The sequence below is a fragment of the Wyeomyia smithii genome, chromosome 3, assembly GCF_029784165.1.
Source record: "Wyeomyia smithii strain HCP4-BCI-WySm-NY-G18 chromosome 3, ASM2978416v1, whole genome shotgun sequence".
Lineage (NCBI taxonomy): Eukaryota > Metazoa > Arthropoda > Insecta > Diptera > Culicidae > Wyeomyia > Wyeomyia smithii.
The window spans coordinates 118,381,880-118,453,968 of record NC_073696.1 but is presented as its reverse complement, the minus strand read 5'-3'; the positions used below and the strand labels follow the sequence as shown (position 1 = coordinate 118,453,968).

General features: G+C 39.5%; 1 protein-coding gene across 32 annotated transcripts; it reads left to right on the top strand.

Moving 5' to 3' along the window:
- Positions 1-37,691: 37,691 nt before the first annotated feature.
- Positions 37,692-60,028, top strand: LOC129731377 (myosin heavy chain, muscle). Of its 32 annotated transcripts, XR_008729001.1 has the most exons (17): positions 38,837-39,043; positions 40,169-40,469; positions 41,056-41,199; positions 41,852-42,232; positions 42,317-42,479; positions 44,759-44,862; positions 45,317-45,724; positions 47,212-47,382; positions 48,877-49,472; positions 49,629-49,746; positions 51,814-52,077; positions 53,346-54,442; positions 54,612-54,690; positions 55,601-56,776; positions 56,854-57,759; positions 58,044-58,147; positions 58,690-60,028. XR_008729001.1 is itself a non-coding variant. In XM_055691334.1 (16 exons), the coding sequence occupies exons 2-16, from the start codon at positions 40,263-40,265 to the stop codon at positions 58,762-58,764; spliced, it is 5,889 nt and encodes a 1,962-aa protein (XP_055547309.1). In that variant the 5' UTR covers positions 37,692-37,708; positions 40,169-40,262; the 3' UTR covers positions 58,765-60,028. The 32 variants fall into 32 exon arrangements, 31 of the variants coding, with proteins under 31 accessions (XP_055547309.1, XP_055547317.1, XP_055547307.1 ...); XM_055691334.1 differs by lacking the exons at positions 38,837-39,043; positions 58,044-58,147 and adding an exon at positions 37,692-37,708; XM_055691342.1 differs by lacking the exons at positions 41,056-41,199; positions 44,759-44,862; positions 47,212-47,382; ... (1 more) ...; positions 54,612-54,690; positions 58,044-58,147 and adding exons at positions 40,765-40,908; positions 43,782-43,885; positions 47,851-48,021; positions 51,175-51,289; positions 54,999-55,077 and having other exon boundaries at positions 38,836-39,043.
- The last annotated feature ends 12,061 nt before the right edge of the window (positions 60,029-72,089 follow it).

The window sequence follows — 72,089 nt, the reverse complement described above, 5'->3', positions numbered from 1 at the left end:
ATTTTGATGTTTCCAATTTTATGTACTCCCTCACTTGGTAGACTTTAGAGGGTAAAAAAATCACAACGCTGAGCGCTATGAGGCACCCCCAAATTGCAAATTGGGTCTTCCTCTGGCGAATTATAATGTTGATTAAATGCACTTCTAATGCGTTGATTGACTGACGAAGTTTGTATAATATAACCACAACGACGATAACGACCAGGATGACGATGGATTGTCACCAGATTTGCCGAGGTTGCTATGTGTTCACATATGCAATCTAAAATCAGATTTCAGTCATGTACGAATCGTCCCTGCTTGATCGAGTTCGCTTATGATTGTGAATGGTTTGTCGTCGTACGGACTGTAAGAATGGCATCTGTTTGAAAGATTCGTTTTATTTTGGTTAAAAGAAAATAGACCTGTTAATATTTGTTAAGAATTCTATTTTTATTAGGCAAATCACGACGTTCATTGCGACAATACCTTTCAGGATCTGATAAATTACTTTCGAACATTGTACATTGAAGGAAACGGAAATTATATTTGAAAAACATCGTAACTTTTAAACTTTTATGAATAGTGAATATATGCTATTGATTTTCAATGAAAACACTATTTAAACATAGTTGCCAACGATTGAAAATGTGTTATTAGCATAAATGTACCAAATTTAAATCATAAAGTAAGGCCGAAAAGTTATTCAATTTGCGGAGAGGAAATCAAGCAGAAACATTCAAAGCTGCGAGTATCAAATTTAAAATTATTTTTTCCAGATTCTTAAGATTTCAGGATGATAATGATATCGAAAAATTACACATAAATATTTCCTTTTCTAGAGAAGCAAATAAATCCATTTTTGGAAAGGCAAATATTCTCAATAAAAATCATTTGCAAAGCAGGAAAAATGCTTTTTACACGGATTTATCAAAATAATCAAATGTTGATTTTAGTAATAAAATGCGATTTTAGAAACCACAAAGTGGAAATTATGGAAAAATCTGTTGTTCAACTAGCTACCTAACACTTCCAAATGTTTATTTCATACACATTCAGAAAGAGTGACATCATTCGGAAGCGTTGGATCACCTATCGCACAACATCATGAAGGCTGAAAAATTCACCACCCAGTCAGCGAAAACGTTTTTATCGATTTACAAAAGAAAGGAAAAATCACAGCAGCCAGTTCCGCTGCTTTCAACAACCCACTTGTTTATCATTTCATGAAAATTTCACCCACAGTTGCGCTCCGAACACTCTTTACTTGCCTGTCCATTATACCGGTTAGCTACCTTGTTTATTATGCAGCGTTCTATACGAGCATTTCAGACAGCGAGCGGTTGGCCATCTTCCACGAAACGCGATTACTCTTGTGAGTCATTTGTAACCGATGAATTTTAATTTCTGTCTAACCAGAGTAGCGACAGTTTTGGTATATGTGGAGAATATTACCGGCCGTATTATGTCGATTTGATTTGCTTTTCTGAGCTCTCACCTCTATACATCTCGCTATAAGAAAGCTGAGAAAGAATAAAATACTCTACATGTTATTTCGGTCCTCAAACAATCCTAACCCATACACAGTTGGCGTGTTAGTTATAAATATTTAAAGGAAATAATATTCATAACACACTATACTCTCGGTGTAATTTATTTGCACAAAATTAACAAAAGAAGAGGAAATGCCTTTTGGCTGAAAACGCATACACGTATGCACAGCAACTTTATGCAGGACTGAAAGAAATCTTTATTAATTTTACACTATATTGATATGTTTAGTAAAATTGCTAGACAAAATTTATTATTTTTGCATGTTTACTAGCCATAAAAGAACTGTAAACACCATTATTGAGTTTATTAAAAAAGACAAAACTACCGCGTGTCTCTTTGAGAGTAAATTCACACAATGCCAATAGGATGTTGAGTTACGAATAAGCCGGTTTTTGTTGTCTGTGGTATTAGTCCATTTATATTCTCAGTGGTAAAATATTTCATTTTTTGAAAAGTTTATGGAATCTATTTCTGCTGCTATGAGTGCTGCTCGAGCAGCTAGGACCCCACAAACTCGGCATCGTGGCTCTGCACAAAATCTGCTTCAGGAGGTGAGATGGTGTGAAAAATCTGTGGTAAACAATGTTTTGGCCGTATCACTACGAACGAACAGAGGCTTAAGGTTCAAACACAACGGATACGTTGCGGCTGCGTTTACGGCAATTTGACACTTAGCCCATACATTTTCTGTCAAATTAACGTCAACGCAACGCAAACGTATCCATTGTGCTTGGGTCTTTAGAAAGTATTAATAAGCAGGACTTTCATTTTAGCGGTCGCAAAGATAATTGGCAATATAACGATTTTACATTATATAACATAAATTCTCTAGCGGTCCTGAAAATAAAACCCAAAACTCTAGATGCTTTATTGGCGGCAAACGAAATGTGAGGCTGCCGAGAGCTTCGCGTGCCTACTTGTCGAGGTATTACCTTTGCTATGTTCAGTCATCGGAGAGGTTGCAATTGTGGCACTAGGTTAAATAATCTCGAAATGACTAGTTTGGCGGAAAATGCAAGCAAGCGATGGAGGGAAAAAAGAGCTTGGAAAAGCAACGCCACAAAACGCCACAACGCCACAAAACAGAACGCGGGCATGTATCGACGAGCTCGAAATGAGTTAACCACGATTTCGAGGAGAAAGAAGCGACAGCGCTTTTGAAGAACTGGAGCAACTGTTTCGGGCAAGTTTTACGAGACGGTAAACCAGTCCAGTAAGGGCTACACCCCGAGAGCAGATACATGTAAGGACGAAGAGAAAAACTTGATTACAAATGAGCGCGAGGTGGTCGACAGGTGGAAGCAGTTTTTCTATGAGCACCTTATCAGTGGAGCAACGGAAGGAGGCGGAAGGGAAGTAAACCAAACGGTAACAATTTCCCAGCTGTTTTGTTAGTCTCGCTCGTAAGCAGCATGCAACACCTCGTAGGTGCTCGTACCTATCACAATCACACCCTGGAGAATTCTCCATTCAAGCTATTTCTCGTTCTTTTTCGCTTTCTTTCGAATGCGTGCTTGCATTCGCTTCCAAGATCATATCCACCACACACTCCCGTCTACTCTCCTCGTGTGTATCAGCCGAAGACAATTGTTTCAAGATGCTCTGCGATGGTTGCAGAGGGACAAAAAAAATAATAGGGTATCGTACTACTTCGTCAGCGGTTTGCTTCAGCTGGTTTTGCATTAGACTGCTGTAAAAAATTACCAAAGCAGTCCTATACCCTCTTCACCCCACTGTCAGCTGTCGGTGCATGAAGCAAAACCGGGTAGATGAAGAAAGCATTTTCAAGCACTCCTCCTAGTCGAGCAATTTCAGTCGAGTACTTCTACTCGCTAGCAGGAACTCGCGTAATCTTTTATAGCCGCTGAGTAGCAATACAAAAGAGTTTTTCGTGTCGATGAGCGCTTGTTGCTACTCAGAGGAATGCATGAAGAATAAAGAGTATTAAGACAGCTTGTGCGCAGACGACTTGAGAAGCGAAGCATAAGTCTCGTTCTCAAGCAGAAAGGAGGAGAAAGGTTTTGCTTCTCGCTCGCTTTGCAACGCTTTGTCCTAGTTTCCGATATCCTGGATATCAAACAGAGAATTGGATCACTGAAGAACAATCGAGCCGCAGGTAAGAAATATCAGATCTCTATAAACATAGCAAAAAGGCACTGGTAACGGCACTCCACTGTTTAATTTCTAGGATTTGGGAGGAATAGAGACTAGGAATGAATGAAAAAAGTTGCATGCCCCATCCATAAAAAGAGCGATCGGTTACAATGAACTGTGGCATAACGTTGTTCAACGCCGCTTACATAGTTCTGTCCCAGATTTTATTCCGCCGTCTATCTCCTTTAGCAAAAGGATTCGTAGGACAGTACCAGGCGGGCTTCACGCAAGCAAGGAAGAAAAGACAAATCACTCCCTAAGAACTCCAGGCCCATAAACCACACATCTACACACTTGATAATGGAGAAAATAGCAGATAGCCAGATCCGCAATGAGTTCCTCAAGGACTCGCTACTACATAAAGACATAGCGGCGCTATGCCGCTTTTCTTGATATTGAAGGCACTTTTCACAATTCATCCTATGCTATGCTAAATACAGCTCTCCTGAAAAGGAGAGTTGATAACACTACGATGAGCTGGATTCAGAATATGTTCTCGAGCACAGAAATCATAGCTACATTGAAAAATGCCTCAATCACCGTCTCAGCGACAAAATGCTGTCAACATGTTGGAGCCCTCTCCCCCTGTTCTGGTCGCTGGTGGTCGATGAACTATTAAGCAAGCTCACCCAACTTATCTATGAGATTGTAGGCTATGCCGTTGATGTAGTCCTCATAATTCGGGTAAAATGTGACGCAACAATGTCGAACCGCCTTCAGACAACACTAGACAATATCCTGAGTTGGTGCACTCAAGAGGGTCTGATATAAATCTCGCTAAAACAGTTATTGTACCCTCCACCAAACGGAGGAAACATACTCTGTTTTCTACTTCAATGGGTGTTTACTGACCTTCTGCACGACAGTAAAATACCTGGGTATTTTTCTGGACAGTAAGCTGAATTGGATGGCCCACATTGACTACGCAGTCAAAAAAGCTACAACGGCAATTTTGGGTTGCAGTACACTACTTGGCAAAACCTGAGGATCGAGACCATAATTGACTCTCCGGTCCTACATAACCATTGCACGGCCAGGAATTACTAACGCCGCTGTCTTGTGATCGCCTAAGGTAAATGAAGTGCCAGCCCAAGCAAAGCCTAATAAAGTTCAAAGACTGGCCTGTCTCTCCATTACCAGCGCCATTCGCACCACACCAACGGCAGCTTTGAATACCATGCTCGCTATTCTCATCTACAGGCTTGTGAAAATCGGAAAATCGGAAAATCTTTTCGGACAGCTAAGCTGCACTGTTGGCCCTTAAGCCCTCAAAGTGTACGTCTAAATTAGTTTAAGAGTGCAGCGTAGCACTACGGCAGTTTAACGACAATCTAGTTCTATTCTACTTGGTACCTGGAAACCGTGATATCGACGGCAATGAAAATGCTGACTACCAAATGCTGAAGATCAGCACAGCAATTCATTGGGCTTGAGTCATTTCTGGGTACCTACCAATCCACCATCATGCGTGAACTTGAAACATGGGAAACGCTAGAAATAGCTAACCGATGGAATAACATACACGGCTGCACACTAGTTAAACAGTTGATCTATCCAAACTCTGCTATAACCAAGAGGCTTCTCGGTCTGAAGCATGGTGAACTACGTCTCTACACGGGAGTTATTACCGGACACTGCCCTGCTCTTTACCACCTAGAGAACATCGGTATTGTCTCATACGATAACAGATGCGTCTGCAACCTTGCAGTTGATACGTCAGCACACCTGGTTTGTCAGTGTGAAGCCCTTGGTTTTGCTAGGTATTACTTGTTCGGACGTTACCTTCTAACTCCATATCAGGTATGAAATTCCAATTGCTCTTGAAGGTGTATTCCGACGAGCGGTCTTCGAAACAAAAGACACGATTTTCAGTACAGTTTGTCATTATAAAAAGCTTCACTGACGCCCTCGAGAATCTTTTCGACTGTGGAGGAATTCTCCGCCAGACCAAAAGTGGCTAGGAGAGTTGGACTAGAAATTAATGCATATTTGAAAGGGAGAGTCTCGTGAGAAACCTACATTCGCCTCCCACGGACGGTGATCATGGAAGGCGATGAACTTGAATTGGTAGATGAGTTCGTGTACTTGAGATCTCAGGTAACCGCCGAAGTATGGAGATCCAATGACGTATTCAAGCTGAAAGTCGGGTCTACGTTGGCCTTCGCAGGAAGCTTCAAACTAGGAGCATACAACGCCACACGAAACTGACAATGTACAAAACCCTAAGTAGACGACTGGTTCTCCATGAACTTGAAATCGTGACGCTGCTCGCGAAAGACATAGACGCACTAGCCATATTTGAACGCGTTGAGAACAGTATTTGTTGGGCTACAAACTGAAAGCGGAGAGTGGTGCAGGTGTATGAATCATGAACTGTAGCTACTACTTGGAGAGATTCCCATTGTGCACTTGGCGGTGGTCGGGAGACTGCAATGGATCGGACATGTCGCGAGGATACCGGGTGACAGTGTGGTGAAATCGGTTCTCTTCAAGGACCCCGCAGGCACCAGAAACAGAGGGGACCAACGTGCTAGGTGGCTTGACCAGACGAAGCGACAGGCAACCCACGACGAAGGAGATTTAAGGAAAATTCTTGATAAGGCACGAGCCACCCCGGCTCTAGATTGCTGAAATAAATAAGTAAAAAAGTAATTCGTAACATAAATTGTCCTGCAAGTTTCCTTTAACGCCACAATTCGGGAAAATTGTTTGATTATAAAATTTAAAAAAGATTAGAAATATCAAGTTTCATAATATGATTTTAATCACTATTATCAACGTTTTGGCGAGTGGCATAAAAATAATAAATACTTCAATTTAATAATTTTGAGGTGCCAAAAAGTGCCCTAGCCATGGCACTTGTTTAGTTCATTGCCACTATTGCTCAGTTCATCGTATTATTTCTTCACAAAATGCAAGCGAGAGAACAACATATATTACAACATACGGGAACCAGGCCTCTACATTTTAGAAACAACACATTTTCATTTGATTTCTTTCAATACTGTAATCGCTTCATTTCTTTTTTTTTCTTTCCATTTGGTGTTCATCAAGTCATTTGAAATAAAACGGATGACTGTTACAATTGACGGAGAGAGAGACTCTTTCCTTTCTTTTAGCGTGTCATTGAATAGTTTTCTCACAAAGCAAGACGCAATTGGAACGGCAATGGCATCCAATAAATACGTCACGCAAGTTTTGATCAATATTCAGGAGCGCCCAGTAACCGCTTCGGGTTGTGAAACTTCAGTTGAATGCGATGGGCATTCGAAAGCTCAAACCAGAAAAAAAGATTCTAGCTATTCAACAATTCCTATGAATTTTGGCGCCAAACCAAAACGCGTAAACTTACGTGAGTGTGTCGTTAAGAAATTGCTCGTCGGGTTCGTTGCTTTAACGTTATGTTTAGGGGGAAACTCATTTAAGTCTTTAACGGTAATGGCTAGGGACACCAGAATTCACAGGAATGGTTGAAAGGCTGCAAAAAACAAAAAAGGCACCTGTGTTGACCAGTGTAATCAACCCCACCAATCAGAACCGATCGATGTCTATACGGCATTTGGTGAGCAAAAGGAGAAACATCAATCAGAATGGTACGGATCAAGAAGCGGAACAACCTGAGGACATAAAAGAAACAGAAAGTGATAAAACAAATGGCTGAACAAATATCACGAGCCAAAACCAAATCCCGGAAGCTGTGTCATCTGATTATGCAGAAGCCAAATACCGCCAGTTTGAAATGGTTTGAGGACAACAATACCGATTTCGTTGAGAAAGACATTAACCCACCCAACTGCCCCCAGCTCCGCCCCATAGAACAATATTGGGCTATCGTCAAAAGAAATTATATATTATTGCATATTACCAATAGTTGTTTTTCCACTTGTTTTCTTTTAAAATGTAAGAACAGACTTTTTAAACACTTCCGAACTGTTTCTTTGTTTGAATGATCAATAAAATGAACTCTGTGATAAAAATGTGTTTACAACTTATTTTCGGCACACTCATTATACCGTCAAAAGATTTGACATACGCTTACTCAGGTCCGGATTTGAGGGGGGACAAAGGGGGCAAATGCCCCTGGCCTCCCGATTCAAGCCCCCCCCCCCTAGTCCTGGGGCGACCTTTTTTTTGCTCGCCACCTTCCAGAACGTTACTTCTAAATGTTTTAAGAAAAGAGGGCCTCACAAACAAATAAGATTCGAACCCATGACCACCGACGTGTCAAGGTGGACTCTGTAGCCTTGCGACTCAAGTCATACACCTAAGATAAGTCACATGTCGATTGCATATTTCACTTAGCTGCAAAATTTCACTTCGTGCCGGCTAATGTCGGATTCGGCTTACACATGCTCTCATTATATCATTGTCAAAGAGCATTGTCCTATGTCGATGAAGTCGCAAACTGATCATTTTTTCGGATATAATGTGATTCGAAACATCATTGCAATTTTTTTTTCAACCCATTCTCCTTTTTTATTCTATCGCTCGAAGTTGGCTTCTAACCGGTCATGAATAAACTGTTACAACTGTTACTTCTCTCAACCATCTAGCATTGCAATGAGTTTTTTTTTATAAATGTTGGAACATACCGTAGCGTGATCCTGACAATTAAACTAATTAAAAAGTTGTCTTTAACACTATATTTCTCGCCGTCTTACATAACTGAATCAGTCCATTGGTGAAATAATTTCGAACCCATCAACAGCAGCACCCAAAAATAAAACCGCTCTGTTCAAGGTGCCAAAATTCTTTCGCGTTGCGTTACGATGACGAGCACGTCTGCTGTCCGATAGCACGGCGTCCCGTGAAAGCCTTGAAAATGTCACCAGCCAAGGAATGCGTCATCAACCAAAGCAATTGTATGTACATATAGTAACCTGCTGGGTCGTGTGTGCTCTAGGACTTGTCGCTCAAACAGCAATTCGAGTTACCGAACGGAAATGGTTTGTGCCGGGATGGTCATGCATTTTCCATTGACAACGGAGGAAATTTCTTTAATACAAATGAAAAGATTTGGGATTGGATTTTCTAATTATATTTAAGAGACACTTCAGGATACAGGATAGGATTTTCATTTGGATTGATAATTACACATAAAGACTTGCAGTGAAGCACTTATCTATTATTGTAATTTCTTGGCTTCGCCTCTCGCAAATACACGTTATGAATGAAAATTTTAGGCAAGCACAGAGTGCAGGATCTTTCTCAACAAAATTTGATCGTTTTCACAACCACTGCGCATAGACCGCTTCAAACCTGCGCGGTAACGTATTGCTGCTCTATGAATAGCTCGCAAGCTGATATTGAAATGCCCGAAATAACTTGCGCGCCCAAACGAAAACAAATTAGTAGATACGAGATTTATTTTTTGTTTTGCTGTGGCTGCATATCACACTCTGACGTCCGTACTGGTGCTTGGGTAGATCGTTCATCTGCTACTCCCGACAAATCTTCGATCTTTCAATTCGTAAATAGATTTTTAAGCCACCAGGCGTTCCCGTTCAATTACAATGAGCCGTAAACACGATCGAGATTTGCAATCGTTCTGGACGACCGGGGTTTATCCGCTAATGACCGTGAAACAAGATAATCGGACGATCGCGCAAATCTGTTCACCGACTGCATAAGTAATGTTTTCCTGCTACACCTCTGGAATTTAGAGAAACTCTGCTGATGTACTGCACCGCGCCGTCATCCTACTATTGGCATTTATTTCTCCTGACTTTGTACTCAACAGCTGTCACTAAACGACGCCAATGAATGCAAGCTTGCATGTGCCAAGTTGGCTGATTCATGAATATGAAAAGAAGTTTCGCTACATGTCTCATTTCAGCAATCATTTCACGCCACATACCCTAATAATGCCGGTACACGTAATAAGAAAACGTGACTAAACATTGATCTCCAATTATTTGACTTTTTGTATCAAATCAAATGCTAAACACTGCATTAGTTTATTATAGCTAATCATTAGTATGAACATAGCACAATTATTCCAAAACTGATAATGTGTCAATCAATTAAATAGCAAATTTTTTAATACCAAAGGTCTGGAAAACTCTAGTAACGATGTGACCTATAGTGCCAAAACCTTACATGCTGATGAGCTGAGAATGCGCATTTCGACACGCGAAAGTTTGAGCACTGATGATTTGTTGTATCATGTTCTTTTAATTATCACTATTTTAAGTCTGGTTCCGCTCAAAAAAAAAAACAATATATGCACAAAATAACACAATGATTTTCTAGCAAACAGTTGTGTATTAAATCAGGTTGAAGTAAGTTTCACTTACTTACATATATCAATGCAGTTTTGCGATATCCAACTTTTGCATGTAGCCAAAGCAAAGCCTTGGGTGCTACATTCCGATTTGGAACTCGACCTTTTGATAATTATACCCAGACTTCACAGCCAACTGTTTAGTATAGAGGACAATTGCGGGGCCTACTGACACTAAGAGTGTCTCCAGAGTTGAGACTCCAACCTACGACGACTGGCTTATAAGGCCAGCATCGTACCTCGAGACCAGCTGCGAGAGTTAAATTTTGCCTATACATATATAAGTAATTTTTTTTACTCGTATACTAAAGGAAAAGCAGAAAATTGGCTCCTTTAATTTCTTCTTCTAAGTAATCTATCTCCGGTGAAAAAATATTTTCGTCCGCCTTACGCAAAAAAACTTGATTTGAAATGCTTAGTTTTACTCATCATACCAACAAAGTAGTAAAATGAGTTCAATTAAAAATACAGCGACATTTTGAGCAGGAGCTATGTCGAACTTCTATACAAAACCTCTATACGAAGCTTAAAAAATAGGAAATAGTTCTTTTATTACAAAACGGTAGCAAACATTACCGGCTTTCCTAGCTCGCATGCGCGAGGGTTCTATCTTATTGTGGAAAGCGGGAGAAACATCATAGACTCTAATATTTACTTACGATATGTGATTATTTCTCACAGTTTACCTTAATTTCCACAAATCTCGCTGTAAAGCGGCGTAAGGAAGCATTTCGACGGCAAAATAACAATAGTTGGGCGGGACTATTTCTAGTAAGCAATTCTCGCTGACACCAAGGTCTTCCAAATTTGATATCAATGCGCTGTTTAGAAATATTAGAAAAAAGATTCATTGTCTAATCGTTAAAGGCACTTTCAATCTTGTGTGCACTTTTCTTCTTCACATTTGGCACAATATTTTCTACTAGCTTCCCTAATTTTGAATTGTATTGAACTGTTTATAGTTTAACTTCTTGAAGTCACAAACGTTAAAATTATAACAGATTTTGGTAACTCTCAAATAAAGAATAAAAATAGTAAGGTTTTTTTTCCAAAAATTATCCACTGCATTTTGTTGTACTAACTTTATCGTCTAATACATGTGGTGGAATTCATATTCGTAAAAATGGTTCAGCTGGTAAATGGCTGGGTAGTGCGTACCAGCAGTACAACACGTACAATAGACCCCACACGATAAGACAAAAACACCTGTTTATAGGTAAATTTTCAAACATTTCGATAAACTTGATCGATCAAACGTCAAAAAAAGAACACAATTTAACCATGGTAAACTAAAGTGGCTACTTTAATTTCATCCATTAATGGGTAAAAAAAATACCTATATTTTTCTATGAATCTGTTCTTGTTCGTCATTTCTCATTCAACCATCTTTTCGACAACTGCATATGAAAAAAGATGGTTAAAAATTTACTCCTTATTCATTGATCTAAAGCAGCATGCCCAACCACTTCTACGGAATACGGACAATACGGACCGGAATACGGACCGGAACAATTGGCAAGGACGACGATTGGAAGCTCGGTACATGGAACTGTAGATCGCTGAACGCCCCGGGTGGCGACCGGATTCTGCTGGATCAGCTAGAACCTCGCCCCTTCGACATCGTTGCGCTCCAGGAGCTTTGCCGGAAAGGAGAGAAGGTACGGAGGATTCGTGGCCGCATGGCACAGTACTACCAGAGCGGCGGCACAACCAATGAGCTGGGCACTATAAAGCCGGTTATAGTGCTGGGCAGGATGCAGAGTCGTGTGATCAAGTGGCAGGCGATCAGCGACAGGTTGTGTTTGTTGAGAATAAAAGGCCGGTTCTACAACTACACTATCCTCAATGTGCACTGCCCTCACGAAGGAAGACCCGATGCAGAGAAAGAAACGTTCTACGCACAGCTGGAGAAACTCTACGATAGCTGCTCGCGTAGAGACATCAAGATCGTCATCGGGGACATGAACACGCAGATCGGTAGGGAAGAAATGTACAAGCCGGTGATCGGCCCGCATAGCCTGCACACCGTGACGAACGACAACGGCCAGCGATGCGTCAACTTCGCAGCTTCCCGAGGACTGGCAGTCCGAAGTACCTTCTTTCCCCGTAAGGACATCCACAAAACCACCTGGAGATCACCTGACCAACGTACAGCAAATCAAATTGACCATGTTCTCATCGACGGCCGGTTCTTTTCAGCCATTACAAACATACGTATCTATCGCGGTGCGGCTATTGGCTCGGACCACTACCTAGTTGCGGTATCATTGCGCTCAAAACTGTCGACCGTATACCACGCGCGACACCGCCGAACCCCGCGGCTCAACATTAGGCAGCTCCGGAACTACCAAGCTGCGAAGGAATACGCGCAACAGCTTGAAGCGGTGCTACCCACGGCGGGCTGGGCGCATTGCCTCTCGAAGACGGCTGGTGCAGCATTCGCACAGCTATCGAGGAGACCGCAACGGCGGCACTAGGAGTGTAAGCACCGAGTGACAGAAACGACTGGTATGACGGGGAGTGCGAGGCAGCGGTGAATGAGAAGAACCGGACCTGGGCGATATACCTGGGCAGGTCAACGAGAGAGAACAAGGCCAATTACAAACGGGCACGGAACGACATGACCACGATTCTCAGACGAAAGAAGCGCCAGCAAGAGGATCGTGAATATGAGGAGCTGGAGCAGCTGTACCGTGTCAGTGAAACGCGGAAGTTCTATGAGAACCTTCTCACAGATGCCAGCGAGGTGGTCGACAGGCGAAAGGAGTACTTCGATGGACACCTGAATGGCGAAACAGTAAACAGAAGCGGAGCAGGAACTGACCTAGAAACACCAGCAGCGAATGACCGAGTACCAGCCCTCGATATTCATTAAGTCATGGGCGCCTACTTCATTTATTTATTTTCCAAAGAGCCTCGAAAAAATCTGATTTATCTGATTCTGAAAATAAATATATTGCCTAAAATTTTTGCGTGATTGGAATGGCAGTTTTGATAGTAAATATCATAGACCACAATTATGCAAAATGGCGCTAGGTTTGTGATGTTTAAAAATAACAAATAAAACTATCAGGAAAACGAAGAAAGAGACGCCAATATTCCAGAATCATTGAGGGGGCAAAATGATACGTTGCCCCTCGGGAAAAATATTAGGGGGGCAAAAAGTGGATTGCCCCCCTGTGATGGATTTTCCTGTTTGTTGTTTAATATCACCGTTGAAGGTGTGATCCAAAGGGCGGGTATCGACACGAGGGGCACGATTTTCACAAGGTCTGCTCAGCTTCTGGACTTCGCAGATGACTTTGACATCATAACACGTAACTTTGCGATAGCGGAGGAAACTTACGCCCGACTAAAGGCCGAAGCCGGACGAATCGGACTGCGAATAAATGCGTGGAAAACGAAATATATGCGAGCAAGAGGCTCCAAGGAGAAAAACATTAGCCTCCCAACTCAAGTCTCTGTAGACGGTGATGAGCTTGAGGTGGTCCACGAGTTCGTGTATTTGAGGTCACTGGTGACCGCCGACAATAACATCAGCAAAGAGACCCAGAAATGCATCCAGGCTGAAACTCGTGTCTACTTTTTACTTCGGAAGACACTTTGATTGAGTCGAGAGCGACTACGCACAAAGTTGACGCTGTACAAAACCCTGATAAGACCGATAGTCCTCTACGGAATCGAGACAACAACGCTTCTCGCGGAGGACCTTAACGCCTTTGGAGTTTTTGAACGGAAGGTGCTGCGGACTATCCACGGCGGATGATCGGAGAATGGCGACGGCGCATGAACCACGAGCTGCACGCGCTACTTGGAGAGAACCCCATTGCACACCTGGTGAAAGTCAATAGGTTGCGGCAAGCCGGTCACGTCGTAAGAATGCCGGACGACAACCATGTGAAATCACCTCTCTTCAGCAACCCTGCCGGCATCAGAATAGAGGAGCGCAGCGTGCGCGATGGCTCGATCAGATCGAAGGACACTCGCGGTTGATGAGATGCCTGGGGAACTGGCGAAACACAGCCCAAAACCGAGCAACATGGCGACAACTTATTGATACAACGCGAGCCACCAAGGGCTCTCGTCTGATTGGTAAGGTAAGGTATGGATTGGAAGCTCGGTATGTGCAACTGTAGACCACTGAACGTCCCGGATGACGATTGGATCCTGATAGATCAGAGTCTTTGCGCTTCAAAAGCTTTGCCGGAGAAAAGAGAGAAGCTACAGCCGCATAGCAAAATACTACCAGAGCGACCGAACGACCAACGAGCTGGGTATCGGTTTTAGAGTGTTGGACAGAATGCAGAGTCGAGTGATTAAGTGGTAGGCGATCAGCGATGGGTTGTGTACGTTAATAAATCAAAAGGCTAGTTCTACAACTACACTATCAATTACGTGCGCTGCTGGAGATACTCTTCGATAACTGCTCGCGTCGAGACATCAAGATCTTCATCGAGGACATGAACGCTCAAACTGGAAGAGACGAAATGTATTAACTAGTGGTTCCCCACTTTTTTGGCTCCGCGGCCCCTTTTGCTGAACACAAAGAGCTCCGCGGCCCCCTTTGCGGAGCACAGAGGGCTTCGCGGCCCCCTAAAATAATTTCAGATACTAGTTTTTCAATATGAGGCTTCGTTTTTCAGTCTCAAATTATTATGCAATTTGTTCCATGTCTTGGTCCAAAAACGCAGAAGAGTTGAAAATCCGTTTTCACAGAGGTATCTAGAAAGAAATTTCAACTACTTGTCGTATTTGCCAAGAGCTTCGCGGCCCCCTTGCCGGCCGCGGACCTCCGGTTGAGAACCACTGGTATAAACCGATGATCGGTCCGCACAACGCGACGATCGACAACGGCTGGCGATGCGTTAATTTTGCTGCTTCCCAAAAACTGGTGGTCCGAAGTACCTTTTTTCCCGTAAAGACATCCACAAAACATCCACGAGATCACCTGAACAACGTATAACGAACCAAGTTGACCGTGTTCGTGTCTGTTTTTCTCAGACATTACACCACCAATCGCAGTACGGATGTTGACTCGGGCCACTACCTATTTTCAGTATGCTTGTGCACAAAACTGTCGATTGTGTATCACGCACGACAGATCCGAGCCACGGGGCTCAATTTCAAGCAACTCCGGACCAACCAGGCTGCGGAGGAATATGCGCAACATCTACTCACGACGAAAGGGCTTGGCGCTTCGCCTTTTGAAAACGATTGGTGCCAGATTCGCGCAGCTATCAAGAAGACCGCAACGGTGAAACTAGGATTGGGGGCACCGATCGGCAGAAACGACTCCGTGTCATGAGTACGAGCCAGCGGTGAATGAGAAGATCCAGACCAGGGCGATATATCTGCGCAAGTCAACGAGGGAGAACAAAGCCCAGTACAAATAGGCATGGAACGACATGTCCAAGATTCTCAGACGAAAGAAGCACCAGTAAGCCTAGTTTGAACTTGATTAGCTCGAGCATTTCGTGCCCGAGATACACGAAAATTCAATAAGAAAATGAACCAGCCTCGCAGAGGTTATGTGCCGCAAGCCAACATGTGCAGCGACGCAGACGGAAACCTTTTTATCGATACCAGCGAGGTAGTCGACAGGTGGAAAAAGTACCTGGATAGACACCTAAATGGCGAAACAGCAAGCAGAAGTGGAACAGAAACTAACCTAGGAGCAGCAGTAGCAGCAGATAACCGAGTATTAGCACCCGATATTCATGAAGTTCATTGTGAGATCGGGAAGCTGAAGAACAACAAAGCCGCCTATAAAGACGGACTGCCGAACGAATTCTTTAAGCATAGTAGAAAAGCGGTGGCTAGCGAGTTGCAATTATTCATTTCTTCTTAAGGACACGGTTTTCTCAAGGTCGGTTCAGCTTCTGGGCTTTGCAGATGACTTTGACATTGTAACACGACAATTCGCGACGGCATAGGAAACCTATTCCCGACTTAAAGCCAAAGCTAGACGAACTGGGCTGCGAATAAATGAGCATGAGCTTGAGCTTGAACGACCGCACATTTCGTAGTTGCTCCTCGGTGATTGATCTGAGCTAGTGAAGTTGCACAAGAAACCACGTCTGTGGCTACTTGGGATTAGTTTGCCATCTTCAGTGTACAACAATTCAGTAGCTACCGCTTTGTATTTATAAATAGATAACGGCCACGTCCTTACGATTATTATGGTATCCTTTGGGACACATGTGACATTATTTGTATTATACCACCCTAGTGCATCCTTAGAGTAATGGCAGGAAGCAAGATCGGGCCAAAAGATTGGAGGATTGTTATGCTGCTTAACCATGGGTAACAACCTTTTCTGCAAAAACCCTTTCACGTAAATTTTACTATTCATTGTGTCATTCGTAATGAATGGACGAGCTAGTGAAGTTGCACAAGAAACCACGTCTGTGGCTACTTGGGATTAGTTTGCCATCTTCAGTGTACAAAAATTCAGTAGCTACCGCTTTGTATTTATAAATAGATAACGGCCACGTCCTTACGATTATTATGGTAAGGAAGAAGGTGTAACGATCTTTGTTGTCGAAACCCGAGTTTACCTCTGCATCATACAGAACAACAATATTTATTTAAAAATTAGAAGCCCTAAATAAAACGACCTTGTAGCATTTATACCTCGCTTATACTGCCGCTATTCGCATAACAGTCCTATGTAAAAGTCCGATGTTTTCTTGTTTTTTGGGGAAATGGGTACATTTTGGCATGCTCTACAAGAGTAGCCATTAAAATCGAGGTTGTGGGAATCAAACCTCACTTTTTTAATGGCTATTCTTGAAAAACATGCCAAAATGGACCCATTTTCGCAAAATTTACACAGGACTCGCAACTTTAACATAGGACTATTATGCGAATAGCGGCAGTATACATTAGACGAAAATACATTACACTGCTAGCTTTCGCAGTTGGTCTCGATGCTGGCCTAACAAGCTAAATGTCGTAGGTTCGAGTCTTGGCTCGAAAGAAACTGTTAATGTCAGTAAGATCGTAGCGCTAGCCCCGCAATTGTCCTGAACACTTAACAGTTGGCTGCGAAGTCTGTGTATAACAAAACGAAGATTTCGAATCGGAATGTAGCACCAAGACTTTGCTTTTTTTTGCATAACACTGGTCTACAAAACCGAAACAGAATCGCCCTGAAGCTCAAACTAGAAAAAAATTAAGGATTATATCTTTTCAACAATTCCTGTGAATTTTGGTGCGTCAGAGATAGAATCACACCAAAAAGTCACAGAATAATTGCCCTCCTGGCTCGTCGCTTCTACGTTCGCTTACGAGAAAACTTTATTCAAGCCTCTGAAGACTTTACGCACTTTAGACTTGGCTAGGAGTACCAAAACTCACAGGAATACTTGGAAAGCTACTCACTAAAACAGGTGGCCGCAAAGTATGTGGCTTATAAACAACAGAAAGTCAACTTCGGATAGCGTATTGTAGCATCTGAGATATGGTTTTAGTGTATAACTTTTAAATAGTAGGTTGTAAATATATTTTTTTTTTTTTTTCTTCACATGTAAATATATTTGTATTGTATCTGCACGGCGAATTCCGAATAAAAACTATTTGATAAATGAATTGACAAACGGCTGAGGTTTTTTTTTTTTTGCTTTATTATAGTGACTTTTAGTCCTTATACTGGTTCGTCCCTTTTACGACTGAGGTGGCAAACATATCACTATTGATGGAGGTGATCGTGGTTGTCATGTTGCACACTTTTGTTAACCATTAAGGTCGTCGTTGATTGGAGATTCCGAAAATTTTATTCAAAGCTTAAAACACTCTAAAATGAAATTTTTGTCTCAGTTATCTGTGATTGGAAATTCCACTGTTATGTCGGATGTTACCGAGCGTTTTATTTCCGAGTTAAATTTCGAATTCAAACTTTTGGAATATCATGTTCTAAGCATTACTTGCAAAAAATTACCCTGCAAAAATTACCCCTTGGTTTATCCGTTCTTAAATAATGACCCCTGCAAACTAATGGAATGTGTTTTTGAATAAAATGTTTGGGAGGATAGTCGAGATGGCCAACCATAGCGATTCATTTTAGCAAAAGACAAACAATTCTTTCTATACTTACCTTTTTATTATTAAACGTAAAATATATCTATATATTTTTAAACATGCTCATAATAATAAAAATATCAGAAAGCATAGCCCGAAATTCGCCGAAGAAATCTTTATGGAAAGTAACATGACTGTTTTATTTTTGTTTGATTTTCAATACTAGAAACGGTAGAATTTCAAAACTCATTAAATTTTAACAGGTTCTAATTTTATATCAAAATTTTTTAACCGCTTTTTCAGGCAGGGTACATCACGTGACTCCTCAGAGCCAAATATAGCAATCTCTACACAGTAAATAATTCTGAATGTTACACGTCACATGGAATCATTTAAATTTCAGTTGCTTTTGACAAAAACCACGATTTTTTTATGAAAATTATGTGCAAAATCATTTAAATTTCAGTTGCTTCTGACGTAAGCCACGTTTTTTTATGGAATTTTCTATCATAAGCGATTGAGGGAAATCTTTACATGCGGTTCGACATAAAGTTCTCTTACTGTGTAGTTATCGCTAAGAAAATGTTTTGATTTTAACTCTTGGGACATTTACGATCTCAATAGCTGCTATTGTCAACTAGATCATTTAACGTACTCTACCAAAAGGAAAGACGTCATCTTTACTACACAAACGTTAAAATTTGGAGTTTTTCTTGTTGTTCTATGTGTTTTTGAAGAGCACATAAAAGCAAAAATTGAAATTTTTTGAACTGAAAAATAATTGTGACAAAGTATACTAAATATTTCATTGCAACGGGTTAACCAGACTAAGTTAATATTCCGGCTGAAGAGACTGCCAGAGTCAATAACATCTTAGCACGGGCTTTCTAGTTGTCCTGTACACTGACAGTTGGTTGCGAATTGTATCGAATTACAGAAGGTCAAGTTCAAAGAGCAAATCGTAGCACAGTATGTTTTATTTTTTAGGATCGCAAAACGACGAAGCCATGACATAACCCAAAACTTCAAATCCACTCTGTACGGCAATCTACGGGAAGGAAATGTGCTGTATCCACACATTCACTAAATACAAACCAGTACAATTCATCCAGATGTTGAAAATCCATACCACCAGATGTGGACCTGCAATAAATAACATCCAATACACCATCGGAAACAGAAATACATACCGTCTTTGCATGGAAAACCTGCGAATTCCTACATAATTCGTCATGCATCAAGCTACCAGCTAGCAGCGAAAAGTTGCTTTCGGTATTCATTCGTCTGAGCCGTAATAAATTTTCTCCTCCATTAGCAAACCGAACGACGACGGTGGCGATACTGAAGTCGGTTGTGTCCTCGTTTCGTTTTTCTTTTATAAATTTCACCGCCACTTTGAGTTTAGGAAAAACACGCACCGCGAACATTTGCCGCTTTTTACCGATTTTCTATTTCAGTCAACCTAACCCAAATTCGAACGACTTTTTATTGCGAAGTCGCACTCTCGTGTGTGCGTGTACGATTGTTGTGGTTTTTGTTAAGGCCAGCCAGCAGTAGATCACCATCCGCCAACACAGATGCGCGCACATTCTTCGTGTGATGCAAAGACTACCTACCATTTTTTGTTAAATAAAAAAAAAACAGAACAAACATTCACGCTCGAAGAAGCTGGTTAGATCCGATCAGCAACATCCGATCGTGAACTCCAGCAATGGTAGATATTGCAAGAAAAAACTTCACAACTTCTGATGTGGATAACAATGCGTCTCCACCGTTTTTGAAAAAAACTGCATGATTCATCCCTCATTAAACTTTGGTTACTTTTTGGTTTTGTTTTTGTATAGGTTTGTTGTTTATTATTTTACCCAAATTTTTTTTTTTCTAATGAAATGCTTTAAGCATGGTAATGATACACAATCAAGTTAATACTTATTGTGTAACTTTCATAGCAATGTCTTGTTTGTTTCCGGTGATTATTTTCAAAGCAAGTCAAGTGACATCATTTGACAGCTACTCACATAGTTTGTGAGCTACAAATGTGATCAAATTTTATTCAATGACATACACCGCAAAACCGTGATTACTAATTGAATCTTACAAGACTCTCTTTATCATCATCTTAGATTGACTCGAAGTAGGTTTAAGCCTAATCGTCATTATATTTTAAACAATTCAAATCAAAAATAAAAGCCACATGTAAATCAGCAAAAGCTTACAATGGAAGTACAGTTATATCGACCACTGTCAACAATGCTAGGCACGCTCGTTCCGTCTTCTCGAAGATCATGCGAGGATCAGTTCACTTCGCAGATTAACATTCTTATATACATAGTATGAGCTGCCTTGAGTTTAAATCGGCGCGACTTCAACCACAAGTGGAATATCATCATTCGAGAGTGTGCAGAAATGATCGTTGGTTCACATTCGACTACACATGAAAATGCACAAGCATAACGAATTCTATTTTACGATCAGTATTTACTACCAAGCAAATGCCTCATCTGGTGTCTTCTGCTGATAGGTAGTAGAGCAAGCGGTAATACTAAATCATTGAAATGGCAAAAGTTGTAAAACTGACTGAGAAAATTCGATGTTCATACATTATATGTTATTTTCAATTATAATAGTAATAATATATCGAAGAAATATTGAAGATATTGAGATCAAACGATCTCTGAGAACCATTTTAGGGTAATTGAATAATTACGAACAAAGTGAGTTTAATTTAGAATAATTATTCAATCGATGCACTACGCTAACGGCTGATAGCAAAGGCAGTTACTATAATATAGACTGTTCCGAAAATTATAAATACATCTTCTTTCTTGAATAAAACAAAAAGTACAGGATTTTTCGGGTCATTTTATTCTGAAATATAGATAATAAGTGTTTTCTTTCCAGTTTCAATTCAAGTTGGGATTATTTTTCGTAGGATACGCGAGTTCTCTAACTTTTCTCTTAACACTACTCATAAGCTTTTACACAGTGTGTTCTCCGACCATTTTTACCAGTTTAAGCCAATCTTTTTTAAATTTTTCAATACTGTCCGCTGGTTTGACATATTTCCTCAGCTTTGCCTTGGTCAAAGCCCAAAAAGTTTCAATAGGGCGAATTTCAGGGCAGTTTGGAGGATTCATCTCCTTTGGGACACATGTGACATTATTTGTATTATACCACCCTAGTGCATCCTTAGAGTAATGGCAGGAAGCAAGATCGGGCCAAAAGATTGGAGGATTGTTATGCTGCTTAACCATGGGTAACAACCTTTTCTGCAAAAACCCTTTCACGTAAATTTTACCATTCATTGTGTCATTCGTAATGAATGGACGAGATATTTTCCCACATTCACGAATTGCCGAATTTTTCGGTGTAAATGGCTTTTACTGGTCCAGCGACATCCTTTCCCTTCGGTGATGTATAAAACTGCGGTCCTGGCAGAGTCTTATAGTCCAGTTTTATGTAGGTTTCGTCATCCATGATAACACACCCCATTTTTCTGGTCAGAAGTTTGTCATAAAGCTTCCGAGCTCTCGGTTTCACAGATTCAGCTTGTTTTGGATTTTGTTTTGGCTGCTTCTGCTTCCGACGGGTCTGCAGACCCATTCTTCCCTTGGCACGCATAACGTTACTCGCCGAGGTTCCAAGCTTTCTCGCCACATCTCGTACTGATACTGAAGGATGCCGCTTGTAGTATTCCTTAACCTTTTTGTCCATTGTGGGATCAACAGGCCCGGGTTTTCTACCACGTCTTGGGGAATCAGTAAATGTGCACTCTTCACAATCCTTCCGCAATGCGGTTTGAACTGCTCCGACACTTATACCTTCTTCTCTGGCTAATTTTCTTATAGAAAGACCACTCACGGTGCCCCATTTGTGCACAATTCGCTTTCTCTGCTCGGGAGAAAAACCACGCATTTTCAAAATTTCGCACTAAATGTTAGAAAAAATGACAGCATCTGTTTCTTTTAGATGTAAACAACAGGACGCAGCCAACGTTTGGTTGAATACTGCACGTTATTTGAAATGACGGTTGATCGTAAGTGTATTTATGATTATCGGAACAGTCTATACTAATCATTTTGTAAATTGTTGACTCAATAGTAGTATTGCTAATTATAGAAGTGTGAAATACAACAGACACCCATACAATATCACAAAAGAGCAACGTTTCTCGTCGCAGTGATATCATATATAAGTCTACACAGAGAAAAACTCTTAAAATACATATTCGAAGTTTCAACAACGTGTAGGTCCAAACAATCATTGTTTTGAAAAGTCAAATAGTTTTTTAACTATTAACAATTGTTTTGCTTGAAAAAGAATGTGTAAAAAAATCACTGATTTTCTTGTTCCTACTTTAGCTTGGTCATATCAAAAAGTACACAATTAAAAACCGTCTTATTTATGTTATTCTATCAGTGAAATTATATTAGAAATTATGTTTTTATTTTTAGCAGTAAATGGTGGTAACACCTGCTGGATTATATTTTTCGAAAATTTCTAATGAGCTATTTCCCCAGCTAGTACATTTTTCTAACGTCAACTCCACATTTACTGATTAAAATAAAAACAAATATAGCTCGATTTGCATTACAGTCAATAAAAATAGGAAAGTTCAAATTTATGTTTGATCCACTTTTGTGAAAAAGTTTCAAAATCTTGTAAAAAAAACTGTAATCAATTTTATGATGAAGCTCTCTTGCAGTTCAACATCAATTTTGCGTGTTTTGCAAGAAAAATTGGGCTATCAAAGCTTGAATATTTCTCAAAATCTTGTAAAATAAAATTAGAGTGCAGAAATAAATCGCACAAAATAAGGACATAGTCTCTCCCTCGCTAATAAAAACGACTCACGAGGAAACACTTATTGCGTTCAATTTCAACAGTTTAATAGTTTGGAATTTTGAACTATGAAACTGTTAAACACTGTAAGAGAACAGATCGATCATTCGTATGCAATACAATTTGAGTCAAGTGAGCTTGTAATTGATGACTAATGGAAATTTGAAGCTCATTTTTTTGAGATAAAAACTAATTTCCCTTCGTGGTAAGTGGGTTAAAAAAGACTAAATCTTTCTTATTAAGGTGAATCGGGACGTGGTCGCGATCAACTCGAATTTCGCAATCTAATTTTTCCTTGATTTATGAAGACTACGTACATGAAACTTTGATCAATTGCTTTCACAACTGTTGCATGCCTGAAGTAGCAATTTGAGTGCTGTTTATTTAGTGGAAGCCAAATTTTTTACGATCAAAATACAGGAGTAAAAAGAACTCTAACCTCAAAATTGTATAGGAAAAAGCCACAATCCCGTTTCACCTTAAAATTCTCATATTACAGTTCTGCAACAAAGATTTAATCATCCAGGACTGGCCTAAAAAGGCTACAACACTTAGAGTCACTGTATTTTTAATAGTCGGGCGAAGTGCATTTCGGCAACCTGCTTGAACTGTCAAAACGGGAACCAGTCGATTATGTGCGGAATTTTGCTGTTAAAGTATTGTGATCGTTATTGAAATAGTTATTGAAATAGGCTCAATTTTTGATACAAGAACTTGTCTTTTTTTGTTTTCGATGTTATTACTTGTGCTTTCAAAACAATGTTGAAGAGATATTTTGTTAACGTTGAATTTTTATCAACGAGTAAAATACAAAGGAATGTTCATTTGCATATTATCTATTGTTACTTCAGGGACGTCGATGTTACCACAGGGAAATTGCGTATTCCCAGAAACCGACTACCCTGTCACATGAGTGTAAGATGAGACGATTAGATGTTAGACGATAGGGTGAAGAAGATAAGGATATCAGGGCTAACAAAGTCTTTAAGCCGAGTCATTCGAGGAAGCTACACGTGAAAATATGTATAATTGAAATAACCTAAAATTGTACAAGTATATTTATAGAAGTTAATATCCCAGTTAAAATGAAATTTATAAATTAGCGAATGAAGATTTTACTTAACTTATGTTGGTCAGTTGAGAAATAGGCCTACAGTATCATATAAGCCACTGAATTGTAAGTCATGTCTAAGTAGATGTAACGCAAAATAAGTATTAATTTCATTATAGATTGAAACACACACAAAATAGTGTTTTGATAACAGTAGCCGCGCCCTTTTAATTCGCTGCGCCAACAATCTATATTTTGTCTAATCTGCTGACAATAAAAAAATCATGATACAATAGAATTACTGTTCTGTCCTTTTTCATGCTGTACTTTTGTACGAAATATGCGCAACGTAAAATCAGTTTTTTTTCTCTCGAGAAAAGAGTGCAAATAGGCAAAACTTAGATACTATCATTCTGCTGTCGTTTGTTTGTTTTTTTTTTTTTGTAAATATCGATCACGGCACCGGATAAATCCTTACGGTCGGTTAGAGAAAAGTGTTACAATCGTTTTTGCCAGTGTTACAATCGTTTTTGCCAGAGACCGAGTTTAACTCTGCATATCTAACAACTGTGATGGAAAGGAAGTTTCTTTGTCGCCGTAGTAAGTGAACGGCAAACCAGAAGTCAACTGACTTTTAGAGATTCCAACACTTCCAATCACTAGAACATGAGATCACAGACGGAAGGGGAACATGTCTGAAGCCAATTGCATATCAGGAGATATGTAAGCACATCAGGGTGGCAATGCTTGTATGAAAAAAATTTCATCATCGAATTTCAAGAACCGACCATGTTCAATTTGTTCATTGGCCCAAAAAATGATCTGTGCAAAATTTCAGCTCGATCGGACATGATTTAAGGGGGCCTCAAAGTTGTGATTTTTCGACCTTCGAAAAACTATCAAGGGGGGAGTACAGGAAGTTGGGAAAATCGAATTTTTTTTCAATGCCAAATGTCTTAAAAATGCATCTGGTTATCTCGAAAAAAAATTTTGACCGAAAATCGACCTTTTGGGACTTTTCTGAGGAACCGCAAGCTTTTTTTGTATGCCTGAAGGGCATTGGGCAGAAGTGCCACTGCGACAGCAATGATTGTCTGTTGTGGCTGGCCCCGATTGCTTTACACAGATTACAGGATGCTCGAACTCATTGATTGAGTTGAACTAGTTGGTTCTAAGCCTGTGCGTCAATTCGTAACAACATGGTTGATGAAACCAGTGACCGTTTCGGGATTGGTGATCCATAGTTGGTATGAGGTTGCAAGGTAACTTCCGAAGAAGTTGAATTGAAAAAAATCGTAGATACCTGAAAATTGATGAAAAATTTTGAAGCCGTAAACCAATGCCTGTAATAAATATTTTAATGAAAATCAAATTTAGAATAACTAGGGTCGTGGCCGCGATTTAAACGTTAAAATCATCTTTGCAATGCATTAAAACTGACTTATTTTGAGTCGTACTGAACTGATTATTTAGTATTTTTTCGTTTCCTTTCGGTTTGTCTCACTCTTTCAAAGAAAACCAGAAAATGATGGAATAACGTTCCAGTCAATCAATCCAAATTCTTACACGGAATCCTTCTCTCTAATCCAGCGGTTCTCAACCTAGGGTGCGCGTACCCCTGGGGGTACTCGAAAGCTTTCAGGGGATACGCGAAAGAAAAATCAGTAATGGCGGACAAAATATTTTTTGTTTATAATACGTCATTTGTTGTCCAATCTTGCTCCTAAAATATGACTGTAGCAATCAAACAAACCATAGTTCATTTTGAAAACTGAACTTAACTAACGGGTGACAACTTAAAATTTGGAATTTTTTTCTACAACAGGTGGAAGAAATTAAAGAAAAACTGATTCATTTCTCATGAAGATACATTCATTGTGAACTAACAAAAAATATTAAACATTCGAGAAAGGTCCGTTACCGGCCTCCCGACGAAGTTTTCTTTTGATGCCGAAACAAGAGCGTTGTACGATCTTCACTTCCACTTTTAGATTGCATCTCTTGATTTTACCGATCAACTGTTCGCAATTTGTTGATTTCCAGTTATTTTTGCACCAAAGGAATTCAAAATCCCAAGGAAATCGTCGATTGTACGACACTGGGATTCGTTGGGTTGCGTATATGGGGTACAAATAGAGTCGAGTGGTTGCTTAGAAACGTTAGTGTTTTTGACGTACTGTGATGATATTTTTCCTGGCTAAATCACATAAACAATTCATCTGTATGATGTTATGAAAGAAATGGAATCATAATGTTGTTCAAACATTCGTTCTTGTATATATTTTAATTGATTGTCAAACCACTAGGCTTGAACCATGATTTGACAAAAAGGGAAAAGTCCTTTTCTGTCCACTACGCAGGCTGGTCTTCAGCTTCCTTCCTGGCGGATTATAGTTGAGGTTTGCGGGAAATTATGCACAATAGAAACCGGAAGATTTTTGCTTTCAAAATGGTTTACCATCACATCTTGTAAAAATTGTTTTGCAGTTCATACCGAACCGTACAATACACTTGCGGAATACTCCTTGTTTGGACGCCATTTTGAACCGAACTGAGCATGCAAAAACAATACAAAAAAACTGACATAAAGAGGAGAGATAGAGATTTCATATACATATTTTTATTTCTCTCTCCACGTGTTTGTTGTGGAGTAAAAGAGCCGCCAAAAAATTACAGATTTTTAGTTGTCATTCGTTACCACAACATGATCTACCACTACTCGCGCGAACATTCCAAGCCATGGGGTACAATCGATATGAAAAATATCGCCAAGAGGTACGCGGACAAAAAAAGGTTGAGAACCACTGCTCTAATCAATGCACAATGGTCCAGAAACCAAATTTAGGGGGAAATTTGGGTCTAGAGCTCTAATGCAACATTTTAGAGAAAAACTTTCTCTTACAAAGTTGTTACATATGATAAAGCGCTCATTGAAAAATTATCAAAAATTAGGGTGACCTACATTTTCGATGCAATCAAGAATCTAACTTTTTTATCTTTGTAGATAGAAGAAAAATTTGTTACACAATGTTATAGCTCCATTAATTTTAAGTAACTCTGTAAAAAAAAGTTTTTCTCTATCTTTGAAAACAACCGATTTATATTGAAAAAAACATATTCTACACTCTAACTTTTTTATTTCAAGTTTCATACCAAAACTGTCCTTGAACGACTTTTAGAACTTTTTAAGAGAAACAATTTGCAATGCTGACATCGTAAATATCTCAATTTTACTCAAAGTTATTAATATTTTTCATAAAAAAATATGCGTTTTTCATTTGTATGTCATTCTTTTTGGGGCGAACATAAGAAATATCTCTTGGTCTCTTTTTGAACAGCATACTTGACTCTATAAATGGAGGAACTTTTAGAAATATGTTCTTTTTAAAATTGAGTAAATTTAATTTAGAAACAAGCCGAAAATTCCAATAATTTTATACATTATGCATATAAAAGCACCCAGATTAATTTTTTGGTATTTTTTCTTATAACTAGACGTAATTACCTTTAATTTGACCCAGAAATATCGAAAATCGATCAACTGGTTCAAAAGTTATGAATTTTTTTAAAATTAATACATCGAACTCAGTCGTTTTTTATGGTCACCCTATTTCATTAAGCAGACAGTATATGAAGTAGAGAGAACGAAAAATAAGCGAACTGGAAATATGATACAGATTTAGAAAAATATACCGCTTCCAAATCTGTATCATATTGACAGTTCGCTTAATTTTCGTTCTCTCTACTTCATATACTATCTGCTTAATGAACTTGCGTGTTAACAGGAAAAAGCCGTTGTTAAAAAATAGAAATTCAGTTCGAAAAATTCCTCCATTTATAGAGTCAAGTATGTCCTTCAAAAAGAGACCAAAAGATATTTTTTATGTTCGCCCCAAAATGAATGACATACAAATGAAAAACGCATATTTTTTTATGAAAAATATTAATAACTTTGAGTGAAATTGAGATATTTACAATGTCAGCGTTTCAAATTGTTTCTCTTAGAAAACTCTAGAAGTCATTCAAAGACAGTTTTGAGATGAAACTTGAAATAAAAAAGTTAGAGCGTAAAATATGTTTTTTCAATATAAATCGGTTGTTTTATAAAGAAAGATAGAGAAAAACTTTTTTTTACAAAGTTACTCAAAATTAATGGAGCTATAATATTGTAGAACAAATTTTTCTTCTATCTACAAAGATAAAAAAGTTAGATACTTGATTGCATCGAAAATGTTGGTCACCCTAATTTTTGATAATTTTTCAATGAGCACTTTATCATATGTAACAACTTTGTAGAAGAAAGTTTTTCTCTAAAATGTTGCTATAGAGCTCTAGACCCAAATTTCAGCTCGATCGGACATGATTTAAGGGGGCCTCAAAGTTGTGATTTTTCGACCTTCGAAAAACTATCAAGGGGGGAGTACAGGAAGTTGGAAAAATCGAATTTTTTTTTCGATGCCAAATGTCTTAAAAATGCATCTGGTTATCTCGAAAAAAAAATTTTACCGAAAATCGACCTTTTGGGACTTTTCTGAGGAACCGCAAGCTTTTTTTGTATGCCTGAAGGGCATTGGGCAGAAGTGCCACTGCGACAGCAATGATTGTCTGTTGTGGCTGGCCCCGATTGCTTTACACAGATTACAGGATGCTCGAACTCATTGATTGAGTTGAACTAGTTGGTTCTAAGCCTGTGCGTCAATTCGGAACAACATGGTTGATGAAACCAGTGACCGTTTCGGGATTGGTGATCCATAGTTGGTATGAGGTTGCAAGGTAACTTCCGAAGAAGTTGAATTGAAAAAAATCGTAGATACCTGAAAATTGATGAAAAATTTTGAAGCCGTAAACCAATGCCTGTAATGAATATTTTAATGAAAATCAAATTTAGAATAACTAGGGTCGTGGCCGCGATTTAAACGTTAAAATCATCTTTGCAATGCATTAAAACTGACTTATTTTGAGTCGTACTGAACTGATTTTTAGTATTTTTTCCTTTCGGTTTGTCTCACTCTTTCAAAGAAAACCAGAAAATGATGGAATAATTTTTTATGAAAAATATTAATAACTTTGAGTAAAATTGAGATATTTACGATGTCAGCATTGCAAATTGTTTCTCTTAAAAAGCTCTAAAAGTCGTTCAAGGAGTTTTGATATGAAACTTGAAATAAAAAAGTTAGAGCGTAAAATATGTTTTTTTCAATATAAATCGGTTGTTTTCAAAGATAGAGAAAAACTTTTCTTTACAAAGTTACTTAAAATTAATGGAGCTATAATATTGTAGAACAAATTTTTCTTCTATCTACAAGGATAAAAAAGTTAGATACTTGATTGCATCGAAAATGTTGGTCACCCTAGTTTTTGATAATTTTTCAATGAGCACTTTATCATATATAACAACTTTGTAGAAAAAAGTTTTTCTCTAAAATGTTGCTATAGAGCTCTAGACCCAAATTTCCCCCTAAATTCGGTTTCTGGACCATTGTGCAATGGTGATACCAACTCCAAATAGGTTTGAACTATTGTTCTGTCAACGAAAACTGGATTTGTTAAGCGGTTTATTTATTATAAATTCGCATCGTGTAATAGCATACCAAATATATATAATGAAAAAATATCTGAGAAGCTCTGCTACCAATCAAGCAAACAGAGTTTTCAGCAAATATTTGCAATAGTGTAATAGTACAGCATACATATTATTCCGAAGAAATATTTTGCCCAAAACAGGCCACACCAAATATAGCAAATATTTGCCTCGTCGAATGCCTGCCTAACACTCAGTTTTTTCTTCAACAAACTCAAAGAATTGGACTCTTCAGTTCATAATAAACTGGAGCAAGAGCTGAAATCGGTGATTTAGAAATAAACTTTATTTTAAATCTCATTTTTGTGGAGACTTGTTTTTCATTCCCGGTTCTCGTGATTTCCCGAGAAATGAGATTTTTTATTTCTGTTTCCCGGAAATATTACAAACCCTAATACGAACAAAGTGCAAATCGTGGCAAACAGCAAAATACCGTGGGAAAGTCACGGGCCCGGAATCTGTACACCCCGATGCTGGAGAAGTCTCATTGTCTCATCATTGATGATGAGAGTTATGTCAAGGCGGAGATTCGGCAGCTACCGGGGCTACTGTTCTTTACTGCCCAGCACTAGTTTGTCATTCCGGAAAAAGTTAGAAAGCAGAACCTTTCAAGATTTGCCAAGAAATACGTGTTCTGGCAAGCGATCTACTCATGTGGCTGTCAACCGGGAGATATATCTGTGTCTACAGAAGCGTCTGCATCCTCCGTTGAAGCAACAGGGACCTACGATTTTCTGGCCTGGTCTAGCTGCGTGCCACAATTCAAATTATGTCCTGGAGTAGTATGAAACCAACAGGTTCTCTTTCGTACCCGAGAACATGAACCCCCCTGTCCCCCTCCCCCAACGGACCAGATGAAATGCTAATCGAAAAATAGTGGGCTATTATGAAGCAGGCACTATGAAAGTACCCCAAGGAGGTCAAATTTGAGGAGGACAATAAGAAAAAGTGCGTTTTCCTACAGAAAAAGTTGCAGCCAGGTGGTGTACAATGTTGTTATGTGTGGAGGTAGGCGTACATTTGTTTTCTGAAAGTTTGAATAAGGTCGGTCAACTAGGTAACTTTCTACAGTGTTTTTCCGTGATGCAAATTGATGTGGGACACCCTTTAAATGCAAATCGAGAAAATGTAATCTAGCACATAGCCTACTACTGTGTTAATCTTGGTTAAGATGAAGTAATAACAGTTGCACGTTTTGTCAAGGGGACAAAAAAGAATCGTTATAAATAACAAACAACAAGAGTAGGTCACGTTAATATACGTTTCACAGGATCTCACAGAGCCCGCGTGTCTAAGAACTCAGAGATAGAGAGAGAGACCCGCTTGTGTTTCTTAGTTGATAGAATTGATAAAGTCTTGTTTTAAAAGAACGGTACCGGTAGAATGCCGCTAGACAGAGAGAGAGATAGGTAGTAGAATCGCGAGATGGATTATATTTTGCGATTCCTATTAGAGGACTATTCTATTAGCGTAAGGCTCAAGTAAATAAAATTCAATTTTGTCCCGCCAAGTATTCCGTGCAATCGCAGGACTGTACGTTTAGAACTTCGTGACTTTGCATATTCTTTTAAACTATTATCATAAGTCCCGACAGGAAGAAATAATTACCCTACAAAAGTTCATCTGACACCAAACGATCTGATTCTACTAAGACACGAACTCATGACCTTGCCATGAGGCTATGACCTCCCCTAATATTCTGTTGTCGTTTATTGGACTCAAACTCTGCGGTTAGCTACAATTACCGGGCTAGTGCTTAGATGACACTACAAATATGTCCCGAGTTGGCATTCGAACATTCGACGATTTGTTAGACCAGCATCGTATCTTTAGACCAGGTAGGAGGTTTTTAAGTCGAGTGACTTGTTGGGATACGCAAAACTAGGACCATTTTCATACATTTTAAAAATGTATAATCTAAGATAAAAATTATCTTGCACGCTTAAAGTATTATATACTACTATACTACTTTTTTTTTGTTTACACAGCATTTATTTGACACGACACAATACTACTATACTACTTCTCGAGGAATCTTAAAGAAGTGTGTTATCTTCCACATGAATTTTACTCACATGAAGACTGTGCAATACTGTTAAGATATTGAAAAACAGTAATTTGTTTGATGTTATCCTCAATTGAAACACATTTTGTCTCATTGGTCGACATCTTATTTGTGAGAAAAAAATATTCTCTAGCGGGTCTTGCGTGAACAATCTCATTAATGTTCCACCACATTAACTTAAACTGCATAGTCAATAGCTTACTGAAATCTCAAAATCCTCATACAAGTTACGAAACTCATTAATTTTACCTCAGCATTCCTTGAAAACCGAAATAAACATGCGTTTTTATTTTTCATCACCCAATCATTGATACACTTTTTAAGAATGCACTCCATCTTCTGAACAACACTAATATTTATTATTGGTATATAGTTGTTTTAGTTTGAAAATGAGGGTAACTAGTTTCACGGCAACGCTGAAGTAACAGTTATCCTTCAGACCAACATTTCTAGTTTCTTTCCAGCTAAAAAAGATTCACTGTTTGTAACCCAACAGTTTTTTTTCTGTGTGGACTCATCATTGCGACAAGAGCTTAGATCTATTGTGATATTGCCCAGGTGTTTTCTGTACTCCGCACTTCATATTATTAGCAGTAACACTATTGGAGTAAGTGATATGCTATCATTCATATCAGTGCTTGTGTGTAATTACCTTTCCGTTTCAAGCTTACTGCTCTACTATACCGAGCCTCTGTCCATCCTAACAATATCGCCTAGTTACAATTCCTTGGAGAGAACTTTCATATGTTACTCACACCAGTTTTATTATAATATAGGAAGTTATTTTTGTTAGGAGGAAAGTCAACAGGGGTACTGTAGAATCCAGATTGAAGAAAGGGTACATTGTGGGGAGCCTGAGAATAAACCCATGCTAAAAGTCCTTTGACAACCAAATGGCCTGATTCTACTAAGATCCGAACCCACGACCACCCGCTTACCAAAGCGGACTCTGTAACCTTGCGGCTACGGAGCTTCCTTTACCCAACAGTTTGCTTCTTTGCTAATATTTGGCAATCAACTGGGTCATCAGAGAATTGTAAACATCAGTTTTTACTAGCAACTCTACATTTCGGTCAAAATAGGGGAAAATCCAAGGTCTTCCCAGCTTACTCCCCGCGGAGAAAAATTCATTTTTACCATTTCTCGTTAACGATAATCACATTTGGAACTGTATTTCAATTTAAAGATAGCTTGTTTTTCTATATGTTCTTAATCATTCTACGTTTTTCTATTTCTTATAAAGTTGAAAAACTATAAGCAAATTTGAGTTGTCCAGTGGGGCCGTTCCTAAACCACGTGGTCATATTTTGATCCCTTCTTATACCCCCCCCTACCCCCCCGTGGTCTTTCGTGGTCTTTTGGCCAACCCCCCTCCCCCCTTGCGACTTTAACCACATGGTCTTTTCATTTGTCTAGTGCCAGAAATTCGCTTAATTTTTTTTAATTTTTATTTTTAAACATTCGGTACATTCTATATTTCTAAAATGCAAAAGCTTTTGCTCTTGACTTTGATTGATACACTTTTTTTTCTGTGTGGACTCATCATTGCGACAAGAGCTTAGATCTATTGTGATATTGCCCAGGTGTTTTCTGTACTCCGCACTTCATATTATTAGCAGTAACACTATTGGAGTAAGTGATATGCTATCATTCATATCAGTGCTTGTGTGTAATTACCTTTCCGTTTCAAGCTTACTGCTCTACTATACCGAGCCTCTGTCCATCCTAACAATATCGCCTAGTTACAATTCCTTGGAGAGAACTTTCATATGTTACTCACACCAGTTTTATTATAATATAGGAAGTTATTTTTATTAGGAGGAGAGTCAACAGGGGTACTGTAGAATCCAGATTGAAGAAAGGGTACATTGTGGGGAGCCTGAGAATAAACCCATGCTAAAAGTCCTTTGACAACCAAAGGGCCTGATTCTACTAAGATCCGAACCCACGACCACCCGCTTACCAAAGCGGACTCTGTAACCTTGCGGCTACGGAGCTTCCTTTACCCAACAGTTTGCTTCTTTGCTAATATTTGGCAATCAACTGGGTCATCAGAGAATTGTAAACATCAGTTTTTACTAGCAACTCTACATTTCGGTCAAAATAGGGGAAAATCCAAGGTCTTCCCAGCTCACTCCCCGCGGAGAAAAAATTCATTTTTACCATTTCTCGTTAACGATAATCACATTTGGAACTGTATTTCAATTTAAAGATAGCTTGTTTTTCTATATGTTCTCAATCATTCTACGTTTTTCTATTTCTTATAAAGTTGAAAAACTATAAGCAAATTCGAGTTGTCCAGTGGGGCCGTTCCTAAACCACGTGGTCATATTTTGATCCCTTCTTATACCCCCCCCTACCCCCCCGTGGTCTTTCGTGGTCTTTTGGCCAACCCCCCTCCCCCCTTGCGACTTTAACCACATGGTCTTTTCATTTGTCTAGTGCCAGAAATTCGCTTAATTTTTTTTAATTTTTATTTTTAAACATTCGGTACATTCTATATTTCTAAAATGCAAAAGCTTTTGCTCTTGACTTGGTGGCAACAATAAATTATAAGTCAGAAAAAAAGACCACGTGGTCATTTCGTTAACCCCCCCACCCCCATGCGTGGCCTTTCGTGGTCTTTTGGCAAACCCCCCCGTCCCCCTCTTTATGACCACGTGGTTTAGGAACGGTCCCCAGTGATGCCATGCGGAAAACGGGAAAAGATATCATAAGATCAAAGATATCATAAATGTTTGTTCATTTTGTTTTGAAATGTCTGTAGTATTGTCGAGTAACTTTGCTGGTCATGAAGCATTCAAAAACCAGATTTACTGGGAGTAGATTAAGGTGTTGTTAATTTGTATAGCATTGGATTTGATCCGATGACATAGTATGCGCGTTAACTATGTCATCGACCTAAGCAATCAAAATTGAGATATTGATCTGAAGCTTTACTACAAATAATGACTTCCGCACACGCACACAACATCGTGGGCTAACTTTTTTACTACTTCAAATATAGAGACTTTTGCTTGAAACGGTGCGCTATTGTGAAAAGCAAACTGCAAGTTCTATACACTCAAAATATTTTTCACGTTATAATTACCGGAAAAGTTATGTGAATATTTTCCACTGTCATTTTCATGTAGATTTTACATGATTGTCATTTGAGTTCATCATGAACTGGTGAGATGATTTATCCTGTCAATCTTATTCAGTAGACATATGCATTTCATGTGAGTTTCACGTAAAATTTAACTACCGGTAAAGTAAAAAGCATTTGATTGTTTGATAGATTCTACGTTTTATACAACGTATAATTTTCAATTGTAATTTCCCAAATTCTTGAGAGACTAGGAATAGTTTTCAGAAATTATCCAAATATGTTGCTTGATAAGTCGCACGGGCATGCAAAATCGCCAATTCGTAAATGAATTAAACGACATACAAAATGGTAAAATGATATTACGACATTCGCTGGCGATAATCACTGTTAGCTGCAACTGTTTATGTTCAAGAAATTCCTCGCAATTTGAACTGAATCTGTCTGAAATTTCGATGCAGGATTCTTATGGTTTTTCTAAATCTCACTTATTGGGAAGTCATCGAGGAATTCCTTTCATGTTCAGTATTTTCGCACGGAGAGTTCACGCGATACTTCATTCTGTTTGACGTTGCCAAGTTGACGTAGATGCTATATGATAAAACATAGTATGCATGTGATTTTCACGTAGTTGTTATGTTTGTCACATAAATCATGCAAAATGACAGAAAATGAATAAGTACAGGAAATTTCACGTAACAATAACGTGAAAAATATTTTGAGTGTATGTAATCGACACCGGGATGCCAGATTGACAAATGAAATATTGTTGTTGATTCGGTTGACCTCACCAATGCTGACCAAAACTAACAAGATTTTTACGCTCCAAATCCTGAAGTGAAATGAAACCTAACCTCAAAATTGTAGGAAAAAAGTTACAAATCCTATTCACCTGAATTATATTTTTGGTGGATACTATACAATCTCAAAGAATATATTATTTCATCCATTTTTTGTCACATTTTTGTACAAAATTGAATGTATATGTGCTAGTCGTATTCTCACACACGAAACACCAACCAAATTATTGTCAGGCTTTTTATTTGAAATTTGCTGGGCTCTATTCACAACTGATTTGAACCGACATTTTCCGGGAAGAAATTGATAATTTTTTTTAGTGCACCCGGAAACACATATTTACTTGAAACGCTCAGTGAAATTACAGGAGCCCTATATAATTTTCCCACGTAACACAATAGGCTGGAAGAAAACAGGTCATATGATTTCTATATTTGAATAGAATCTATACTCATACCAGTATCATATTTTTCAGTACATTAGTAATAGATTTTCTTGAAAGATAGCAATCCACTTCAATCGAGTGTTTATAAAATATCTTTGGCCACCAATGTTAAAAGCTCAGTACGAAATTGATGAAACGGCGGAATGAAAAAGATGTGTTCTAAAAGTAATACTCATTTCATATATTTCAGTACTGTGACTTATTGAATATGTTATTGATAGAAGTACAATAATAGTTTTAATATACAATTTAAATTTTGGGTGTTTTTTATATTTTTGACCTTGAATTCATCATTTAAATTTCTTTTCATTGAGGAATTATGATTCAGAAATTAGTTTTGGAAATAAATGAATCCAGAAAGGTGGTAAGCAAGTTTTCCCATTCGCAAAAAGCATATACGTCTATACAAAGTGTTTCCATAGAACCAGTATAGAAACAGTGTAAAAAAACTTTATTGCTACCTCTGATGAACTTTTCGAAAATTTCTAGAAACTCCCAAACACTGCAAAACTGCCGCCTCCCAAACACCCCGTGAAATAAATCCGAAACGTGCTCCTGCCGCCAACCTACGTTTTCTGAACTATGGCCTGTGTGTGTTACGTGTGAACCAATAAAACATTCAAACGGTAATATTCACCGCTTAACTATGCGAAACCCTGTACGGTTTTCGCGCGATGTGATCATTATTCAGGATTTCGCTTCGTCTGCCAACAGCCGGCTGCCGGTAGGAAAAAGAGAAAGAAAACGACAATTGGTATGTGGCGAAGTTGACCGTGTGGGAGGTGATCGGTTGACGGTCGTCGTTGGGATTGCACTTACACTCGTTTTTCTCGCTTCTCGTTCGCTTCTAGGTACCTTCTTTTTATTTCGGTACGATCGGGGTGTTTTTTTTATCCTCCCCCAAACATGCATTCCGCGAGAAAAGCCGCCGCTGGCTGAACCGATTTACAATTTAACCGGTGATGGCGTTTTGAAGACGTTTCGGGACTTGTTGGAGCTAAAAATAGCATCCTCTCAAAGTTTCCCAGTTACGCACGGGGTTTTAAGTTGGGGTTGCCCGTCAACTAAGCTACTACGATGGCATGGGCAGAAGAACACCTTGCGAAGCAGATGTTGGAGTATGATGCTCTGACTGGATGACACTTGATTGATCACATTATGACACATTCGGATTTGGGTTACGTTGCGGCTTTGAACACGGTTTAGGGCGAATGTTTTTCCAAAACACGGTGGGGACTTTGGGTGATACGAAATTTTCGATAACAAGCAATTCGCGGTCGAGAAACACAAGGACCAACGTGCGTCAGTTCGCGCCAGTGGAACGAAAGCAACTAGCATGTACGGCCAACAAACAACGAAGCGTGGGCTAGGTCTCTGGCTGCAACCGGCCAAAAGGTTTCCCTCTGAAGTTTTTCCAACCTGCTGATCTTCTGATGCGGCTCACCACTTTCGGGATCATGTTAGTTTGTATGTAATCTTCTATATATAGGTGTTGAGACTGTGTGCGTTAACCGAACGACGGCTGCTTCGAGGTGAGTAGACTCCGAACTGTTGCCGAACGCACCAGGTTACGTGTATAGAAATTCTCGCAACCCAGCGCCGCCGACGGGCGAAAGTTCGAAAAACTATGCGGGCGTAGATCCTCGCTCATATCCACCCTGTTGGTATGCGTGGTCGGCTTCTATATGCTACAGGTCAGCCTTCTCGAGTGTGCGTGTGGGTATATAGAAAAATGCACTGGTGTGTGCCCAAATCGGGAAACAGTTCCCAGGCACTCAACAGGCGATCAAATTGCGCCGTATAAAAAGCAAGTTCCACACATTTCTCGGTTAGAACGGCTTTCGAACGCGTAAGTGATAACATTTAACTTATTCATCCCATAGTCATTCCGGAAGGCGAGAGAGAGAGAGAGAGAAAGGCGCCCCTTTTTTCGGAGGGTTCTATTTTTGATCGTTGCTGCTGCTATTGCATTGATAAAGGATTACATCATAGATTTGTGTGCACCTGGTGGACTGATATGCGATACTGGACGATTGTGGATTACTTTGGATAGATTGAACTGTGTGTTGAAATCAGATATTTGTGGTTGTTGATCAGTGGCAGCGAATAGTTAAAATCAAATCACTAAAAGTGCCTATTAAAACACAAAAGTGATCATGGAATGGACTATAATAGTGATAGTGATCGGAAAGTAATTAAAGTTGATAAAAATATAAAATATAGTGTTGGATGTAGGCGCTTTTAAGTGAAGATTCAACATATTCGTTATTCACTGCAGAATGGTTGAATTAGAAAAAAACTGAACATTACTTGCGCATTTCTTCGCGAGTTACATAACTTTGAAACGTTACTGTGAGAGTGTCCCACAAGCCTGGATTATGAATATGGAAATGTACAAACATTTGGTGCCACGTAATACCGCATTCCATATCCGAAATTGATAGTTAAAAGTAGTGCTATTAAGGACTGCACGTTTATACACCTACACATTAACTATAGATTCGAATAACACCTGGACTAGGGAGCACTTTCTCGCACAGTCATGCGTGTTGGCGCACACGTGTGCTATGCGCATTATGTACGCATGCGCGCGCACATTTCTTGGATTTGCCCCGATCTGATGTCCGTAACAGGACAGATCGATTGATCGTACGAATTGTACCAAGCGCACGATCGAGCCCAGTTACGTAAATAGATATCACACACTGGCTGCCTCATTTGGCCTGACCTCCTTCAGAAATAGAAACTTCGAAACGCATCTTACCGCCGAAGCCGCCGAAAAAACCGCGACCCTTCCCCCGCAGCATTAGGTTGATCTCACCGTTCACCCTTGCTCTACATCTATGTACATTTTTCACCCACCCAGCGGGCAGCATGCGAGCAAGTACATAGAGGGTGACTCACGCCCGTACGATCCTTCGTTCGGTAGTACTTCGTATTTTCGGGCTACCCATGGCCACTAGACCGAACCGATCCATGCGAGGACTTGCTCAATTCGATCACGAATCTCGACGGTAGTAGATCGTGTTTAATGATAGGCGTTCTTTCTCTCTTTTAAGAATTTACTTTTTTTCATCTCGGTTCAATTACTGTTACTTATTTTCACGCGAGTTTGTCTAGAAAGTGACTTAGTTCCAGTGTATTCTACAATATACCTACTGAACTGTTCGAAGTGAATAACCAGGTAACTTTTGGAAATGGAAATACTGTTTATTGAATAAGATAGTGAAGTTATTAGTGGAGTAGTGGCAGATTTTCACTCGGTTGATTGAAATATTTTTCGAAAATATAACCGGATGATAATTTAGTAATTCTAAATCATCCTGAAACAGTCGCGCATCGTTTCTGTGTATTGCTAATCTTCTGCAGTACAATTAGCCAAGTTTTGATTATTTGTTTCAATTTGGTTTACTGCAACTAATGATTATACGATTTTGGAGGCTCGAATTAAAAAAAAAATTGAGCTTTTTTTTATTCTATCTTTTAGTGTACCGTCAAGGTGATAAAAATTGATAGTTTTTTTCTTTCGCAAATTCCTAACGTTATAATCATTAGGAAAAAATCTTCATTCAACCAGAAAATCGAACAAATCAGCCAGTGGCCGTGCTAGCAGTAGAAAAGATTAGTGAAAATATTTTACTGACAAATATGTCTGAGCCTGCTGGTGTGTATGTGTGTGTATGTAGTTGTAAATGGCGGCAGTAGTCGGAAACCGGTGAAAATTTTAAAAATAAACTCACAGCGCGCGCGAAAAAAATTGTTCTCAACTTCATCACTGCCTGAAGCTTGTTCCACTTATCCGTGGGGTGAGGAAAATCTAGACACAGCGTGTGAATGACGATCGTACGATAAAGATCGGTTTTGTGCAATCCGACTAAAAATAGAAGCAAGTGTGCGTTCCTGAACAGGCTGCGTACTGAGAGCCAGATATTGCATAACCTTGCAAATTAAAAGCAACGATCAAAATAAATCCCGACGATTATGCAAATTGGTGCGGCTGACAATGATCAATGACTGATAAGATTTACGGTCGCTTAAAGCAATCTTCGGGGCGAATAAAATTCTGTTTTACGTTAGGTTGAATTCAAAGTTAATAACACTTGAAGGCGGCTTCCAATCGCCCATCCATAATGACTATACAAACTTTAAACGAATCTGACTCTCCATGGTTGATTTGGAAACTTTGCCTATATTCCGGAGTTTGTAAAAGAATGACAGGCAACGATTGTCAACCAGTTGGATTGTCAGTTGGAGAATTATTTATAGGGTAAATACTTAAATTTTTTGTTTTGTTTCTTCTATTCCGCAGGAAGGCAACTACGGGCTGCAGCAAAATTCTCTCAAAGCTAAATTAACGTGTCTCTGATTAGCCCCGTCTCATTTCGAATTAAAACAAGCTCAAGATGCCGAAGCCAGTCGTCCAAGTCGGCGATGATCCCGATCCAAGCGAGTGGTTGTTCGTTTCGCTTGAGCAAAAGCGTATCGATCAGAGCAAACCTTACGATGCCAAGAAGGCTTGCTGGGTTCCGGATGAGAAGGAAGGCTACGTCCTGGGAGAAATCAAGGCCACCAAGGGTGAGCTGGTCACCGTAGGCCTGCCCGGTGGTGAGGTAATGCCCTTCGAGTCCATTCTTCGACGTTTTTCTTTCATTAGCAGACCTGTGCGCACATGGAAAGCTCGGAACAATCTCTAGATTATTGTGTATCAACAGAAGGAAGATTTGTTCAATACCCACAACAGCAGTCAAGCATAATCGATCACTTGAAACTTATTCAAGAATAGCCTACAGCAGGCGCCTATAGTAAATTATTGCTGATCCTTTCGAGATGATCGATTACTTCTTGACCACACTGACAGCACTACACCTTTAACACTCTACATCATTTCCACTTTTTCCTAAGCAGGAGCGGACTGTGAAAAAAGAATCGCTCTCACAAGTGAATCCTCCCAAGTTCGAAAAAGTCGAGGATATGGCCGATCTAACGTTTCTGAATGAAGCTGCCGTGCTGCACAACTTGCGCCAACGTTACTTCTGCAAACTAATCTACGTAAGTGGTGAACAACGGAACTAACAACTATTCTCTTTTTTTCTTCTATATATCCTATTCCACTTGAATACTATGCCGCATTATTATTTGGGCGATGGTTATGTCGTATGAAACCTCCGTGGGTTGCTTTTTAAAACCGACCTGTAGACCAAGGATTTCAAGAAGGATCTGGTCTCCCAGGTCAACCCACCGAAATACGAGAAATGCGAGGATATGTCTAACTTGACATATCTTAACGATGCCTCTGTTTTGCATAACTTGAGAGAACGTTACAGGGCCAAGCTGATCTACGTAAGTATCCGGCTACTCCGGTGAGGACTTACCCGCTAATGTTGCCTTTCATTATACCTTACTCACCCCAATCATTCGAAACAACTATCAAACCAGTCGAAACTTAACAAACTCATTAAACAAAACCATACTCCAAAAACTAAACTGTGTCCTTAGGTTTCCCATCCCATACATAAGTTGCTTTCGTGATCAAGCGAAACATCCTCGCAAAAGGACAAGCCACGCTAAGCGCTCCGACACCTATTTGGATATTGTATCATCTCCGACGCACCCGGCTAGTAGACAGTCGTGGCAGCAGTACGCACCAACAAACTCAAACATTACTATCTACCAGGATTCGTCCAGCCATTCACAATATTCGTTTTGTATGATCAAAATTCGAACCAAGATTTGTATGCACTCAGCGGCAACATTTTGGTTTCTTCAGCTCATCCACGATCACTATGTTTACTCTATCGCAACGTTCCGTGTGGTATCGTAGAATAAGATCTACACCACGCGGTTCGTGGACCTGTTCTGGACATGCAAAAACATGAGCAAAATGTGTTGTCCTAGACGGTCGTGTACCATGTGTTTTTTTGTTTGTTTTGTTCCAAAACGTCAGTTGGAGTAAATTCACGAACTAAACGAAGCTCTTTTTCTTACACTACAGACCTACTCTGGCTTGTTCTGCGTTGTCATCAATCCTTACAAGCGTTGGCCGCTGTACACCATGCGTGTCGCCAAGATGTACCGTGGTAAGCGTCGTGCTGAAGTGCCGCCCCATCTATTCGCCGTTTCTGACGGTGCCTACGTCAACATGTTGACCAACCACGAGAACCAGTCTATGTTGATTACCGGTGAGTCTGGTGCCGGAAAAACTGAGAACACGAAGAAAGTCATTGCGTACTTCGCCACCATTGGCGCCTCGACGAAGAAGGACGAATCGACCGAGAAGAAGGGCTCCCTGGAAGATCAAGTCGTCCAGACCAACCCCGTACTTGAGGCCTTCGGTAATGCCAAGACCGTCCGTAACGATAACTCTTCTCGTTTCGTAAGTTATTCCAAAACTTTGCAAATTGACTCTGATGACTCTGATCGATGCTTCCTTTCCTACCTTTACTTTACCAAACCCTAGGGTAAATTCATCCGTATTCACTTCACTGGATCCGGTAAACTGGCTGGTGCTGATATTGAGACTTACCTGCTGGAAAAGGCTCGTGTCATTTCCCAGCAGACCTTGGAACGTTCTTACCATATCTTCTACCAGATGATGTCCGGTTCCGTCAAGGGACTGAAAGGTAATATGTCTGGACCAGTGGATTCGACTGTAAGATTACGACCGACTGATCTGACTTGACCGAACGTCGCACACGAGTTGAACCTTCACTCACCTTGACTGAACTGTAGTGTAGATTTACACCTATGACACCAAATGTTGGTCAAACGTTGCACTCAAATACACCTTGTTATGTTTGAATCGCAACCCTGCACCGTAGAGCATTTCCCCTTTCGTCCGTAGCGTACAGGAGTATGTACCTTGCTCGGGTCGTGCAACAGATTTTTTGTGTCTACTCAAACCCTTGAACCCTCCTATAGGATACATAACTAATTTTCAATTTTTATAACAAACTCAACCAGAAAAGTGTCTTCTCAGTAACGACATTTACGACTACATGGTCATTGCTCAGGGCAAAACAACCATCCCATCTGTCGATGATGGTGAAGAAATGCAGCTGACGGATGTAAGCTTTCGGATCCACAGCCCATTTACTAGTGTGGCAGATTGTTTCAGTAATCAGAAGCTCTTAGCTAGAAACTTACCATGTCGATCGAAATGATCAGACTCCCTGTAATTATGAGTTTTGTCCCTAACCCATAGATCAGTGACCGAACGAGCAAAAAGAATCCTAACTCTATGTATCCCACAGAACGGATTCTATTGAGTCGATTCTCTAGTAGACGAGTAGAATAGTTGCTAACACTCCTCGACACTATGTACAGCAGTAGAATAGTTTCTAACAAAAGACCACTCTAGAGCATATACTGGACAGTCCAAAGATAATCCTATATCCTGCCAACCGTTAGTATCATTTCGCAACATCAGTGAATAATACGTTTTGATATCGTACACCACCTCCTCTGCAGAGATGTGTAACCTCTCCGATAACGTTTATGACTACCACATTATATCGCAAGGAAAAACCACAATCCCTAATGTCGATGATGGAGAAGAATGCCTGGCGACCGATGTAAGATTTCGGTTTCGCGATCCACTAAGTTGTTTGTAGGATTGAACCCACTTTGTTTCAGTTATGAATTGTTCCCACCCTAATATTCACAGTAGACAAATTGACCCTAAACACTTTTGGTCAGTTGAATTTGCACTTCAGCGACAACGATTGAAATTGATGGTTGCTTCGCAACGGTCACCATCAAAGGGTTAATTAGTCCCTAAGAACCAACAACTCAAGAGCACAAACAGGACTGTCCACAGTTGCTCCCCATTATCTGTGTTTAGGAACACATACATGTACAGCATTTGTATATCATGAATCATCAACCAATAATCCATTTTGATATCGCCACCCATCCACCCGCAGAAATTTGTCTCCTCTCCAACAATGTCCATGACTACCATATCATAGCGCAAGGAAAAACTACAATTCCAAGCGTCGATGATGGAGAAGAAATGCTTGCCACAGATGTAAGAATCGGCCGTTTCCAGACACTACAATCAATGTTGTTTGTTGTCTACCGACTCGCTTCTTCTTCTACTTCTCTTTCCCACTCAGATACTTACCTAAATTTCATAATCACAGCACCAAACCCTAACTATAACGTTTTACGATAGTCTATTTTTCCAATCTCTTCAAAATCCATACATTTTGATAAACGGTCCCAATTTGCAAACAGAATTAACGATGCTCAGCTCGCGCATTAGCGACTACCCAACAATCACCCAGGGCAAGACACGCATTCCGGGTGTAAACGACGCGGAAGAGCTTGAAATATTAGACGTAAGTCAAATACCGGTGAACGCGTGATTTTTCAACCTTCCACACAATCTCAATCAATTTTCCTTGTACAGAACGCAACAAATAAACGATTCTTCACAGATTCCGCTGTAAAAACGAACTCCTGTGCCGCTGTACACAAATTTAAAGCTGGGAGCGTGTCACCACCAATTGGACTGTCAAAATGTATGAATTTTCTATCACGCAGCTACTAACTACAAGCCAAATACCCCCTGCCTTGGCGCTCCTGGCTACTATCGCGTCTTTGTGTATTAGTGTTTTGTGTGATTACCACCAACTTGTCATATTTGTTTTCCGTGTGTACCGCTCCGCTGTTACCACAATTCACCAGAGCTAAAGCACTCGCAGCTCAAATCCACATTCGTACAAAACCGAAGGAAATCACGAAGAGGATGAGAGAGAACATCTTGAACGAAAAAAAAAATACAAACAAGAAATGACTCAACGGTTGAACACCTCCAACAATGAACGACTCAATAACTTAAAGTATATTTTTCTCTTATTACGATTGATGAAATTGTAAAACAAAACAAAAACAACAGATATGTGCTTCCTGTCCAACGATATCTACGACTACTACAACGTTTCTCAGGGTAAAATCACTATTCCCAATGTCGATGACGGTGAAGAATGTTTGCTGACTGATGTAAGTTTTCCGGTTGAACTCCGCTGTCAAAAAGCGAAGTTATCCGTCTCTTTAAAACACCACTGTATCCTGAGTAGCACCCGAATCTGGAAACCAAAATCGTCCACTATAAAACAAAAACTGTCTGGACCAGTTCTTCGAGTTAAACGAAGCACAAACCGCCTCGACACCACTGTTTGGAACATTACGACGCGTTTGTTTGAGATCCATGAAAAGAAATCAATATCAAAAACCCTTAGAAAATCAATTGGAAACAAATCTAATGTAAATAGCTGATAAATTAACGCTTCCCGCCTCGTTAGGCTGTACTAACAAAAATTTCTTGGTAGGTCCTCTCGTTCAATTAGACGTCGAACGTGCGAACCGATCAAGGATTTGCTTTTTTCTGTGTCCATCAGTTTAATTATCAATTTCGCAACTTTTAATCAATGATTTCTCCACGCGGCGCGTACAGGAAGCCTTCAACGTCTTGGGTTTCACTCAGGAGGAAAAGGACAACATCTACCGTATCACTGCCGCTGTCATGCATATGGGTGGCATGAAGTTCAAGCAAAAGGGTCGCGAAGAACAGGCTGAGGCCGATGGTACCGAGGAAGGTGATCGCGTTGCCAAGCTGCTGGGTGTCGTTACTGAAGATTTGTACAAGAATCTGTTGAAGCCCCGTATCAAGGTCGGTGCCGAGTTCGTCACCAAGGGTCAAAACAAGGACCAGGTCACCAACGCCGTCGGTGCCCTTTGCAAGGGTATCTTCGATCGTATCTTCAAGTGGCTGGTCAAGAAGTGTAACGAAACTCTGGATACCAAGCAAAAACGTTCTCAGTTCATTGGTGTACTGGATATTGCTGGTTTCGAGATCTTCGACGTAAGTATGGAACACTCAGGGACATAGGGTTATGGTCTAGCTGAGGGTACTCACAGAAATCCGCAACAGTTGTTGATTTCCAGTGAAAACTCGGAGTCAAACGTGGGGGGCATTACCACTAGTAAGAACAGGTTACGAACAATGATCAACCACAACACGACTACTCTGAGTAGGATTTCCGTCAACTGTGAGAAAATGAAGCCGGCTCTTAATATTTCATCCACTTTGTACTCCCTCTTACAATAGTACAACGGCTTCGAGCAGCTTTGTATTAACTTTACCAATGAGAAGCTGCAACAATTCTTCAATCATCACATGTTCGTCCTGGAACAAGAGGAATACAAGAAGGAGGGTATTAACTGGGCCTTCATCGATTTCGGTATGGACTTGCTGGCCTGCATTGAACTTATTGAAAAGGTTCATATCGTTTTACCTGTAGTTTGAACAGTCCAATAATTGTCCGTTAGGTACGATCATAACCGGTCTGCCTTTCCTCATTTACCAGATGTTGTAACCTAGTAGCATACACGTAGAGTTGATGTTAGTTATTCTACTCGCATGAAATTTTCTCCAGCAGCCGGCGGGATTGTTCTACTAGACAAGGTATTTTTCGTTAAACGTATCTTTGTTAATTTCCTGTAGTTAGCAGTAATGTTACCCACATCTACCGTTATCAATGTTTTCCATGAATTAGATGCAACAGTGTTTCCCTTTTCTGAATTTACTCTCGAGTTATGCCTTGAACAGCTCCGGTATACGATTTGTGACGTTGATGTCAACTTCTGACAAGTCACACAACATCCATTGGGATGAAATAACGAAGGGTTTGACTTTTTGTACTAAACTAATCCCTTATCCCCTTTAGTACAACGGTTTTGAACAATTGTGTATCAACTTCACCAATGAGAAGCTGCAACAATTCTTCAATCACCATATGTTTGTTCTGGAGCAAGAGGAATACAAGAAGGAAGGCATCAATTGGGCCTTTATCGATTTCGGTATGGACTTGCTCGCCTGTATCGAAATGATTGAGAAGGTAGACTACAACTTCGTCCCCACACGTTGCAATACAGTTCAACGATGCTTAAATGCTGAGCTTCCAGATCAATGTGAACGTTTCGCGTCCTTCAGTTCTTGGTTATCGTTTTACGATATTATCTACGTTACATTTTTCATGTTACTGTTCTTCGTTATTGTTACACGTTATGATGCTACGTTAGCATTTCACCTTCTCGTTTTATTCTATTCCAAATTGGCTATTCAGAACTAGCCGATATCTATGTACGTGATTGTCCCGCTTGTTTCGACTCAGTTGTACCTTATGGTACAACAGTCACAGCAAACTGTACTGTTAAGTTTAATGGTGGTAACTAAGGAAAACAACACAAAACCTGTTTTGCTAGGACAATACATCCACCAAAATTACGTTCAACGTTAAAACTAATCACTCGTTACTTTGCCCTAAACAAATGCTTTATCATGTGTAGTACAACGGCTTCGAACAGCTGTGTATTAACTTCACCAACGAGAAACTACAACAATTCTTCAATCACCACATGTTTGTACTGGAGCAGGAAGAGTACAAGCGCGAAGGTATCAACTGGGCCTTTATTGATTTCGGTATGGATTTGCTGGCCTGTATCGAAATGATTGAAAAGGTACAAATTTCCACTGGCTGGCAAACTGTCAATGCCTACTACAATAATGCTTTTTGAACTACAAGCTTTAACAACAACAAAAATTGCACCGAACATCAAACCGGGCTGGTCTTGCCTGTCGAATCGGCGTAACCTCCATTAAAAGTTATAACGTCGACCGTTGGGAACAAATCGATATTGTAGTTTTGTGCTTTATTCTATCATGTCAGTTGTGTTGATCATTCGCAAGGTTATTTCCAGTCCAGTAACAATAGTGTTGAACTTACTGTTAGATCAAAAAAATCCGAGCGTAGATCTAGCACATTTGTTAACAATACTCACGGGACTGGTTAGAACGTTGCGCTCCCTTAAAACCTTTATTCCCTACCGGTGAAGTCCAAGAGAAAACGAAACACATCTTCACCGGGTACATGCATTTTCGTAACACTAACCTGTATTCATTACCGTAATTTACTGACACTCCAATAGTTCAACGGCTTCGAACAGCTTTGTATCAACTTCACCAACGAGAAGCTGCAGCAGTTCTTCAATCACCACATGTTCGTCTTGGAGCAGGAAGAGTATCAGCGCGAAGGCATTGAATGGACCTTCATCGATTTCGGCATGGATCTGCAGCAGTGCATTGAACTGATTGAGAAGGTAGAACGCCCATTTGTTCGGGAGTGTTCTCTAAAGGGCAAAACTTCTCAACTGCAGCTGTTTTATGATTGTATTGTTGTTGTAGATGAGTGTTGTGAATTTCACCTCTCTTTTTCCCTTTTTCCTTCGAACTCAATATAACCACAAGACGTTATATTTTCATCACAACGAATTCTCATTTCAGTTCAACGACTAATCATCTTTCATCTTTACCACGTCAATCTCACCCAGAGTATCTCTGTTTCCAAATTTTTGTTCTCGACACCTCTTCAAATCATCATTCTTCTCTGACCCGGCTTGGTACAGTACAATGGTTTCAATCAGCTTTGTATAAATTATACCAACGAGCGTCTGCAGCAATTTTTCAATCACTACATGTTCATTCTCGAGCAGGAGGAATACGAACGGGAAGGCATTAAGTGGACCTTCATAGACTTCGGGCTGGATCTTCAGCCAACGATCGATTTAATCGAGAAGGTATTGCGTTGGCTGAGCTTCCGGGCCTTCGCCTGTGTCTTTACCAATGAAACCATTTTGGCTGTACCACCATGGGACACGGGATTTGCGTTTTGATGTGTTACACACGTACAGTTTGATTTTGCATTTTGTTGTTTCTCTATCTCTCTCTATCTTTTTACGCTACGCTACTCACACTGTACAGAAAAGTGCTTGCAATATCTCTGAAGGTAAGACGTACGATAAACCATAAGAGATTTTTTGTACCCTAACCTTTTTGTTCAATCTGACCGCTAAACATGCTTCCAGCGTTTATCTGGGCTTCCCAGATTGCCCATTTCGTAGAGAGCCGTCGGTAATCAATTTCTTTTTATTTTCTAATCTTTATACCTACCGTAGCCTATGGGTATCCTGTCCATCCTTGAGGAAGAATCTATGTTCCCGAAAGCCACTGATCAAACCTTTGCTGAGAAGCTTATGACCAACCACTTGGGCAAGTCTCCTCCATTCCAGAAGCCAAAACCACCAAAGCCAGGTTGCCAGGCTGCTCACTTTGCTATCGGTCACTACGCCGGTGTTGTCTCATACAATATCACTGGATGGCTTGAGAAGAATAAGGATCCCCTGAACGACACTGTTGTTGACCAGTTCAAGAAAGGTAACAACAATCTGTTGGTGGAGATCTTCGCTGATCATCCTGGACAATCTGCTGCTCCCGATGCTGGTGGCGGCAAGGGTGGACGTGGTAAGAAGGGTGCCGGCTTCGCCACCGTCTCCTCGTCATACAAGGAACAGCTTAACAACTTGATGACCACACTGAAATCCACTCAGCCTCACTTCGTCCGTTGTATCATTCCAAATGAATTGAAACAGACCGGTCTCATTGATGCTCACTTGGTCATGCACCAGCTGACTTGTAACGGTGTACTTGAAGGCATCCGTATTTGCCGTAAAGGTTTCCCCAACAGGATGATGTATCCCGACTTCAAGTTGCGGTAAGTATTTTTAACTGAACCTTATTGTATGCAAAAGCACACTCAATTACTTTTCAGCAAGACTGATCTCCAAATCATAGGTATAAGGGACTTGACTTAATGCGAACTGATAAAACATTAGTATGACTAATAGTTGACTTTCTGTTTGACCAATAGTTATCTTATCTTGGCTCCAGCAGCCATGCAGGCTGAAACCGATCCCAAGAAGGCTGCTGAGCATTGTTTCAATTCAATCGGCCTGGACCCTGACTCCTATCGTATCGGACATACCAAGGCGAGAATCTACCAATTTTTATACTTCGTTTCCCCCATGTTTTTGTCCAACACTACTGAATGACTTTGTAAACAAACAAACATAGGTAGTGGCGTCATCATCTGTGAATCCGTAGTTCGTTCGTTTGACCAACTATGACACCCTTCCCATTCAATAATTGTCACAGTTGCAATTTTCCGCACCCCAAGTGAATAGTTTGTGTACGTCTACATCAAATCTTCCATTATGATATTCAACATTGAAGGTATTGTGCTGGATTAGGAACACCAGAATCTCAACAGCTAAATCAACTTAGAAGTTGTAAAGAGTTACCAACGAAACAAATCATCTCATACAATTTTTTTTCTCTCTCTGTTACCTCGTATGTATGTGTATGTCACCTCATATCTTCCCCGTATACACGAATCACACATACGTCCAACAGCTACAAAATCCTTAACCCCAAGGAAGCCGATCAGCAGAAAGACCCGAAGAAATGCGCTGACTGCATTCTGACTGCCGTCGGTCTTGATAGTGAAATGTACCGTCTAGGAAACACCAAGGCATGAACCCTGAACTATTCCATCTAATAGTGTTGATCAAACCTAAGTATTTTTGTTCTGTGAAATCTGACCCTTGATCCGCTTGTTGTTGAACGATTGGTGAACTGAAGACGAACGTCAATGATCCAGACCCGCTTGGTTCGCCACCGCAACACTCGTTTGCCTGTTCTTTACTGTTATGTTCATCTCCCCACACACAGACACCCAAATATGCAAACGAATTCGGACTGCAGCAACAATTCGTTTCAACCTATGTCAAAACATGCTAATCTATCAATTGGTTATTCTACTATTTCTTGCCTTCATCTTCTCTTACTATACATCCCACATTCCCGCTTAACTTCGATCCATCATCACACGCACGCAGTTACAAAATCCTATGCATCAAGGAAGTTGATCACATCAAGGATGGAAGAAAGTCGGCGGAAACTATCATCGACCACTGCCAACTAAACCAAGATCTTTGGCGTTTAGGAATTACAAAGGCACGATCATTCTGTAGACCTAATTGGCAAATATATGTCTCCAAATTTAAAGCTCATTAGATCACAAATTAGATCACAAATTAGCGCGGTTTAGTAGAGTAGCACCTCGGTAGCGAATATAGCCCTGCGAGATTCCTGAATATTCGTTCAAGACCGAATTCTAAGAATCTGTAGTCAGCGGGTCGTAGTAAATAGTCCAGTTAAACAAACTCATATGTACATAGCGGAGCTCTCTGTGCCATTGCCCCTTAAACCCCGACAGTGACTGCATCGATCGAGCGTGAATAATAAGGAAGTTCCATCCGTCTGAATCTCTTAGAAGGACACACTACTAACATACCCATTGTATCATAAGCCAATTTTTCATTTTTCCTGTATTATACTTTTACAACCCAACACAGATACAAAATTCTGTGCCCGCAATTGATAAAAGATCACACACCAGAAAAGGCATGTCAGATAATTTTGTCCCACATCCAACTACCGGATGAGCAGTTCCGTATGGGCAAGACCAAGGTATAACTGGACGGTCTATGCACGGTATTGCGTGTACATGTTTTACTTCACTTTCCTGTTGTTGTGTCGAAAAAAATACTCCTCTTAAGTCTTGTTTTTTAGCGTGACCACTAACACAAATTTTGAGCAATCTGGTAAATTTCTGCACTCGCTCTAAAATTTCAACTAAAAATAACCATCGCTCATACCATTGCACCCGTCCATTTTAGTTCGTTTTCATCGCTCTGTAAGTCACACACTCGAACGTCATTTTTTTTGATAAACTCAAACATGCATACACTCCATCAATGTATATACCTACCCAATTTATGTGTATCATCTTTTATCGCTGCTTTCCCATCCAATGTATATTGCTTCCTCTATTTCTCATTCTATACATCCTTTTGTGTTTTGTGTACTCTGTTCTTCCTTCGAAGACAAACTATCGACAATAACATCGAAATAAATCATCATCTAATCGAATTCTCTTTTTTTGTGACAATTCCTTCGTTGTCGCTTCCGCACTTGTCAATATCCTCCAACAGGTATTCTTCCGTGCCGGTGTCCTAGGTCAGATGGAGGAATTCCGTGATGAGCGTTTGTCCAAGATCATGTCCTGGATGCAATCGTGGTGCCGTGGTTACCTTGCTCGTAAAGAGTTCAAGAAGATGCAGGAGCAACGTGTTGCCCTGGAAGTTGTCCAGCGTAACTTGCGCAAGTACCTGAAGCTGCGTACTTGGGCCTGGTGGAAACTGTGGCAGAAGGTCAAGCCTTTGCTCAATGTTTCCCGTGTTGAGGACCAGATCGCTGTAAGTATTTCGTTGCTGATTACATCAAGCCGGTCATTTTCCAGGATCTTCTCCTAGCGTCCGATTTTGATTTTGCTTTCGATTCGACCGCACCCACTTTAATTTCCGATAGAAATGTTGTGATATTTTTATAATTTTCACCTGGTGCAATAATTAACCACCGACCAAGCAGAACCATGCGTGCATTTGCTGAATGCTGATTCAAGCGCTAAAAATATCTCAGCAGCACCTTCCACCATTGGCCAGAAAAAGCTATAACCAAATCGTTTACTCGCGCTAACGTGAGCAAACCTAATAAACATAAAAATCATTCACACTTCCACGAATAGTTCCTACCGGTAGCGGGGATGAAAGATTGTTGATTTTCCTTTCCCCGAGATAAAATTATATATTTTTCTCTGGAGCTGGTTGCGAAAAAAATCTAGCAATCATTTTGGTCGCCATAGAGTTAGGCAGAGATTATACAAGCTATTTTTAAAAACACTTTTGATCAAAATTTCTCATCATCGTGGTAATTATAACACATATGCCAACCGATGCCGCAGGAAATCGTTTCAACCTGGGTACACAGCAAACGACCTCACTTCTATTTCATATCGTCTTCGTGCAGAATTCCAGAACCGTGAATATTTCGCCCGAATGTGTAAGTGTGTTTTAATAGCCACTCGGAAGCAAATAAATAGAAATATTTTCGCGTGGGCCAGGCTATACCAGCAAAGATGATGCGTTGTAGGCCATTTCTATCTTCGTGTGTCCGGTACACGAAGGTGTGCCGAAGCAGACGACATCGATGTGGTTTTCGAGCTTACACCTTTTTCTGGAAAGTCCACTCAGTCTGCAATCCAGTAACGCACAGTACAGCGCACGGACCTTTACCTGAGTTTTAGGTGGTCCACCCAATTTTGTCAGTATTCAAACCAGCAGTGGTGCACTTTAATGGTTCTAGTTCCAAGAGCAATCCTAGCGGTTGCACCTGTTTAGTGTTCTCCAGTAACATTTCGATAAAAGCATTTTTGAACGAAAGTTAAACTTTACCTCACTCTACGAATTGGTCGAATCGAATCCATATCATGGAAAACTCTACTGGACCTGAAGTGGAAGTTACCTATAATTTTAATTTTAATAGTACTTCCGATGATGCACCCACTGGAGATGGAAATGACCGGCCTGTCGTGAAGGCAGTCGTACCGAAAATATCGAGTGTAATCGACGACGACAACTGTGTAATCAGTGCTAAGAGTAGTTCCAATTCTAAATCCAAATTACAGAAACTGGAAGAGAAGGCCCAGAAGGCACAGGAGGCTTTCGAGAAGGAAGAGAAACTCCGCAAGGATCTTGAAGCTCTGAACAGCAAGCTGTTGGCTGAGAAGACTGCCCTACTTGACTCGCTGTCCGGTGAAAAGGGTGCCCTCCAGGAATACCAGGAGAAGGCAGCCAAGTTGGTCGCCCAGAAGAATGATCTCGAAAACCAACTCCGAGACACCCAAGAACGGTTGGCCCAGGAAGAAGATGCTCGTAATCAACTGTTCCAGACCAAGAAGAAGTTAGAGCAGGAAATTTCCGGCCAGAAGAAGGATGCCGAAGATCTGGAACTGCAAATCCAGAAAATTGAGCAGGATAAGGCTTCCAAGGATCACCAAATCCGCAACTTGAATGATGAGATCGCCCACCAGGACGAGCTGATCAACAAGTTGAACAAGGAGAAAAAAATGCAAGGTGAAGTCAACCAGAAGACTGCTGAAGAATTGCAGGCCGCTGAAGATAAGGTTAACCACCTGAACAAGGTTAAAGCCAAGCTTGAGCAGACTCTGGATGAGCTCGAGGACTCACTGGAACGCGAGAAGAAACTGCGTGGTGATGTTGAGAAGGCCAAGCGAAAGGTCGAGGGCGATCTTAAGCTGACCCAGGAAGCCGTTGCCGATCTGGAGCGCAACAAGAAGGAGCTTGAGCAAACCATTATGCGCAAGGATAAGGAAATCTCTGCCCTTTCCGCCAAACTGGAAGACGAGCAATCTTTGGTTGGCAAACTGCAGAAACAAATCAAGGAACTGCAAGGCCGTATTGAAGAGCTGGAGGAGGAAGTCGAGGCCGAACGCCAGGCTCGCGCCAAGGCTGAGAAGCAACGTGCTGATTTGGCCCGTGAGCTGGAGGAACTGGGCGAGCGACTTGAAGAAGCTGGTGGTGCTACCTCCGCTCAAATCGAGTTGAACAAGAAACGTGAAGCCGAACTTGCCAAGCTGCGTCGTGATTTGGAGGAAGCTAATATTCAGCATGAAGGCACCCTTGCTAACCTACGCAAGAAGCACAACGACGCCGTTGCGGAAATGGCCGAACAAGTCGATCAGCTGAACAAACTGAAAACTAAGTGAGTATGTTTAAAACTTGAAATGTTTTTAAGTTCTTGTTCACAGGTACCACAGATGCTGCTAGCGGTTGAAGTGAAAAGGAGAAGGATTTATTTGAAATGAATTTCTTTTTTTTTATTTTACATTCCTTAAACCTTACCCTGCGGGATCTGTCCTAACCTAAATTAGAGCTGAACATGATCGTGCTAATATGTACAATGAACTGAACAACACTCGCTCCGCTTGTGATCAGCTTGCCCGTGAAAAGGTAACGTATTTTCTTTCCTTCGGATTCTGTCCAGTATTTGAACATACCCCAAAGCAGAACAGAAAGTCGATGACTGAGCATGGTCTTTCATCACAAATCCACCCCAAGTACAATCACACAAACAAGCATCCAACGAACCGCTTCAGCGAACCCAACAACCACCACCATCCAACAACAACCACAACGAATAGATGCAGCGGCAATTGATCATGTTTATTTTTCAGTTGATAATTATCTTTCATTTCAAAATCAAAATGAACAAGAAATTTTACCTAACCATCCATTATTTGTCATTATTATCTCTTCAGAGCCGAAAAAGAGAGAGGTCAATACTTCGCTGAACTGAACGACTCCCGTCTCAGTTTAGATCATTTGGCCAATGAAAAGGTATTAGAAAAACTGCAGCGTCAATTAGAAATCAGAGTTTTTATTTCAAGCTAATCCAAAACTTTTTAATTTGTAAATACGGATAAGTTTCAGTAATACTGCTGCTTTCTAAAACCAGTAAAACCAAATGCCAACTAATGTTCTTTAAATTTAAAAATGGAATTTAGGTAAACGCATTAGCGATTGGCGGAAAACGGCTGTAAAATTGCACATTTCTCGTGTTACAAATCTGCACTACTGCTGCATTTAAAATGAAACTTTGCACCTATCACACTTAGCACCAAATAACACCTGCTCATTCTGCACATTACGTCATCCATAATACTATCACAAAATTTATTCGAAAACTCGATTATTACAAATAGAAAAACTCATCATGCACAGCCTCTGCTTCTGTAAATATATGACTCACGATACGTTCGTCTCTACTGCAAGAAAAACAACATCTAATCGAATTTACGTTTCCTCATTCAATCTCGTCTATATGTGACATCAACCAACGGTGCATCTAAAAATATAACAGGCCGCCCAAGAAAAGATCGCCAAGCAGCTGCAGCATACTCTGAATGAAGTGCAAGGCAAGCTGGATGAAACCAACCGCACGTTGAACGATTTCGATGCTTCCAAGAAGAAGTTGTCCATTGAGAACTCCGACCTGCTCCGTCAACTGGAAGATGCCGAGTCTCAAGTGTCGCAACTCAGCAAGATTAAGATCTCACTCACGCAACAGCTCGAGGATACCAAGCGTCTGGCCGATGAAGAATCCCGTGAACGCGCTACCCTGCTTGGCAAGTTCCGTAATCTGGAACACGACCTCGATAACCTGCGTGAACAGGTTGAGGAGGAAGCCGAAGGCAAGGGTGACATTCAGCGCCAACTCAGCAAGGCCAACGCCGAGGCACAGTTGTGGCGCAGCAAGTACGAATCCGAGGGTGTTGCCCGCGCTGAAGAACTTGAGGAAGCCAAGAGGAAGCTCCAGGCCCGCCTTGCCGAAGCAGAGGAAACCATTGAGTCACTTAACCAGAAGTGCATTGCTCTGGAGAAGACCAAGCAGCGTCTGTCCACCGAAGTCGAAGATTTGCAACTCGAGGTTGACCGTGCTACCTCGATTGCCAACGCAGCCGAGAAGAAACAGAAGGCCTTCGACAAAATCATTGGCGAATGGAAACTCAAGGTTGATGATCTGGCTGCTGAGCTGGATGCTTCCCAGAAGGAATGCCGCAACTACTCCACCGAATTGTTCCGTCTCAAGGGCGCATACGAAGAAGGTCAAGAACAACTTGAAGCTGTACGCCGTGAAAACAAGAATTTGGCTGATGAAGTCAAGGATCTGCTGGACCAGATCGGTGAGGGCGGCCGCAACATCCATGAAATCGAAAAGTCTCGCAAGCGTTTGGAAGCCGAAAAGGACGAACTGCAGGCCGCACTCGAGGAAGCTGAAGCTGCCCTGGAACAAGAAGAGAACAAGGTTCTGCGTGCCCAGCTTGAACTGTCTCAGGTCCGTCAAGAAATTGACAGACGCATCCAGGAGAAGGAAGAGGAATTCGAAAACACCCGCAAGAACCACCAGCGAGCTTTGGACTCCATGCAGGCCTCCCTCGAAGCCGAAGCCAAGGGTAAGGCTGAGGCCCTGCGCATGAAGAAGAAGTTGGAAGCTGACATCAATGAGCTTGAAATTGCCCTGGATCATGCCAACAAGGTAATGTGATTAAACTACGGAGATGAAATAGCAACGTGTAAATAAATTGTATTTTTGCTTTTTTTATTTGTCTTTAGGCTAACGCTGAGGCCCAGAAGAACATCAAGCGCTACCAGCAACAACTCAAGGATGTCCAAAGCGCCCTGGAAGAAGAACAGCGTGCCCGTGATGATGCCCGCGAACAGCTTGGAATCTCGGAGCGCCGTGCTAATGCTCTTCAGAACGAACTGGAAGAATCCCGCACTCTTCTGGAACAAGCCGACCGTGGTCGTCGCCAAGCCGAACAGGAACTTGGTGATGCTCATGAGCAGTTGAACGAGGTTTCTGCCCAGAACGCATCGATCGCTGCTGCCAAGAGGAAGCTGGAATCTGAATTGCAGACCCTGCACTCTGATCTGGATGAGCTGTTGAACGAAGCTAAGAACTCCGAGGAGAAGGCCAAGAAGGCTATGGTTGACGCTGCCCGTTTGGCTGATGAACTTCGTGCCGAACAAGACCACGCTCAGACTCAGGAGAAACTCCGCAAAGCTCTGGAACAACAGATCAAGGAACTGCAGGTACGTCTTGATGAAGCCGAATCTAATGCCCTGAAGGGAGGTAAGAAGGCCATCCAGAAACTTGAGCAGCGCGTACGTGAGCTCGAATCCGAACTTGATAGCGAGCAGAGACGCCATGCTGATGCCCAGAAGAACCTTCGCAAATCCGAACGCCGCATTAAGGAACTGACCTTCCAGTCAGAGGAAGACCGCAAAAACCACGAACGTATGCAGGACCTCGTCGACAAACTGCAGCAAAAGATCAAGACTTACAAGAGGCAGATCGAAGAAGCCGAGGAAATCGCCGCTCTGAATCTGGCCAAATTCCGCAAAGCTCAGCAAGAACTTGAGGAAGCCGAGGAACGTGCCGACATAGCCGAACAAGCTGCAACCAAATTCCGCACCAAGGGACGTGCCGGTTCGGTGCAGCGTGGTGCCAGCCCAGCAGTAAGTACAATCTAAGCTTTCGCTCCCGCTTAACGTTTATCTCATTCATCGTCATCAAAGACGCGAGATTTACTAAATGGAAATGCTATAAAATCAGCAGGAAATTTTGTTTCCGACGCGTCATACTCATTGGAGTTATACAATCTGCCTGCCAAATATGAAACTATTTATTAGCTATAAAATCCCTACGATTACGGTTAATTTTTAAACCCTTTGCAAGAAAATACATTGGAGACATAAAACAAAAGCATAATAAATTCTTCCTTTCTCTTGTGTTGATTCAGCCTTCGATCACCAGAGCGTAAGAGCGCTGTTAAATATCAATCGATAGACTATTATCCGTTATCCAGTCTTACAATCGAATGAACCAAACTATCCGTTCACAGTTGTAAGTGTTTCGAATGGTAATAGAAGTATAAACGAGTGTACCTTCCTGCATCTTCCTAGTAACTGATTAATCCAATCTTCAGTATATTTCATCCTTTCCGTCAAAACCTCTTCAATAGTAATAAATCAATGTTTTCAATGTACGAATATCTTCATTTAATGATGGTATATTCTTTTTATCTGTTTTTTTTGTGTTCTCAAAGTAACACGCCTTGCAGTCATGCATATACTATAGTACATATACCGAAGCTAAACTTTCACGATCATGAGCTCAAAATACGAATCAACATCCATAACTTTGCAATGAGGCACTATGAGAAGTGAAGATCATTGAAATCTACATTCTTGCACTTTACTATAAACAAAAATCATTGCGATTTTCCACGAAAGCCCATTTTCGAAGATCAAGCCATAAAGTTAACATCATCACTCAGTCAACCGATTGGTAATAATCTAAAATCTAAGCGTTAAACACCATAAAACATTTACGCTACACCAATACTGAACAAAAACAAACTTTTCTTTTCTTGTTTTATCCCACAGCCCCAGAGACACCCGTCTACTTTACCAGGATTTGCCGGTCTTACCCTTCCTACATTCGACGACCATGCTTTCTAAACATTGAAACACTCTAAAGCTATTTGTTAGATACAACCAACACGTTTTATTTATTTTATTTACACTTTAATACAAAATCCACATGACCATTCGCGGACGTCTTGAACATCACCGTATGGAAAAGAGAAAGAAAAGATTTCAGAGCAGATAAGCAACACACAGTCCGTTTTTACTCGCTCGCAAGCACACACTTCGCCGGTGCGTCTTCAAGAAAAAAAACAGCAACAACAGCAACAAGACTAAATGAGAGAGAGACAAAACAACGACCAACGTTCACACATGCACATGTTGAGCCCTACGAAGTAGTATTGTTTATTCGTAGTATGCGATGTAAACCGTGTCCGTGTGTCACTAACTAAGCATGTTGAAGACCATATTAAAAATGTTATCGAACGTCACGCGAGATGGGACGTGCTGCAAAAAGAGAGAAAAATCGCCTGTCATTCAAAGAACAAACAAAAAAATTAGCAAGAGAAGAAAGCAATCCATCAAAACATATTGATAATGAAACATTGTTCTAAGTTTTTATTTTCTTTTGTATTCATTTTATTTTGTACTTTTGCTCTGAATCTTTTATAATTTTATTAATAAAAAATGTATTTATTTTTATTAATTAAAATAACGAAATAAGATACCATTCGAAACTAAACACGGAAATTGAATTAGTTTTTACTGCGAAAATTGCGTTTCGCAGACGAACAATCCGAATATGCGTGGAGCTACATCATGCCGATCGTAGTCATTTCCTAACGGGTTGCAACGTGTGGTTCGTTTAGTACAGCCTGAGAGATATTTAATTAGACAAAACACGAAATATAAGAGACACGTTCAAAACAACAACTAACTTCAGCCCATCAAAATAATAATGTCATCGAAGCAACACCACCGATGACTGCTAAACGTTCGACCGTTCCTCCGCCAAACATTATCCTACACTCGGCTAGCAACCCAAACTCGAAGGGGCTACAGTCTGGCACTGGTGGCTGCCTCCAATGCTGACCCCAAAGTATCGGTTGCGATCCGCAAGGATTCGTGGAAACAAATCGATTTCGCTACTTACTTTTTTACTATATTTATTGTCGAGAGAGAGAAAACACTAGAATATCAAAAGCACCAAAAACCTGATTCGAATTTGACTTTAATACTACTCTGTAAAGCAGAAGGAAAGGAAAATTTCTTTTGAGAAAAGGAAGCTATTGTAAATGTATATGTGTGAAAGAAGAAAACCCCAAAAAAAAATAAATCAAACATCATTTTAAAAATATCACCATGAGTTTGTACCGTCTGCAACAGCAACCGATTTGTCCTTTTAATTATAGAATCAACGTATCTACATAATTTATTTCCTTTTTTGTATGCACATGTCTACCACAATCACGAAATGCCAATTGACTTCGAATGTCACACGTGTATTTAAGAAAAGGTATGTATCGAGACTCTTGAGGTAAACTTTTGCTCATCCCGATGATTGTGGTAATATATACGGCGAAAGCAATAGTCATCATCGAAACAAATTTTAATTATTGTAGTAAAAATGCTCATTTTCTTTTAAAACTTATATTTATAGAAGTCTGCTAGAAAATTGGAAACAATTTATTGTACTATGAAAAAATGCAGGCCCTTCACAAATGTTACTTGTAGCTCTGTTTCTTGATACGCGGCTCAATGGAAATTGCATTCCTAAAGATCTTTCTTCCTTGAATCCACCTAACCAGAATGGATGGTCCATTTAATATTTTGTAATCTAACAATTCTGTCGATTGTGCTCTTACAGTTTGATTGTGAAGTTCATGTAAACAAAAGGCCCAGTTCCAAAACCCAAATGCAGAACCTAGACTTTGATCTATAAACAAACAATCTTATTAGTACGCATTTACTAGTGTCGGTTCGAAAACAAAACGTTGAGAGAAAACATTGATGTACTTTTTTGAGAACACAGTCGACGAAATTTATAATTGCATAACGATCAATAATAGCGGAATCTCTTCGAGTCGATGAATGTTTGATTTTGCCAGGAAAGTGCATTCAGCCACTGTTCTTTCGCATAACATTCCACCGATTGAGAATTTATGGGAAAGGCAGCTATTCAAATCAGCTGGAGGGATGGGGGAGCTCATTGTGAAGCACAATTTCTATGCAAAAGATATTGATGAATGTCTTGCAAATTCAGTAGATCTCAAAGGATTTCTTGGTTCAATGTCGAAACAATGTCATTGGATTTCAGCAAAACCAAAACCAAGCAGTAGTTGTCGCGCACTAGCCTTTTAAGCTGCAAAAATCCGTTTAGCGCTAATGAGTCGTTTAAAAAAGATTCGCGTCTCGTTAAAAAAAAATCCCCCGATTGTTTTTCAGTTTTTCCTGATATTCCCTGATTTCCCTGAACGAAAATTGAATTCCCTGATTTCCCAGGGTTTCTCAGGTTTGAAACCAGAGGTCGTCCTCTTAAATTTCAAAATAGCGCATGAGTTACTTTCTAGTTTCTGGGCATCGTTCTAGTTCCAAAATGACTGTTTGTATTTGATCTCTTTAGGCTGTTTTATGAGAAGCGGAAGTCTCCATCTTCGATTCCAGAATGATTTCTGGAGTCAAAATGGGGTGGGGTGGTATTCGGCCATATCAGGTTCTTTTCCAAAAACCGGAAGTCATTAGCTTGAAGTTAAAAATTACATCCTGGAGTCGATCTCCACACTCTGGACTTCATTCTGATTTGGTAATTTAATGCTTTTTTCAGGAGCCGGAAATAACAACCATGGATTTTAAAATTGTGTTCGGCTTCGATCTCGGATCTCTAGCCCTAGGCATTCGGGAAGTCCTCATAGCGGTATTTGGCTGTTTACCGAAAACTTGTAATCTCCGTCCCAAATTTCAAAATGGCGTCTGGAGTTGATTTCTAGTCTCACCACGATTTCAGAAACAGCCGTGTTGGATGGTATTTGGCCTAAAATGGCTGCTTTTCAATAACTAGAATTCCAAATGGCGTCCAGGATCAATTTTTGGGTTTCAAAAATACCCATATTGGACAGTTTTGCCTTGTTTCCAGCTGTGCTTAGTCCTGATCTGCGTTGTAAACAAGACACTTTATATTTTTCAACAGTACAATACCTAGTTAGTATCATAAAGTCACAACATTCCGCATTATGGAATGAATAATATCCGTTGAACTGAGTTACAAGCATTTGAAGTTGGACAATTTTCGTGATGCTTTCGATGTTAAGGATTTCTTTTCAAATCTTCTCTCAGAATATTGCCGAAAAACTTAAAAATTCCCTTAAACCATTACTCCATTTTTTGACAGCCTCAGTTTCATTAAGAATCTCCTACCATTAAAATTACCATAAAATCAGCTAACTTTGATAGCTTTTTAAAGTGCCGTTCGATAACTACAATATGTTTACATTGCACTTTGCAGTTATTGAATGCCGTTCGACAGGTGCAACACTAACTCTTTATTTTCAAAAATTTTGAAATTATTTTTTTAACTGGGTTGCCACAATGAAAATACATTAAAATTAATTAAATTGATATAATTATTTTCGCATCATAATTTATTGCACAACGTTCTCAGTCTGCAATGGTCAAAATAATTTAAAATGTTCTAAGATTTAAATCATTCAGCTTAGCCTCCCTCGTAACTTTGTGAAATATATTATTTTGACAATCACAGTAAAAGTTATAGACAGAAAACCTATTTTGAGTAGGGGTGTTCCAAAAAAAAGTAGGAGGGTGGTATTCGAGACACGACCGCATGACGTTGGACTACGGTATTCTTATATTCCATTAAAACAAATAATAGAGAGAATTGCAACTCTAGTATTTGCTGCAATTTTATCTAACAGTGCATTTCTGGATGCTGAGACGTTAAAGCGTTATAAATAATAATATATACTAAAAGAATGGATATCTTTTATTTAATCGCTGTCATTTCATACATATTCGAATCAACCCTTTGTTTGCTGCACTACCAAGACAATCATTTAATTGAGCGAATTGGTAAAATTTTCCTATCTAAGCAAAAAGCAAACTTTACGAAACTATCTGAAATTGGAGCCCAGAACGATTCAACCGAAAATTTTAAATTTGAAAATTGTTTGACATTTAATCGATAAAACTCATGCTAGGTTAGTTCCAGCCCAGCATATAACTTCATGTATTTGAAAAAAAAACGTTTGGTTCAATAACTCAATATAGCAAGAGCTCAATCGCGCGTTTTTCGGTAGTAGTTATCAAGTTTTGGGCGAGTGACAGGAAAATATCTTAACTTCTTCAGTTGTGATTTAGAGCATTTCTAATTGTTTTGTTATTTTTCACGATAGCGACAAGTTTGTTTCTTTCTCTGTGTGCGAGAAACAAAATCAAAACCGCGCACCGAGAAACAAAAACGAAAATTTAATGAATGCTCATTGAGAAAACTTGCAACTCTTTTACCAATAATTTATGATACTCAAAAGAACCCGTTTTGATCTAAATCAAATTTCTAGTAAATAAGTGTTGATCATTCATAGGTTGTAATTTTTCCTCGATGAATAAAGACTGGCTGAAGAAGTTAAAATCGCTGCTGTTAAATCAAATTCACAACTGTGTTCGTTAAGACGTTTTAATATTTTCAATGACAATAATAATCTTCGATAAACTCCCGCTATAGTTATTCACACACATGCTATAACTATCTAAACACGCGTTAAAACTATTCATACACACGCTGTAGCTATAGCTATCCATACACACGCTATTCCTTTCCATACATTGGATACAACTATCTATACACACGCATAAGCTATCCAACCATGTGCTATTACTATCCATACATACGCTATAACTAATCATTGCACACGCAGCAGCTATCCACACACAAGCTATAACTATCCGTACACACGCTGAAGATATACACGCAATAGCCATAATATGCTACACATGCTAGTGTCTTACACACGCTATAGCTAGCCATACACACGCAACAGCGCCATCCCTATCACGCACACTGCACACACACTAAATGGCGGTAGCTTTCCTAGTGGCGGTGCTGGCTCGTGCAGTTTCTGGCTGTTTTCACCCAACTCAGATCGAAGGAGAACCGAACTGAATGAAGAAATGCAGCTTCCCACTACCTCCGCCGCTGCTGCCTGATACCACCGCTCTGGTTCTGCTGCAGCTCAGTTTGGCCGCTGGAATCAGCCACCGCTGCTGAATATACAAGACCGGCCTGGTGGCCTTTCACTTGTTAACTGATGACTGCTATGAGACGACACAGGCTATTATATAGCCCAAAGCAAAAATCCATCCGCGAGCAAACAAGAAGCGAGCTTGTGATTGGTTGAATGTGCACGACTTTTAACACAACTTTTAACTAGTTTAGTATCGAAAACATATTTAAATTATTATATGTCAATCTTGCGCAATATTTCCCCTATCAATCAAGCCATTGGTGTTTAGAATCTGTTCAGTGGTAATGATAAAAGAAGCATTTTAAAACGGTGTTGAAACACCTGTTGCAGCTACCGAAAGCGAGCTCGTTATTGGTTGAAAGCTGTGAGACTGTTTACAAAGTCAGATCGGTTGTATCCGTTAGTGTCGACTGTGCTTGTGAAGAGAGGTGGTGATTGGTTGCTCGGTATGATTTAGACAATCGATGTGATTTATCAATTTTTCAATAGTGTATCTCGAACAATAGGTTATTTTTGTTACATAAATTCAACCGTAAAAGAATTTCTGATCGGTTGATGCCAAAACCTCGAAATTCTGAAAAGAAATGACTGATATATAAGCGCTCAAAACCTGACCACTTTTCCCTGGTTTTCCCCGGTTGAATTACTAGATTTTCAAATTCAGGTGCCTAACTTCGATATAGACGTTAGTCCAACGTCAAAAAAACTCTGTTTCGTCGTGTCGTGTATTGAGTACATGAAATCAATTTATCACAGTTAAATCTTGAACGATCATGGATTTTCGAGTTAAGGCAACTGTGCACTGTGAGACGCGGCCATGTCCCCATGTTAGGGACGACGTACAGCAGCGTCCGACCCGGAGTGGGAGGCTGAATTATGGAATGCTGTATCCCGCCAGCTACACCTAAGATGGCGGCTCCATCAGCAGCATGTAGGTATCGCGACGCTCTGGTAAGGTAACATACCGAAACTTTTCTTCCGACCACGAACAACGAAATTAGAAATACGAAATGGATCAATCGGCAAAGAACTGTGCTACGAACCAGAAAAATATTGAGGTCAACGATTGGAAATTGGGTATTTCGAACATCCGATCTCTAAACGAACCGGCGCGAGCTGGTTTGCTTGCTCGGGAAACACAACGGCAGGAAGTCGATATCGCAGCGATTCAGGAGGTTCGATGGTCAAATTCTGGAGAAAGAGAATTCCGAGCAGTAGACTCTATTACACGCACTTCCTTCAAGTACCATAGTGGCAGCTGAGTAGCGAAACGCGGCGTTGGTTTTGTATAGTGTTCGACATCGGAACGAAAACGTTGGGTCCGCGTTCCGGTCCGGTCCGGTCCGGTAAAAAATCGGAACTAGCTCGTTCCGGTCCGATTTGGGTCCGGTCCGATTGGCTTCGTTCCGGTTCCGGTCCGGAGTCCGGTCCGAAGTCCGGGAACAAAAGTTGCCAGTTTTTTTCGAGAGCGTTATTTTAGTGAAAAAAATATTATAAAGACTTTTATGCATGTTGAAAAATGTTTGACTAAATCAATACAATACAAACCAAGTTTTGCAATTTGTTTATCTATTTTTTTATTATATTTTTTTTTAATTGAAAAATTTGGAGTGTAGTAACAAAATAGACTGGTTCTACAATTTTCCTAGTTTTGGAACATTTATTTAAGCCAATATTTCAGTAAAAGTAGCTGCCGGATTCTTTTCCTACTTAGTCTGATTATGCGTGATGTGACGAGGACCCATCCCGAAGAAAAATTGTTTTCAAGTGGAACACTCGATGCAGAAACACACAGGACGTCTCTTGTCATTAACGACAGGTTCGGAAATCTTTCAGAATTGTCATGAATGATGAAAAGAAAATAAACAACACCATAAATGAAACAAAAGTTATGTATATTGTAACTCACTTTCCACCAATTTAGCCGATGGCATTCAATTAACAGGGTGGCCAGGAGATTTCCAATTTCAAATTCCCGATTTTTCCCGGTTATAAATTGATCCTTTTCCCGGTTTTAAAACGCATTAATATATAAGTTCAAACACGTTTATTTATTGACAAAATAATTTTGTGAGAGAATCTTGTTTTTAACATCATTATTTCATTTCAAAGCTTGAAAAAGGGTTAACTTCTTCGGCCAACATGTATTTGCTGTTGGTTTTTCGACTTTTCATGGCTGAGATTTTCATTATTTCACTCAGCTAAAATCAGGATATAATTTAGAATCGATTTGTGCTTCATGTTTCAAAATATTTTCACATAAATTTTTAATTTATTTTGAACCGTTTTTTGGAACAATTTTCTGTCATTTTAGACTTGCGTAAATAACACAGTGCAACAATTTTTTGCCTTGGCTCCTATGTATGGTTTTTTGATGAAGTTTGATGCGAAAATAAATTTCCCTGAGCTTGTACATATTTCCACTTAAGGGGCAACAATGGCGCCATTTTGAATTTTTGAGAAACCGATAATTTTTGTTGCTTTGTGAAAAATATACTGAAACTATGCCAAACCCGGTTTCGTAGAATCACCGTTTTGACCTCAGTTTTTGTCCGTATTAGGATCTGTTCAAAAGATGTTTTTCAAAAGATGGGTAAAAAGATGTTAATATGTGGACAAACTCTTAGAATTTTGATATTTGGCCTCAAAACAAAATGGCGTCGAAAAAACCACAAAAATTACCGGTTTCTCAAAAATTCAAAATGGCGACATTGTTGCCCCTTAAGTAGAAATATGTTCAAACTCGGGGAAATTCAGTTTTGCATAAAAATACACAAAAAAAATTATATAAAGAAGCCAAGGCAGAAAAAAAAGTCTATTTTCGTTGCACTGTGTAATTACTGGTTTAATTAAACTGTTTAACTAAAGCAATATTTGTAACTTTCTGCACTCTCTGGTTGAGATTTTCTGCGTTTTGTAGAACTGGTTTCTGCTTTTTCAAACCTTATATATATTTATATATATATATATATATATATATATATATATATATATATATATATATATATATATATATATATATATATATATATATATATATATATATATATATATATATATATATATATATATATATATATATATATATATATATATATATATTTACAAATTTGGAATTTAATTCAAAGTTGTTTTGGCTGCTGTTGAGCTTCGGAAACGACAAATCTTTGAAATAATTTTCTATCATTTCAAGCCTTGTGAAATTTCATTAATTGTTTTTAAGCTTTGTTACGGATGTTGGCTAATTCAAAGTGCTTATTTAAAAATAAAATATAAAAATTCATTTTCCACTAATTCTAAATTCAATTTCAAATATGATTGTGGATTTTTTAAAAATTCAATTTGGAATCTTCTCTAGAGTTTCTTCTTCTGATTTCTCGTCAGACTAAAATTTAGAAATTTTTTTAGCTAAATTCCCAATTCTGAGTTCTTTTTCTCTTTTAAAACCTAATTTTCAATGGAATTGATTTTAATTTTTTTTATTGAATTGACTTTAAATTTTTTTTATTATTTTTTTCTTGTTTCCTGATAACTTGTTCATAGTCATTTTTAGTTGATGAGAGGAAACATTCTAGTTATTTTTCAGAGTTTTTCAAATAATTAGAACATATTTTTTTTTGACCCCGAATCGAGATAGTTTTTCACCTTGCCTGAATCTGCAATGATTACCGTTTCTGGCAATTTTAAATTTGTTAAAGAATAAATATCAATATAAAGAATATTTTTTTGCATTTTTAATTATTACCTATTTCCTAGTGTTCACACACTTCAGTTTTGAAATTGATTTTAAATTGATATTATTAGTTTTTTTTCAGGCTTTTAATGCTACTTAGAAACAATTTTTGCCTTTTTGAGCTAAATAAGAAGATTGGTTTGTGTTTTCTGATTTCGCGTTCTAGATTTCAGAATTTTCAACAAATATCTATTTTAAAAAATTGAATTTATTACTTTTATAATATCATCGAATTCTTTTCATATTTATGGTGCATTTCTGGCTTTAAATTGCAATCTGATTGCTGACTTTTATCGAGAACTTTAGAAACATTTGAACATATCTTTTATCTTTTTCTAGTCTCTGTAAACGTTTCATGGCAATTGTGAGCTGAATTATGAACAACTGTGTGTATTTCTGTCGTTCAAAATATTTTTTCCGTTTTCTTAAGGATCTCTTGAGGCTCAGTTATTGTCTTGACAATATAGAAAGGACTAATTTGATACCATTGTTATCCTTACGTGGTATTGTTCCAGGTTTTTTTAGGCGAATAATTTCCGCAATGGCCCTTATAGTTTTGCCTTTTTTATTTGAAAAATATGTCTTTCTGATTTTAGAGGAGTATGCAAGCAATTTGAGAAAAAACAAAAACAGGCTCTGCATTTTGAGCCTCTAGAATACTGTTTAAAAAATGTTGAATTGAATTTTAAATTATTTTCGTTGCATCTGGTTTTTGAAATGCAAATTCTTTGAAATCAATTTCTGAAATTACTGGCCTCAAGACATTTTCTCAAGCGGATTCAAGCTTAACCGATTACCGGTGGAGAAAAATCAGTTTTTACCTCAAACAAATCACAGTGCGTCTTGAACTGTCCTACAGGTCAGACGCTTTTCCGGTTGCTTGTGGACTGGTCTTTGACTGCCTATAGCTTCAAAGTTTGTGTTTTGTCAGTGTGTCTTTTAAAGACTACCTGAAAGTTATTTCCCATCAGTCTTTCTCAAGACTACCTACTTTTGAATTTAACATTTGTTTTAACTTTTTTTCGTATCACCTGAAATGGCTGGACGGAAAAAGAAACCTCGCATCGCTGCGGGGAGGAAGAGAGAGGCATCTCTTTCTGACACTTCGAGTGTCTGTAGTGACAATCCTTTTGATATTTTGCCTGAGCAAGAAGCTGGTGAAATGGAAGTTGTTAATAATGAAACTTCCAGTTCCACCTATTGTGGTAACTATTTCTTCTGAATTTAATATATTCAAAAAGGAACTTTCAACGTTTGTTTCTGACGTTAAAGTTACCTATCAAATTGGCCGTAGAGGTGAATGCCGCTTATTAGCCGACTCAGTAAAGGGTCGTGATCGTCTTGTCCAGTATTTAACTGACAAGATGTACAAATTTTTACATATGACACCAAGAACGCCAAGCCGTTCAAGGTTGTCTTGAAAGGTCTCACCAACGATCAAACCGTTGATGAGATCAAACTTACTTTAACAGAATTACTTGGCATAGCCCCTACCCAAGTAATTCTAATGAAACAAAAATCACGAGGCGAAAACAGTCAGAGAACTGGAATTTCCCTTGTTAATTATTTAATTCATTTTAACCGCAATGAGGTTAACAACTTAAAATTTTTTGAAAAAGCACATGCTTTGTATAATGTGCGTGTAAAGTAGGAAATTTATAGGAAGTATGGCGGAGGTGAAAAGCATATCACCCAATGCCGTACTTGCCAACGTTACGGCCATGGTTCCAAATTCTGTAACATGGACCAAAAATGTCTTAATTGTGGAGACTCTTCTCACAAAACGGACACATGTCCTGTGAAAGAGAGTAAAAATTTTCGCTGTGCGAATTGTAACGGCAACCATATGTCAAATTTTTATCAATGCCCAGTCCGTTTAGCAATTGTTAAGGCAAGGCAAGGTAAACAAAATTCAATTTCTCAATTAAAACCAACTTCAAAACAAAATTCTCCAAGCGTACCAGTGACGCATAGTTTACCTACTCCTTTGCATACCCGTTTAACTTATGCACAGGTTACAGGTAGTTCGAACATTATACCGCCTAGTGTTGGTAGTTCGAAAATGACCGTTAATATGGGTAAGCAAAACACGCTAGAAAATAATTGTACACCTATCACTCCAGCTAATATTGCTACCGAAAATATTTTTTCTAATGTCAACTGCCTGGGGCCTATTACGGCAGGTAAACTTTCTTTTTTGCAACAGGCAATGTTCGATCTTGTGAACGCCATGTTGCAGGCAAAATCAATGTTTGAAGCCATTCAAATAGGCACAAATTTTACTATTAAAATTGTTTCTAATTTAAAATTCAGCAATGATTTTAAATGAAACAATTAAAATATTAAATTGGAATGCTCGCTCATTGAAGGCCAATGAGAATGAGCTTTTTAGTTTTTTAACAGTAAATAATGTGCATATTGCAATTATTACTGAAACATTTTTGAAACCTAACATAAAATTAAAATATGATCCCAGTTCCGGCGGTGGAGTTGCAATTGTTATTCATCGCCGAATCAAACATCGTGCTCTTCCCCATCTTGAGACGAAAGTTATTGAAACTTTGGGAATTGAAGTTCAAACTGAACTTGGGATTTTATTTATTGCCGCAGCATATTTACCATTTCAATGCACACGCGAGCTCAAAAATTATTTTAAAGGTGATTTACAAAAACTCACCAGAAATCGTTCGAAATTTTTCATAATCGGCGATTTTAACGCTAAACATCGTTCATGGAATAATTCTCAAAGTAATTCCAATGGCAAAATTTTATTCAATGATTGTTCTTCAGGATACTATTCTATTTTGTCTCCGAATAGTCCTACATGCTTTTCTTCTGTAAGAAACCCTTCAACAATTGATTTGGTGCTAACAGATCAAAGTCATGTATGTAGTGATTTGATCACACATGCTGACTTCGATTCTGACCATCTTCCAATAACTTTTTCTTTATCACATGAATCAGTTTTAAACCCTATGAGCTCTGTTTTTAATTATAACAAGGCTAATTGGGAAAGATACAAAACTCATATTGAGAGAAATTTCAATAATGAGCTTGATTTGCAAAACGAAGTGAATATTGATTCCGCTTTGGAAGCATTAAAACGTGCAATTGTTGATGCCAGGAATTATTCTGTTCCAAAGGCTCAAGTGAAATTTGATACATCAATAATTGACGAAAATCTTCAACTTCTAATTCGTTTGAAAAATGTCCGCAGACGTCAATATCAACGTACTCGTGACCCTGTTTTTAAAACTATTTATAAAGATTTACAGAAAGAGATTAAACATAGATTTACTCTTCTGAGAAATCAAAATTTTGAGACTAAAGTTGAAAAATTGAAACCATATTCAAAACCATTTTGGAAGCTGTCGAAGATTCTTAAGAAACCTTCAAAGCCTATTCCAGTTTTAAAAGATGGTGAACGTTTTCTTGTATCCAATGAACAAAAGGCTCAAAGACTTGCTCAGCAGTTTGAGAGTGTTCATAACTCAAATTTGAATTTTGTGAGTCCAATTGAAAATGAAGTCACTCGTCAATTTGATTTAATTTCTTCCCAGAATTTTTTACCTGCAGAAATAATTGAAACTAACTTGAATGAGATTAAATCAATTATTAAAAATTTCAAAAATATGAAAGCACCTGGTGACGATGGAATCTTTAATATACTAATCAAACATCTCCCTGAGAGCACAATGGAATTTTTAGTGAAAATTTTCAATTGCTGCTTCAAAATTGCATATTTTCCCAAATTATGTAAAAATGCAAAAATTACTCCCATTTTAAAACCGGATAAGAACCCAGCTGAAGTTTCAAGTTATCGACCAATCAGTTTGCTTTCTTCAATAAGTAAACTGTTTGAGAGAATTATTCTTAACAGAATGATGTCACACATCAATGAAAATTCAATTTTTGCAAATGAACAGTTTGGATTTCGCCATGGGCATTCCACAACTCATCAGTTGCTCAGAGTTACTAATATGATACGAGCTAACAAATCTGAAGGTTATTCCACTGGAGCTGCTCTTTTAGACATAGAAAAAGCATTCGACAGTGTTTGGCATAAAGGTTTGATTGCGAAATTGCAAACTTTTAATTTTCCAATTTTCCTAATCAAAATTTTAAAAATTATCTTACTGATCGAACTCTGCAGGTTGTCTATCAGAATTCAAAATCTGATAGATTTCCTGTCAGAGCAAGTGTACCTCAAGGTTCAGTCTTGAGTCCAGTCCTGTACAACATATTCACTTCAGATCTTCCTGATTTGCCTCCAGGATGCACAAAGTCATTGTTCTGCGATGACACAAGCATTTCCGTAAAAGGAAAAAGTCTTCGTGTCATACGCAGTCGATTGCAGAAAAGTTTAGATATTTTTTCTTCCTACTTGCAAAAGTGGAAAATCTCTCCCAATGCTTCTAAAACTCAAATGA

Excerpts from the sequence above, each read along its gene's own strand:
- LOC129731377 (XM_055691334.1), top strand. The coding sequence starts at position 40,263 with ATGCCGAAGCCAGTCGTCCAAGTCGGCGATGATCCCGATCCAAGCGAG. Across the intron at positions 49,473-49,628 it reads TATCCCGACTTCAAGTTGCG|TTATCTTATCTTGGCTCCAG; the intron begins GTAAGTATTTTT and ends TTTGACCAATAG. Across the intron at positions 56,777-56,853 it reads CCCTGGATCATGCCAACAAG|GCTAACGCTGAGGCCCAGAA; the intron begins GTAATGTGATTA and ends ATTTGTCTTTAG.